The sequence below is a fragment of the Macaca thibetana genome, chromosome 6 (genome assembly GCF_024542745.1).
Source record: "Macaca thibetana thibetana isolate TM-01 chromosome 6, ASM2454274v1, whole genome shotgun sequence".
Classification (NCBI taxonomy): domain Eukaryota; kingdom Metazoa; phylum Chordata; class Mammalia; order Primates; family Cercopithecidae; genus Macaca; species Macaca thibetana.
Window position 1 is genome coordinate 129470932 of NC_065583.1, and position 72089 is coordinate 129543020.

A 72089-nucleotide genomic window follows, 5' to 3' on the forward strand; every position below is an offset into this window, starting at 1 on the left:
CATGAGCTGTTTCACCCAGCCTAGGCTTTCTATTTTTGTTTAATAATTTACCTTCAAGATATTGTTACTTTTAACAACTGTATTGTGTAAATATGCCTAGGCTTTCTATTTTTGTTTAATAATTTACATTCAAGATATTGTTACTTTTAACAACTGTATTGTGTAAATATATTTTTTATTTAAACAATAGGCTGCCAATAATATTAATGACATATCTTGGTTTATGTATTTTTACAAGATCCTCCATGTGATAAATTCCAACCTGAGAAGTTGCTATAGAGCATATGCATTTAACATTTTTTAATTGCTGTGACCTAATATAATCCTAAAACACAGTCTTAGTTTATATTCTTATGAGAATGTTTAATACCTACATTCTTGTTAACATTGACTGCTATTGCATTTTAAAGATTCATTAATTTGATTAGATTGATGTTGAACATCTTCTATTACTCCTGGCCATTTGCATTTCTTTTTCTACATATTCATCTCCCTTGCATACTACTGCATTATTATTATTATTTGTCTCACTGATCTGCAAAGATTAAAGTTATTGGCAGTAGTAAAAATGGGGAAAAAAATTCAAATACTGTACAGTACAATATTTCAGAGAATAACTTGATGCTATACATTGAAATTTAAGTTGTTTTTAATCTTTGACCCAGTTATTCTATTTCTAGTAATTTTTCTACCCAAATAATAATACAGGAAAAAACCTTTACAGAGATTATTCTTACAATGTTTGTGATACAATATTTACAGGCAACATAAATTCTCATCCAGATGGGAGTAAATATTATATAGTATATCTGTAGATTGAAATGTACCTTGCTGTTTAAATGACTAATTAGTTATTATAATAAAATAAAGGTTATGTGAAAACATTTGTTTTATGGTGTATACAATTAGAAATACACAAGTTATTAAAAACAACATGATGTTTTGTAAAATGTTTTTTATTTTGTTTTTAATTGACATAATAATTGCATATGTTCATGGGGTACAGTATCGTGTTTTAGTGCAAGTGTACATTGCATAATGGTCAAATTTAAAAATTAATTGTATTGATAGGAAAAGTGTTTGGATATTTGTATACCTAAATGCTAACAGTGATGATCTCTGGAATGTGGAACTGCTGATAATTTTTCCCTTTTTCTTTTATAGATTTTTGTACTTATTTTTAATAATTAACACACACTAATTTTATAATAAAAATAGCAGTGAAGTCCTTTCCATTTTGAAAAATTAATTCCAATTGAAAAATATTGTACTAGAGCCATTCTCCAGGGTTTTCTTATTCTTAGTGCTGGTATGAGGTACCAGTGATATTATATTTTCAGATATGTTTGACTTTTCTGTCTTATGGTTGAAGATGAGCTTAGGAGTATGGCTGCCTAATTTTTGGGGTTTTGAGCCAATGCTCAGTGCACAAAAAGCACCACATCAACTTTAAAGAGAACATTCTGCTTCTTCAGACTGTATTCCATACTTTTTATAGTATTTATTAGCACCAGAACTCTGTGACTGTTTCTCAAAAAACAAAAGATAAAGATCAAGGAGAGTGAGAAGCAATGAAACTAGATTTAATTAATACTCTGACTTGTCAGCAGCTTTCATGAAAGATTCGTTTGTTGAAGAAGTTGAACCTATTAGCTTAAACAGGGATTAAGTCTGCCAACTCTGACAGCATGGACAATGAAGAGTTTATTGGAAATTAATTGAAAACAATACAGTGTTGTGAGATGGGAGGAAGAGGATTTAAAGGAAATTATGCCAAGTGTTTTGAATCAGCCCAGGAAAAACAAATGCAGACTATCATTTGATGGAGGTATTATAAACTGATAACATGACTCGAAGTATAAGAATGGCAAATTGTGAAGAATGAATAAAATCACAGAGATAAATACCAAAAATCTGAAACTAAAATAAAGAGGAAGAGTGAGTAAATGGGGTTAGCAGAGAATATGGTTTAACAGGGCATACTCTATTCATTTATGAAGAAATTTCAATACTCGAAATGCTACTCATCTTAGTCTGTGTAGGCTGCTGTAACAAAATACCGTAAGCTGAGTAACTTATAAACAACAGAAATTTCTTATAGTTATGCAGGCTGGGAAGTCCAATATCAAGGCAGATTCAGCATCTGGGGTGAGGTCCACCCTTCTGGCTCATAGAAGGCAACTTCCTGCTATATCCCCATACTTTGGAAGGGGCCAATGAGCTCTCTGGGATCTCTTTTATTAGGGCACAAATCCTATTCATGAGAATTTTGTCCTCATCACCTAATCACCTCCCCAAGACTCTACTTCCTAACACGAGTACCCTGGGGGTTAGAATTTCAATATACAAATTTGGGGGACATAAACATTCAGCCTGTGACACTGCCATTTCATCAGTAAGAATTTTCATGAACTCACTTTTAAGATTTATGTTTATGTTTTTTATGCTGATGTTCTCACTTTATAATATTGTTTGTCTGCATAGTTTAAAGAAATGGACAATGCCCAATTAGAACAGGAGGTGTCTTTTGTTGGCCAGCAAAATATTTTAAGACACCTTGAGTATAAAGACATAGAGATCATTAAGGTAACATCATTTTGTTCTTGTTCTAGATCCACGTTTCACTCAAGATCCCAGAGAGAAAATGTGTGAAAACACATTAGAAGACAATAAACCTCCTTACAATGCTAGCCAATGTTTATTATTGCTTTCTACGTGTGAGGAATTGTGTTAAGCACTTAAAAAGATGTTATCCCTCATAATTATTGTAACACCTGAAGAAGTAGGTGGGGTGATTTTCTCCAATTTAGATATTATAGGAACTGAAACAACTTGCCCACTAAACAGGTGAGTGAAAGACATAGCATTTATATAGAAAATTCCCAGCTCCACAGCTATTGTTCCTATTCACATCAATAGTGTTTCCTTAGTGGTTTCGATATTACACCTAATACTATTTAATACACAATTAAAGCATCCACCCTATTCTGGGATTTACTGTCAAGAATAGAGCACTGAGCCTGATAAACAGTATCCACTTTGGAATGCATGTTTCTATCCAGCTACTTAATATGACATAAGTTCATTTGACATTAAGGCCAGATTTATTAACATGCTTTATCCTCAAATTGAGAAGTTTGGCTTATTCAGTTATGGACCTTTAACCCTGAGACCAGATAGTATATGAGGCCTAGAGTAGTGGAAAAAGGTAACTGAATTTACAAAATTTGACTCATCAAATTCTGTAATAATTCAATATATTGAGGAAAGTTTAGGTGCATAGTAAAATTATAATTTCATATTGTTGCACAGACTCAGGCAAATGAAAGAGACTCCAGTAGTGGTCAGGTAGCACCCAGACACAGTCAGTTGATGGTCTCTGTGCTGAAAGGATTTAAGAGTGAAGAAGAGTTTGCTCCAATGTATGTTCAATATCTCATTGTTTTACAATAATACTTGAAATATTCTTCAGGCACAGTGACTGTCTTGGCTTCTCTTGATTTATGAGGACCTTTGTCTTATAGACTCTTTTTTTTTAAGAGATGGGGTCTTGCTATGTTGTCCAGGCTGGAGTGCAGTGACTATTCACAGGCTCGATCATTGCATACTACAGTCTTGAACTCTTGGACTCAAATCTCCCAGTGGCTGGGACTACAGGTGAATGTCTACTACACCTGACCTGATTTACAGATTTTTGACATCTATTATAGTTAGAGGTATTTTCAGCATTTGCATATTAAAGGAAAAATATTGATGCTTAACTTCATTAGTGATCAGGGAATTTCAAATTTACAAAAATATGTTTTCATCCCTTATAGTATATTTAAAAATTCATTGCTGATAAGGATTCAGGGACACCAACATGGTACATTGTTAGTGAGAATGTAAATTGGAAACTTTCTGTAATCTGGCAGTAATCATTTTTTTAAAAATCCTTTTGAACTTGCAGTTCTACTTTTGGGACTTGAATTTATGGAAGGTGAAGTGCCAGTGAGAAAGAATATTGTTGCCCCTTGAACAACATAGGGTTAGGGGAGCTGGCCTCCCACACAGTGAAAAATCCACATACAACTTTTGACTCCCCCCAAACTACTAATAGCCTATTGTTGACCAGAAGGCTTACTGATAACGTGTTATGTTTAAGACATATTTTGCATGCTATGTGTATTATATACTGTATTCTTACAATAAACTAAGCTACAGAAAAAAAATTATAATCAAGAAAATTGTAAGGAGGAGAAAATGTATGACCCATTCATTAAGTGGAAGCAGATCATCCTAAAGGTCTTCATCATTGTTGTCTTCATGTTGAGTAGGCAGAGGAGGAGGAGGAGGAGCTGGTCTTTCTGTCTTGGGGTAGCAGAGGTGGAAGAGGCAGAAGGCATGGAAGGGGAAGCAGAAGAGGCAAGCACACTTGGTGAAACTTTACAAAAATACACCATTATTTCTGTCTATTTTGCTTTTTCATTTCTCTAAAAACATTTCAATGTAGTACCTACCCATCTTCCACTATTTGCCTTAGTTTCAGTTCCTGTATCATGGAAGGGTCTATGTCATAAAAGAAGTCAAAAGCAGTCTTGAATAATCAGAACCCTTTTGCCAGATTGTTGAATGCCAATTTGTTTTCTGGCACTGCTTCTTCTATGTCTTCTTCGTCATTGTCTGACAGTGGTTAGGAAGTACTCATCTCCATCAAGTCATCTTTTGTTAATTCTTCTGGTGTGGGGTCTATTACCTCTTAAATTCCTCCAAGATCCATATCTTGCAACCCTTCACTCCACACCATTTTTTCCCTTCATATCCACACTTCTTTCTATGTTTTTTTCTTAATTGGGTTTGTCATAATTCTGTAGTCATGCATGACATATAGACACAAATTGTACTTTTGTCCAGCAGGAATTTATTGTTTTGAGTTTCATGGTTTTCACGGCTTTTCCTATATCAACTGATGACATCTTCAAAGGTGTGAGCCTTCCAGACTTCCATGATATTCTCTCTATCGGGGTTCTCTTTCGTAGTCTTGACAAACTTTCCACAAAATGCCATGTGTAGAGCCTTAAAGGGTCTTATGACGCCCTTACCTAGAGGCTGAATTAGAGATGTGTTTGGGGGAAAAGGAGACCACTTCGGTGCCTTTGGTGTTAAACTCACGGGGTTCTGGGTGGCCAGGGGCCACTTTCCAATTAAACAAACAAACAAACAAAAAACTTTAAAAAACAGTCCCTTACTGGCAAGGTGCTTCTGACTTCAGGGACAAAGCATTGATGGAACCAATCCAAAAAAAGCATTCTCATTGTCCAGGCCTTCTTGTTCTACAACCAAAGGACTGAAAACTAGTGTTCATCTTTTCCTTTCAAGACTCAGGGGTTAGCAACTTTATAGCTAAGGGCAGCCCTGATCATAAACCCGACTACATTTGCACGAAGCAGTGGAGTTAGCCTGTCCCTTCCTGCCTTAAATCTTGGTGCTTGCTTCTCTTCCTTACTAATAAATGTCCTTTGTGGCTTTTTTCCCGCCCGGAATAGGGCACTTTCAGCTGCATTAATACCTATTCAGGCAGATATCCTTTTTCCTCAATTTTTTTTTTTTTTTTTTTTAAAGACCGAATCTGGCTTTGTCGCCCAGGCTGGAGTGCAGTGGCCCGAATCTCAGCTCACTGCAAGCTCCGCCTTCTGGGTTTACGCCATTCTCCTGCCTCAGCCTCCCGGGTAGCTGGGATTACAGGCACCCGCCACCTCGCCTGGCTAGTTTTTTGTATTTTTTAGTAGAGACGGGGTTTCACTGTGTTAACCAGGATGGTCTCGAGCTCCTGACCTTGTGATCTGCCCATCTCGGCCTCCCAAAGTGCTGGGATTACAGGCTTGAGCCACCACACCCAGCCCTCAATGTCTTTCTTTCTTTCTTTCTTTCTTTCTTTCTTTCTTTCTTTCTTTCTTTCTTTCTTTCTTTCTTTCTTTCTTTCTTTCTTTCTTTCTTTCTTTCTTTCCTTCCTTCCTTCCTTCCTTCCTTCCTTCCTTCCTTCCTTCCTTCCTTCCTTCCTTCCTTCCTTCCTTCCTTCCTTCTTCTTCTTTCTTTCCTTCTTTTCTTTCTTTCTTATTTTTTATTATTATTATACTTTAAGTTCTAGGGTACATGTGCATAATGTGCAGGTTTGTTACACATGTATACTTGTGCCATGTTGGTGTGCTGCACCCATCAACTCGTCAGCACCCATCAACTCGTCATTTACATCAGGTAAAACTCCCAATGCAATCCCTCCCCCCTCCCCCCTCCCCATGATAGGCCCCAGTGTGTGATGTCCCCCTTCCCGAGTCCAAGTGATCTCATTGTTCAGTTCCCACCTATGAGTGAGAACATGCGGTGTGTGGTTTTCTGTTCTTGTGATAGTTTGCTAAGAATGATGGTTTCCAGCTGCATCCATGTCCCTACAAAGGACACAAACTCATCGTTTTTTATGGCTGCATAGTATTCCATGGTGTATATGTGCCACATTTTCTTAATCCAGTCTGTCACTGATGGACATTTGGGTTGATTCCAAGTCTTTGCTATTGTGAATAGTGCTGCAATAAACATACCTGTGCATGTGTCTTTATAGCAGCATGATTTATAATCCCTTGGGTATATACCCAGTAATGGGATGGATGAGTCATATGGTACTTCTAGTTCTAGATCCTTGAGGAATCGCCATACTGTTTTCCATAATGGTTGAACTAGTTTACAGTCCCACCAACAGTGTAAAAGTGTTCCTATTTCTCCACATCCTCTCCAGCACCTGTTGTTTCCTGACTTTTTAATGATCGCCATTATAACTGGTGTGAGATGGTATCTCATTGTGGTTTTGATTTGCATTTCTCTGATGGCCAGTGATGATGAGCATTTTTTTCATGTGTCTGTTGGCTGTATGAATGTCTTCTTTTGAGAAATGTCTGTTCATATCCTTTGCCCACTTTTTGATGGGGTTGTTTGTTTTTTTCTTGTAAATTTGTTTGAGTTCTTTGTAGGTTCTGGATATTAGCCCTTTGTCAGATGAGTAGATTGCAAGAATTTTCTCCCATTCTGTAGGTTGCCTGTTCACTCTGATGGTAGTTTCTTTTGCTGTGCAGAAGCTTTTTAGTTTAATTAGATCCCATTTGTGAATTTTGGCTTTTGCTGCCGTTGCTTTTGGTGTTTTAGATATGAAGTCTTTGCCCATGCCTATGTCCTGAATGGTACTACCTAGGTTTTCCTCTAGGGTTTTTATGGTATTAGGTCTAACATTTAAGTCTCTAATCCATCGTGAATTAATTTTCGTATAAGGAGTAAGGAAAGGATCCAGTTCCAGCTTTCTACTTATGGCTAGCCAGCTTTCCCAGCACCATTTATTAAATAGGAAATCCTTTCCCCATTTCTTGTTTCTCTCAGGTTTGTCAAAGATCAGATGGCTGTAGATGTGTAGTATTATTTCTGAGGACTCTGTTCTGTTCCATTGGTCTATATCTCTGTTTTGGTACCAGTACCATGCTGTTTTGGTTACTGTAGCCTTGTAGTATAGTTTGAAGTCAGGTAGCATGATGCCTCCAGCTTTGTTCTTTTGGCTTAGGATTGTCTTGGCAATTTGGGCTCTTTTTTGGTTCCATATGAACTTTAAAGCGGTTTTTTCCAATTCTGTGAAGAAACTCATTGGTAGCTTGATGGGGATGGCATTGAATCTATAAATAACCTTGAGCAGTATGGCCATTTTCATGATATTGATTCTTCCTATCCATGAACATGGTATGTTCTTCCATTTGTTTGTGTCCTCTTTTATTTCACTGAGCAGTGGTTTGTAGTTCTCCTTGAAGAGGTCCTTTACATCCCTTGTCAGTTGGATTCCTAGGTATTTGATTCTCTTTGAAGCTATTGTGAATGGAAGTTCATTCATGATTTGGCTTTCTGTTTGTCTGTTACTGGTGTATAAGAATGCTTGTGATTTTTGCACATTAATTTTGTATCCTGAGACTTTGCTGAAGTTGCTTATCAGCTTAAGGAGATTTTGGGCTGAGACAATGGGGTTTTCTAAATATACAATCATGTCATCTGCAAACAGGGACAATTTGACTTCTTCTTTTCCTAACTGAATACCCTTGATTTCTTTCTCTTGCCTGATTGCCCTAGCCAGAACTTCCAACACTATGTTGAATAGGAGTGGTGAGAGAGGGCATCCCTGTCTTGTGCCAGTTTTCAAAGGGAATTTTTCCAGTTTTTGCCCATTCAGTATGATATTGGCTGTGGGTTTGTCATAAATAGCTCTTATTATTTTGAGGTACATTCCATCAATACTGAATTTATTGAGCGTCTTTAGCATGAAGGGTTGTTGAATTTTGTCAAAAGCCTTTTCTGCATCTATTGAGATAATCATGTGGTTCTTGTCTTTGGTTCTGTTTATATGCTGGATTATTTTTGTTGATTTGCATATGTTGAACCAGCCTTGCATCCCAGGGATGAAGCCCACTTGATCGTGGTGGATAAGCTTTTTGATGTACTGCTGAATCCCATTTGCCAGTATTTTATTGAGGATTTTTGCATCGATGTTCATCAGGGATATTGGTCTAAAATTCTCTTTTTTTGTTGTGTCTCTGCCAGGCTTTGGTATCAGGATGATATTGGCCTCATAAAATGAGTTAGGGAGGATTCCCTCTTTTTCTATTGATTGGAATAGTTTCAGAAGGAATGGTACTAGCTCCTCCTTGTACCTCTGGTAGAATTCAGCTGTGAATCCATCTGGTCCTGGACTTTGTTTTGTTGGTAGGCTATTAATTATTGCCTCAATTTCAGAGCCTGCTATTGGTCTATTCAGGGATTCAACTTCTTCTTGGTTTAGTCTTGGAAGAGTGTAAGTGTCCAGGAAATTATTCATTCCTTCTAGATTTTCTAGTTTATTTGCGTAGAGGTGTTTATAGTATTCTCTGATGTTAATTTTTATTTTTGTGGGGTCAGTGGTGATGTCCCCTTTATCATTTTTTATTGCCTCTATTTGATTCTTCTCTCTTTTCTTCTTTATTTGTCTTGCTAGTGGTCTGTCAATTTTGTTGATCTTTTCAAAAAACCAACTCCTGGATTCATTGATTTTTTGGAGGGTTTATTGTGTCTCTATCTCCTTCAGTTCTGCTCTGATCTTAGTTATTTCTTGCCTTCTGCTAGGTTTTGAATGTGTTTGCTCTTGCTTCTCTAGTTCTTTTAATTGTGATGCTAGAGTGTCAATTTTAGATCTTTCCAGCTTTCTCTTGTGGGCATTTAGTGCTATAAATTTCCCTCTACACACTGCTTTAAATGTGTCCCAGAGATTCTGGTATGTTGTATCATTGTTCTCATTGGTTTCAAAGAACATCTTTATTTCTGCCTTCATTTCGTGATGTACCCAGTAGTCATTCAGGAGCAGGTTGTTCAGTTTCCATGTAGTTGAGCACTTTTGATTGAGTTTCTTAGTCCTGAGTTCTAGTTTGATTGCACTGTGGTCTGAGAGACAGTTTGGTATAATTTCTGTTCTTGTACATTTGCTGAGGAGTGCTTTACTTCCAATTATGTGGTCAATTTTGGAATAAGTGAGATGTGGGGCTGAGAAGAATGTATATTCTGTTGATTTGGGGTGGAGAGTTCTATAGATGTCTATTAGGTCTGCTTGCTGCAGAGATGAGTTCAATTCCTGGATATCCTTGTTAACTTTCTGTCTCATTGATCTGTCTAATGTTGACAGTGGAGTGTTGAAGTCTCCCATTATTACTGTATGGGAGTCTAAGTCTCTTTGTAAGTCTCTAAGGACTTGCTTTATGAATCTGGGTGCTCCTGTATTGGGTGCATATATATTTAGGATAGTTAGCTCTTCCTGTTGAATTGATCCCTTTACCATTATGTAATGGCCTTTGTCACTTTTGATCTTTGATGGTTTAAAGTCTGTTTTATCAGAGACTAGTATTGCAACCCCTGCTTTTTTTTGTTCTCCATTTGCTTGGTAAATCTTCCTCCATCCCTTTATTTTGAGCCTATGTATGTTCTGCATGTGAGATGGGTCCCCTGAATACAGCAGACTGACGGGTCTTGACTCTTTATCCAGTTTGCCAGTCTGTGTCTTTTAATTGGAGCATTTAGTCCATTTACATTTAAGGTTAATCTTGTTATGTGTGAACTTGATCCTGCCATTATGATATTAACTGGTTATTTTGCTCGTTAGTTGATGCAGTTTCTTCCTAGCCTCGATGGTCTTTACATTTTGGCATGTTTTTGCAATGGCTGGTACCGGTTGTTCCTTTCCATGTTTAGTGCTTCCTTCAGGGTCTCTTGTAAGGCAGGCCTAGTGGTGACAAAATCTCTAAGCATTTGCTTATCTGTAAAGGATTTTATATCTCCTTCACTTATGAAACTTAGTTTGGCTGGATATGAAATTCTGGGTTGAAAATTCTTTTCTTTAAGAATGTTGAATATTGGCCCCCACTCTCTTCTGGCTTGTAGAGTTTCTGCCGAGAGATCTGCTGTTAGTCTGATGGGCTTCCCTTTGTGGGTAACCCAACCTTTCTCTCTGGCTGCCCTTAACATTTTTTCCTTCATTTCAACTTTGGTGAATCTGGCAATTATGTGTCTTGGAGTTGCTCTTCTCGAGGAGTATCTTTGTGGCGTTCTCTGTATTTCCTCGATTTGAATGTTGACCTGCCCTACTAGGTTGGGGAAGTTCTCCTGGATGATATCCTGAAGAGTGTTTTCCAACTTGTTTCCATTTTCCCCCTCACTTTCAGGCCCCCCAATCAGACGTAGATTTGGTCTTTTTACATAATCCCATACTTCTTGCAGGCTTTGTTCATTTCTTTTTCTTCTTTTTTCTTTTGGTTTCTCTTCTCGCTTCATTTCATTCATTGGATCCTTAATCACTGATACTCTTTCTTCCAGTTGATCGAGTCGGTTACTGAAGCTTGTGCATTTGTCACGTATTTCTTGTGTCATGGTTTTCATCTCTTTCATTTCGTTTATGATCTTCTCTGCATTAACTACTCTAGCCATCAATTCTTCCACTCTTTTTTCAAGATTTTTAGTTTCTTTGCACTGTGTACGTAATTCCTCCTTTAGCTCTGAGAAGTTTGATGGACTGAAGCCTTCTTCTCTCATCTCATCAAAGTCATTCTCCGTGAAGCTTTGATCCATTGCTGGCGATGAGCTGCGCTCCTTTGCCGGGGGAGATGCGCTCTTATTTTTTGAATTTCCAGCTTTTCTGCCCTGCTTTTTCCCCATCTTTGTGGTTTTATCTGCCTCTGATCTTTCATGATGGTGACGTACTGATGGGGTTTTGATGTAGGTGTCCTTCCTGTTTGATAGTTTTCCTTCTAACAGTCAGGACCCTCAGCTGTAGGTCTGTTGGAGATTGCTTGAGGTCCACTCCAGACCCTGTTTGCCTGGGTGTCAGCAGCAGAGGCTGCAGAAGATAAAATATTGCTGAACAGCGAGTATACCTGTCTGATTCTTGCTTTGGAAGCTTCCTCTCAGGGGTGTACTCCACCCTGTGAGGTGTGGGGTGTCAGACTGCCCCTAGTGGGGGATGTCTCCCAGTTTGGCTACTCAGGGGTCAGGGACCCACTTGAGCAGGCAGTGTGTCCCTTCTCCGATCTCAACCTCCGTGTTGGGAGATCCACTGCTCTCTTCAAAGCTGTCAGACAGAATTGTTTGTATCTGCAGAGGTTTCTGCTGCTTTTGTTGTTGTTTATCTGTGCCCTGTCCCCAGAGGTGGAGTCTACCGAGACAGGCAGGTTTCCTTGAGCTGCTGTCGGCTCCACCCAGTTCGAGCTTCCCAGCGGCTTTGTTTACCTACTTAAGCCTCAGCAATGGTGGGCGCCCCTCCCCTAGCCTGGATGCTGCCTTGCGGTTAGATCCCAGACTGCTGTGCTAGCAATGAGGGAGGCTCCGTGGGTGTGGGACCCTCCCGGCCAAGTGTGTGATATAATCTCCTGATGTGCCTGTTTGCTTAAAGTGCAGTATTGGGTTGGGAGTTACCCGATTTTCCAGGTGTTGTGTGTCTCAGTTCCCCTGGCTAGGAAAAGGGATTCCCTTTCCCCTTGCGCTTCCCAGGTGAGGCCATGCCTCGCCCTGCTTCAGCTCTCGCTGGTCGGGCTGCAGCAGCTGACCAGCACTGATTGTCTGGCACTCCCTAGTGAGATGAACCCAGTACCTCAGTTGAAAATGCAGAAATCACCGGTCTTCTGTGTCGCTTGCCCTGGGAGTTGGAGACTGGAGCTGTTCCTATTTGGCCATCTTGCTCCGCCCCCCAGTGTTTTTCTTAATGGCATTTGAGAATTCGCTTGCTGGCTCTTGGTTGGCAGAAGTTGCTACTCCCATTATCCTGACATTTTAAAAACCAAACCACTTTCTAAAATTATCAAATCATCCTTTGCTGGCATTAAATTACCAGCTTTAGATCTTTCACCTTCCTTTTACTTTAAGTTGTCAAATAATGACTTCGCTATTTCTTGAATCAAGTAAGAATCTATAGGTATGTCTTTCTTATAGTAATTCTGTACCCACATAAAGGCTGCATTTTTAATATGAGATAAGAAAGGACAAGGTGTTCATGGCTGTTGGCATAGCTACACTGAGAGCCTCATGAATTTCCACCACCACCTTTTTTTTTTAAGAGATCTAACACTGGATTCATTTATTTTGAAATGGCAGACAGCTGCAGGCCTCAATCTACAGGAAGCAATCTAACTTTTTCTCATAATGTCACAACTTTTCTCTGCTTCTTGGGAGCACTCCCAGTATCACTTGTGGCTCTTTGTATTGGTCTCATGGTGTTATTCAAGATTGATAGTATTACACTAAGCACAATGAAAAGAGAACTGTGAGAGAACACACTATTAGATACAGAATTTACCGAAGAGATCAAGTGCTCATAACAGATACTGGCAATACGAGCTCACCACAGTAGCAGCAGGGGGTGGCTGCAAAATTGTTATAATAGTACATACAAGGCAAAGTAGATGTTGGAGAATATTCCAAAAGATGCCGGGGTTGGAGGGGAGTGAGGGTTGAAAAATTACTTATTGAGTACTATGTTCACTATTGGAGTGATGAGTACAGTAAAAGCCCAGACTTCACCACTAGCAATATATCCGAATAGCAAAACAACCATATAATAAAAGTAGGCTTGTACTTAGCACATTTATAAAAATAAAATAAAAATAATTATTCAGGTACGACAGTATGTGCTGTAGTTAATTGTATGCAATTGTGGTTTAATACAGCATCTTTATGTTTGTTTATGTTTCTCTTGACTGCAAATCGTGACTTGTACAGTTTGTGTGCATACATTTCGATAAGTTTTAACTTTTTATAATAGATTTGTGTATATTTTATGGTAGTAAATGATAAAATAGATTAATATATACATATACTTTATGCATTCATGATGTATGTATTCTTAATTTTTTAAAATATTTCTAGGGTATGCAGTTAGTCTGCTAGTTTTTTTCAATTGCAATTCTCCAAAACTTTTTCTGATATATTTATTAAAAAAAAATACAAATGTAAGTGGACCTGCACAGTTCACATCCATGTTCCAAGGTCAACTAAAAAATATGAAATCTGAAATGCTTCAAATTTGAAGCATTTTGAGCACTGATATGATGCCACAGGTGAAAAATTTCACATAAGGCCTTGTATGACTGGTCACAGTCAAAAGACAGTCAAAATTTTGTTTCTTGCACAAAATTTTACAAATACATTAAATTACCTTCAGGTTACATGTATACTGTATGTAGGGAATGTAAATAAATTTAGACTTGGGTCTCATTCCTAACATATCACATTATGATATGAAAATATTTCAAAATCTGAAAAAATCCAAAATCTATGATATTTTTAGTCCCAAACATTTCATATAAGGGAACCGTACTCCAGAATGTTAGAATATTTACGGCTACTTTGTTTGTAGTATGGGGAAAAAAACCGTGATGAATCTCTCCATCAGTAAAAAGATAGTTTAAAAACTTGCAGAATTTAGTCATACATATATTTACATATGCATGTATGCACACATATTTATTTTCTCATTGTGCATTCAATTAAAGTGATATTTCCTATTTTTGTTAATTGATTTGGAGAAATGTTCATACTGTATTGATAATCAGTTACTTTACATGAGGTGAAGTGGAAAAGTTAAACTACATTATAAAGTACATTATAGGCTTTTCAAAGGGCAACAAAGTGTCACCTGAGATGAGGCAATGAAGTGACCATGGCCATTCATCCCTGTTTTACACCACTAGAAAGTTTGGAAAGTGATGGATTTCTCAATAAAATTTCAAGGAACTAGAAATAAATATGTTACTGTACTAATGTATTAATGTCTTCCTAAGATAAATGAAACTCCAAATTTTTAGAAATTTTGAATAGGAATGGCAGAGGAAAGAAAACAGAACACTAGTGACTCCGGCATTGTCTGAAGCTGAGGACTGGGCTGTGGGTAACCCACAGATGATATTACTTTAGCCTGAATAATCCAGACATTCTGATGTTTTGGCCTTTGTGTCCAAGATTCTTGTAGATTTCTTTTCAGGCCACAATTCTTTGAATGACAGTAATATTTTCTTTGTAGGCAAAAATCCCTTGAAAGATCAATCCAGGGACATTTATAATAAGATAAGACTTAGAAGCTAGACTTTAGGCTAGGGTTAGGGTTGGGAAGATCAAAACACTTTGTTCTCTTTAGAGTGAGAAATTGGTTTATCACAGATTTTGAAGGATAATATAATCTATAACCCTCTGGTTATGGGAAAGAAGAGACCTACCTGTGGCCATCTTGGGAGCAAGGCAGAGAGAGTCTGCAAGACCTTCTAGAATGTATGTGGACTTGTGAAATGCAGTAGTTACAAATTTTTCTCAGGGTTACATTTTTCTTCCATCATTCCTGAATACTCATGGCATCATGAAATTAGAAGAGCTGATCCAATACTATTGATAAGGAAAGAGAATCTCCTTTCCGCAAAGCAAGAGAGGTGGTAGCAGTAATAATCAGATAATGGCCCAAAAGATGGGTTATCATACACACAGCTTATGTGAGGCTTATGGAAGATAAAACAACCAAAATATTTCAGAAATGTTTATATGTTGTTTACAGTTCTACCACAACAAAGCCTTCTAGAATGTGAGACAGAATGGTGTGATGATTATTCTTAGTATAACAGATCAGGTAAGATTTCACAGGTGGTGTTAAGAATTAAGAATTTTTGATGCAAGAGTCTCATTCACCCTCTCCCTTCTTTCTTTGTTAACAGTTCTGTTAGGATCCATCTTTAATTTGTTTTTTCTTTTAGGGCACTCAAAACAACACAAGGATCAAATGCCTTTCTGTTGCCAAAGTTCTCTCCTTATTTGCCAGTTCTTTTTTTCATGTCCCAATCATAATCTTAATGATATCATTGATCACTCAAGCAACTAACCCTGAAGACTGCCCAGTCGCAGGAGACAATACATCTTTTTATGTTTAAACTCAATCACTTCAAATGTTGATCTTACCTTGTGTAATAGAAATTAGTCATAGAGACTGCGGTGGGATGAGATAGCATTGCGGGTAATCTGGCTCAGCTATGGCTGAGTGGAAGAAACTTGCATTAATTATTTATGATTAACACAGAGTATCCTAGATCATAGTTGTAGACTGAATACAGACATTCAGCTCCCTCCCCTACTGAGCTCTCATAACAATGCAGAGACTGGAAAGAATGTCAGCATATGGATGGGAGGATGAGAAGACGGGAGCTTCTTGGGCAGATATTACAGAGTGAGGAAGCAGTGGATGAGAACATTCAGTGAGAGACCACAATGGAAGCAGAGAGCCTATCTGTCCAGCGGAAGCAGAGACTCCAGGCTCAGAACCTTTGGTGCAAAGAGTAACTACAGCAAACAGACAAAGAAGAGATAGTGAATTTGGAGGTTATGTGCTTCCTTCTGACACATGAAAAAACTTCTAAAGCTTTTTGTGGGTGCAAAATGAAATTAAAATCTTTCCCCATTGGTGTGAAAATAAGTTAATTAGCCTTTACAATGATTTGTTTTTATGTTACTAGTTCTCAGTTATGGCTGTTTCCCTCAGTTTCTCTCTTTGTTTTTTGTTTTGTTGTTGTTGTTGCTGTTGTTTTCCTTCTCTTAGGAAACTTTGGCAGATAATTGGGCACAGAAATTGGTCATTTTTTAAACACTCTAGGTTAGTGATTCTCATAGTCCCTAGACATCGGTATCAGTATTACCCGGCAACTTCTTAGATATGCAAATTCTCAGATCTTACCTACTGGGTCATGTACTCCCAAGTGAGTCAAGGAATCCATTTAATTAGGCTTTGCAGGTGTTTCTGATGTACACTCAAGTTGAATCACTGCTGAAGCCATAACTATTGGAGACAGTCTTGCGTGGCTTGAAAAATTGAGAGCTCTAATTTTTGATAGGGCTTTACTTTGTCTTAAGAAAGCATTAATGAGAATTGCTTTGTGTTTGTTTGAAGTTCTGTGTGCTTCTGAAAACTCTAGAGGTTTTCAAGCATTTAACTTTCTCTCTCCCTTTTCTCAGACAAAAAACCCCAAACGAGGAAAACCTCACAGAAATATAAAAATGAGTTGAAATAAATTGTAAGGAATATTCTATACATCAACAATAAAGTATTACTCAACCTCAAAAATTACATCTGTACCATAACCTATAATCTGACTGAAGACTATAAATAAATGCATACGAAAGTCTATAATAAAGCAGAGAGAGAAATCATCACTAGCTCTGAATTTGATAATGACTTCTTGTTGTATGTATGTAAATATCTTCTGAACAAATTATTATACATTTTCCTATCTCTGGAGAAAATTAATGAATTAAGTTAAACAATTTCTTAAGTTTAATGGAGCTTCTGTTTTCCTTGGCTTATCTATATAAGCACAGGTAAGTTGCTGAACTGAAGCTCTGAGGAAAAAAATTATAGAGAGATTTAGTTCCGAGGTGAATTAATGGACTTTGTTGCTATGGCAGAAGGCGAGAAGCAAGGGAAGGCAGGCGGTAAGAGAATTGTATAACGTGAAGGACTTCGGTGTTTCAGAACAAAATTGAAGCGTTTTAAAAATTTGATTGAAATAAAGTTCGGTAATATTTTTAATCACGAGAAATCCTTGGATAAATGTATATGGTTTGATAATTTTGGTTTAAATTAATTATGTTTTTGCTCTGATTTTATCACAATCTTAGAATTAATGTTAGCATATTTTTCTGGTTTATAAAATATTTTAACTTATCAAAGCTTTCTAGATGTCCCCTACTGGATTTGTGGCTCAACTGAATTGAATTATTAAACTAGTATTTTTTAAAACATTTGTTCCTGTAACTTGAGATAGGGCTACAAATAATTATACCGTATAGGTAAAACCACACACACCCTACCTGGAAAAAAATTCAAATTTCATGTCTAACACAATTTTAATGTAAATTTTTATATTTTAGTATAAATTCTCTGTAGTGTGTCAGTTTAAAATGAATTTTAATATACACTCTGTAGTGTGTCAGTTTAAAATGAAATATTAGCCAAGTTAGCTTTATGAACTTGGCTAATATTTCATTTAGTGATAATTAGTGAAAAATCTTTGGATAGCCTTGCAAAATTTTTAACATATCTTTGCTGCATATTTTTACACATTATAGTAGTATATCAAGTAGTATATCAAGTATATCAAGTATATATAGTAGTATATCAAGTAGGAGAATGAACGGTATGTAAAAGTACCCTTAGTTCTGATTAATGCAGATGTTCATTTATACTACTTTAAGAGATTAAGTCAGTTTGAGTATTTAGAAAAGTGCATGCAATGTAATTAATGTGTTTTTGCTTATCAAGGCAAAGAGAGTATTTTTGTCTAAAAGGCAAATTGTAGAGTTTTGCTAGAATATAAAACTGAATTTTAAATACAAATTTAATGGCATACAATAATTGTAGAATATCTGAGGGAAGTAAACTTCATTTGCTATAGTTTATAATACCTGCAAATAATGAGTTTAAATGAGCAATAAAATGTTTATATTTTTTTGGACTAACTTTACTCAATATTAATGAGTTTGGGTATAAATTATAAAATAACTTTTGAGTCTTTTAGTGCAATTTGTTAAATGGATGGTCTAAAAAAGTCACATTAGTATTTGGGTTACCTTTTTGATAAAATGATAAATCAATCTCCATATATTAGTCTTTTTCTTTTTTTGAGACGAAGTCTCGCTCTTGTCCCTCAGGCTGGAGTGCAATGGTGCCATCTTGGCTCACTGCAATCTCCGCCTCCCGAGTTCCAGCGATTCTTCTGCCTCAGCCTCCTGAGTAGCTGGGATTACAGGCGTCTGCCACCATGCCCGGCTAATTTTTGTATTTTCAGTAGAAATGGAGTTTCACCATGTTGGCCAGGCTGGTCTCGAACTCCTGACCTCAGGTGATCCACCCACCTCAGCCTCCCAAAGCGTTGGGATTACAGGTGTGAGCCACTACTCCCAGCCATATATTAGTTTTGTAGCAAAAATTTAACACTCGTATTCTCCACAGTGTCCTACTGGATTAGATATAGTTCTCCTGGACTAAATTGTTTCTCACCCACAACAATATTGCCATCTAGGAGAAAAGAAATTTATAGTAGTTTACTTTGTATTCCTAGAAATCCTTTCAAGAAGTATAAAAATGAATACATACATATTTAAATGATAAACACTTTTTTTTTAATCTTTGTGATAAAATAGTTAAGTTTCCATGTTAGTCAGCTTTACCACATGAGTGATGAACCAGCTTTAATTAACAATATAATCATTCTCCTCTGTCATTGTGGGCTGTTCTAAAAAAAAGAAAAGAGTTTACAAAAGCCTTAATTACCTTTTGCTATTTGGGGAGAAATAAGCAATGAATGGAGTGTTGTATTTAACAGGTTATAGAAAATTTTTCCATGTCCAGCGTATAATTAACTACTAATTTTCAGACTGGTTTGGCACAATATAGATTTTCTGCCATTGAATAGAAACTAAAAAATTAGAAAGTCAGAAAATTATTTCCCAGGTTCTGAAAGATATCAACAAAGATATTTTTTAATTGGCTATGTATGATTATTGATTTGCGATTTAATATACCATGTCTATGAGAATTCTTTGTAATACTTCTGCAGTGTAATTTGCTACATAATGAAAATTCATTTTTCGTAATAAATAGTTTCCAGAAGTCATCTTGTCTTTCTTGCTCCCAGCAAGTAGTTCCATTTCTTGGGCACATTGAGGAATGAAAATCTAATGTAATTCTTCTAAATAGAATAGAGAACACCTAGAGTCACTGCTCCTATGACAGATCTTTGGATAACAACTCTCGTGCATAAGACATTTTCTCATCTCTTCTATACTTCAACTTGTAAAGAACTTTGGACATTATAGTCAGAAAGTCTGCTGTTCCTACAAAGACAAAAAGGGAAGCCTCTAAATTCCCTGAGTAGTGGGGATAATTAGCTTTCATACTCATCTGCTGACCCCTGATTATCAGAAGACATTTTTGTCTCTTTGGCATGCCCCATCACCTTCTCTCTGTCTCCAAGAAAACTGTAGATCAGAGCAGGCATTGTAAAGCAGGGACAGTTCCTGAAATTTCCAATTAACTGATAATGGGAAAGCTCAGAAACACAAACCCTGGGGAGTGGCTGCCTGGTATTGCTAATACCCCTACTGGAAACAGGGGCACCTGGGCTACAAACAAACTTAAGACTTTGGAAGAAGGTGCATTTACTTAATTCTGCTTTTCACATGGGAGCTCCCAATTTCCCTTGTGGCTATGAGCCTTGGTACTGAACTCCAGGGCCCAAATTCAAGGGGAGGGTGGTTCAGGTGTACCATGACAAGCTAGGATGGAGGAGACAGAGGCTGGTTATCAGGAACCCAGATTCTTGCCCTTTAGAAAGATGTGCTGTTGCAGAGAGGAACCCACTACAACTGGGATCCTGGACTGACACAGGGAGTGGGTAGTCCATCCAGGGTCACCTGATTGATAGCAGGTCCTTCATATCTGCAGCCCCCACCTGTGACACTCTTTTTGATACCACATTCCCCAAATTTAACCCTCAAATCCAAAATAGTAAAACTACTGAGATGTTATTTATGAACACAATATCTCTGGATTTCTCAGATGGCTGCTAGGAAACTCCAAAGATCCTCCTCCTAGCTCTTAACAGGAAGATATATTAGAAATAAAGATAATGTTTTGCATTCTCCAGATATTTAATTTGCTCAAAATTATGCTCAATACAGTGGAAGCTGCTCTGTTTTTCAAGGCCATAATCTGAGAAAATAGCAATAAAATCATCTTAAATTAATTAAATGCAATAATTACGTATGATTACCGTGGCTATGTTACAATAATTGTGCACTTCTCAGGTTGGGTTGAGGCATATTTATGTACAAGTACAAAGACTGGTGCAATAAATGTCAACCGACTGATTTAAAAAAGTAAACTTATCAGTTGGTGACAAATAATAATATCTACTTTATGGGTAAAATTAAAGGCCTTGGAGAGGTATCAGGATGCACTAATTGTTCTTAATGTGTTCTGTCTTTTATGGTAATCACTGATTACATTTTCATTAGATGAGTATGTGTTACACGTCAACAGAGACTGCCACTATCCCCCATTGTGATGTTGTTCGCTATGACAAAAAATTAACCAAACTTTAAAGTTTTATTATCAACAACATCTCCCCGTACCCCCACTGCTTTTTATTTTTTTATTTATTTTTTATTTTTTAGATGGAACCTCGCTCTGTTGCCCAGGCTGGAGTGCAGTGGTGTGATCTCAGCTCACTGCAAACTCTGCCCCTTGGGTACAAGCTGTCCTCCTACCTCAGCCTCCCAAGTAGCTATATTCAGCTGCCTGCCACCACGCATGGCTAATTTTTGTATTTTCAGTAGTGACAGGGTTTCACCATGTTAGCCAGGCTGGTCTCAAACTCCGGACCTCAAGTGATCTACCTGCCTCAGCCTCCTAAAGTGTTGGGATTATAGACATGAGCTACTGTACCCAGCCTTCCTTTCCCTTTAAGCATACCTAAAAGCCTCTCTACAAAGGGCCAATCAGAATTTGAGTTATCTGGAAGAAATACCAAGAGTTCCAGTAAAAACTGTAGCAGACACTGTTGATACTATCGATACCACAGGAAATTGACTCATGGCTATAGGCCTCCAAGAACAGGCTGACCTTGTCCCCACAAACAATATTCCAACTATACCAAGTAAATGAGTCAGGATTTCCAAGAGACTCACAATGTAGAAACAGATGAATTCATGAAAGTAGACTGCTTCACTCAAGACCAGCATGACAAGAGGTTGTCATTTAGGATTAAAGGGCCTCAATAAAGTGATTTAATTGAGGTTAGTTTAATTTTCTACTTTAATGAACATGAGAGAAACCCATTTTCTTTCTTCTTTATCTTTAACCCTCAATTAAATTTACAATTATTAAATTTGTAAAAACTAAATAAAACACTCTGAATTCTCAGTGTCGAGGAAAAAAAAAATACCTTGTAGAAATTCTTAATATAAAAACAAAGCTAATAATTTGCCAAGAAAAACATACAAATAATTATTTTGTAAAGAATCGTGACATGCAATATTTGGTTTTTGTCTATTAACATACTCTTAATTAGCAATATTGGTTAAATCTTACACAAAGTTTCTTTAATAAAAACATTTATTTTTTGTGACTATGTAGTTATTTGTATTGGTTCAATAAGAATCTGTCCTCCTTTCTACCTGAATATATTACTAATTAGAAAAATCTTTTTTTTTTTTTTTTTTTTTTTTTTTTTTTGAGATGGAGTCTTGCTCTGTTGCCCAGGCTGGAGTGCAATGGCATGATCTTGGCTCACTGCAACCTCCCACTCTTGGGCTCAAGCAATTCTCCCACCTCAGCCTCCCAGGTAGCTGGGATTACAGGCACCCACCATCATGCTAAGCTAATTTTTGTATTTTTATAGAGATGGGGTATCACCATGTTGGCCAGGCTGGTCTTAAACTCCTGACCTCAGGTGATCTGCCCGCATTGGCCTTTCAAAGTGCTGGGATTACAGGCATGAGCCACCTTGCCCGGAAGAATCAATTAATTTTTTAATAAAAAATTTGTAGCTGTGCTATAAATTCAATTTAATTAGACAAGACAAATCCAGTAATAAGAATAATTTCTATGTTTAGCATGCAGAAGTGATGCCTATACATCCTTCCAGGAAAACAATCTGGTACATGCTCTATGAACTATGCAATCTCAGGCTTGGAGGTGAGAAAGAATGTCCTTTCTTGGCAGAGCAGGGACACCGAGACATTTGGATATCTTTTATTGAAAAGGATACATTTACATTATAAATACTGCAGAAGAAATCAGGTAGAGGTGAACTAACTGGTTTGGTCTGCTCTAAACTGAGGTGTTAAACATGTAAAAGTCAATTTAAACCACAAGGGCTTTATAAATCTATAGCTAGAGGTAAACTTGTAAGCCTTAGTTTATTGTTTTATCAAAAAAATACTAGGAGGTCATTAAATATTAATAACACTTCTTGTTAGATCTGTGCAAATAAAGTGGCTCAAAGTAAAATGTAAAATCAATAGTACTGATTAGGAACATTGTTCAGCAATGTAGGTAGACAAACATGTCCTGTAGAGAAGGAAACATGACCACAACATGAAGTGTGAAAACCAAAGTGACATCTGGGCTTGACACCATTGTCAGCTCGTACATCACATCCCACTGCTGAAGAAACAGAGAAAAAAGCCTCTGCACTCTGACATAAAGAAACAATAAAAGGGTCTCTCTGTCTACTTGCAGTCCTCCAAATGAATAAAACCTTGAGCATTTCCTGAGAGTTGCTAACTCCTTAAGGAAAATCACTTTATCCTTGACTTTACAATGCTATTTATTGTCTGAAGATATGTCATCAAATTTTGAATACAATAACCATGATAAAATTGCTGTTTTCTGCCATGAAGAGACTAATATAAACCCTATAGTCTTCATAATATTGTCTGTTTTAAAAAGTTCTATTTTTTTAATTTTTTGGGCCAGTTCTTTTGAAGTCTGAATTCCTCACATTTCTTTGCAAGTAAATGCCTCCTTCTGCTTCTTTTTTCGACATGCTTTTGTTTCTGAGCCTTTCTTTCATGCTCTATACACAGAAATCAGCAGGAGATGGTACCTGTAGCTATATTTGGAGTTTACTGCCTCCATGTTCACTTTAATGAGAGTATTTCTATTCTAGCTTTCTTAACAAAAGACCAGAAATTCATGCTGAACCAATAAATTGTCCTCTGTATTTTTCATCTGCAAGGAGGATTTAAATATTTCTAGCTCAGTATTTCAGCCCTGAAGATTATTTCACCCCTGCTGATCTAATCTGTTTTTGTGTTGTTAATGCTCTTATATATACTAGCCAGGTCAGTAATTCAGTAACAGGCTTAATTTCTTAATATCTTTGGCCACGTGTTAATTTTACTATTTTTTTTTCTTTCTTTCTTTTTTTTTTTTTTTGAGACAGCGTTTTGCTCTTGTTGCCCAGGCTGGAGTACAAGGGCACGATCCCGGCTCACTGCAACCTCCACCTCCCAGGTTCAAGCAAATCTCCTGCCTCAGCCTCCTTAGTAGCTGGGATTACAGGCATGTGCCACCATGCCCAGCTAATTTTGTATTTTTAGTGGAGATAGGGTTTCTCCATGTTGGTCAGGCTGGTCTCGACCTCCTGACCTCAGGTGATCCACCCGCCTTGGCCTCCCAAAGTGCTGGGATTACAGGCATGAGCCACCATGCCCGGCAATTTTACTATTTCTTAGCCATTTTCCTCAATAGTTTTCAACTGCATCCCTGCTTACCCTCCCTTCTACTGGGCAGGCTTCCTCTGTTTACTAATACAATTCCCCAAATTGATTCATCCACTTGTTGAAATACCTAATTTTAGGCCCTGCACTGACAGCTTGCCTAGGCTTATACCTGTTGTGTTTGGTGTTTCAGTCTTCAGATTCCAAAAACACCATCTAGACCTTACATTACCTCCAGCCAGGCCTACTCCCACAGTGCCTGCCTTAAGGAGCAGATTGCTTTTCAAGTTTCATCTTCTTCCCATTTATTTCATTTCACGGCAGTTAGAGAAGCTGTATACTAACATGTGACGAATTGTAAGTTAGCAGACAAAAATGTCATTTCAGGATAAGTTCTGGGAAAGCTTTTTGGAGGAAAGTCAGCTCACATTAGTCCTGATGATGGATAGTGTATAGAAACTGAAACTACAGATGATGGAATGATGAAGTAGAAACTCGAGTGGGTACATTTGGACATTCCACATAGAAGCAGTGTGAGCAAAACCACCAAGACAGGAAATGAGATGGAATTGATAAGGCAATGCAAATAATTCAGGTTATTTAGATCATCAGTGTTGGGGGAAGCTGGGTTTATGGGAATCAATGGTTAATCAGAATGTAAGCACCACTGGTTTAGTAATTCATGGAAGAGATTATCATTCAACAGGGGGAGTGGCTTCTCGATTATAAACATGTCTGAAGGTCACTGAACATCAAGGCTATCCTTCAGTTAAAATCTTATTAAAATTATACTGACCTCTGATGACCTTCAGAGAGCTGCAGCTAGATGGATTGATGATAAGAGAAATTCAAGAAGGCAATGGGGCAAATCTTTGTGCAAATCTCTGTTATGTCGCATATCTAAGGCTTCAGCTGGATCCAGTGATTTGTTTTTTCTGACTGTGGTACAAACCTATTGGAACAATAAATCTAGTTATAATAAATGACAGAAGGCATTCAAGCAGATGCAAGAAGCAAAATATACAGGTGTAAAGACAAACTATATTAGGCCTCTCATCCAGCTTCTCTAATATTTTCACACCACAGCCCTGCCTGACTTCTCTCTATCTGGGTAGACCCCTTCTGTTTGCTAAACCAGTTCTCTGATGTTGACTACCTGATTCTCTAGTCCTCAAGTTGACTCATCCTGTTTATTGAGAATGACATTTTTAGACTGCTAATAATATTTATATATAAGAAAGAGACTGAGTTTTTACATAAATATATAATCTTTTCAAATAAAAGATTATAATCAAGGAACTGTTATGTAATTATGGAAAAATTACATAACATTTCCCTATTTGGGAATTGGTTAAATGCAATAGTAGAGAAGCCTGAAAAAATAATGACTGTATTACAAAAGAATATAAAAATAATTGAAGGCTACGAATTATGTCTACCAACTAATTCAGTCATTTGACTGTTTATTCTCATTTGAACAGTAGTGGATTAAAACAAAAAAGACTTTCAACTTCCATCACAGGGAGAAAAGGATCAAGTACACTTTAGAGAAAGCTGATGGCAATGATTTCTAGTTTTAGTTTTTATTTTCTGTCAATTAACCATCATTTTGGTAAACATCCTTTTTAAATGTCTTTTCTTTTAATTTTTAAATTTTTACTTTAAAGACAGGGTCTCACTATGTTGCACTGGCCTCAAACTCCTGGACTCAAGTGATCTTCCTGCCATAGCCTCCCTAGGTGCACACCACCACACCCAGCTATTAATGTCTTTATAAAAGCATTTTTAACCTTACTGGTCTAGCTATTGCATCAAATAAATAGCTAATTCCATTGGGGAAGGATTAGGGACTCATGAGTGAGAATAAGTATTTCATTAGGATAGTCGCTACAAAATCTCAACTGTCAAAATAAAGAAGAGGTTAAAGCCATGATGATGACTTAAAAGATAAAGTTAGGTAGAAATGTGAACTAAGGGAAATGACTCAACACATTCAGTAACACAAAACTGTGGCCTAAATTCACTCTGACAGTTGTTATGCTATCTCCTGCTGCCCGAGTAAAGTAAGTTATGAACAAAACACATGAAGGGGACCAGGCAGACATATGGTCAAATGCTTTCTGTGCAATATGCCTGTCTGCATATTATCTTCTCTGTCTCATTGCACTTTGGACATTTTTATTCTTCCTGTGGATCTATTTTTATGAAGCAATGTGATTTAAATGAAAAGAGCACTGAATTCTCAGCCAGATATTTAAGTTCTAGTTGAAGATTTATCACCTAGTTGTTATGAGATTTGGGGTAAATTGCTTAATCTCTCTCTTTATCACTTCATTTGTAAGTTTTCTTGCCTCCTTGCAGGGCTGTATTGAGGATCAATGAATGTTGAGTTGAAGGTAACATGGTTTAAGTTGGCTTAATAGAGAAGTGGTAAGTCACTTAAATGGGTAGAACAACACACTGTACAGGACATTGGGCTGCACGAGGAAGTGTGGAAAATAAGCATGCCATGAAAATATCATCACAATTTCACATTTCTTCGTTTATTTGTACACTCTGAACACCTGCATGTGGTAAGGACTGTGCAAGGTTCTCAGGATACCCAGGTGAAAATCACCACTTCTGCCAGTCTTGACTTTGCAAGCTTGAGAAGCAGACCTGGAGAAGTTTGGCTATTACCACACCAAAGTTATTCCTCACCTTGCCTTTGACATATGGTCTCAGGAAAAAATGAAAAGAGTAAAAAAAAAAAAAGTGCTTCATTTTTGAAAGGAAAAGTCATAATTAATTTCTAGAAGGAGAAAGAAAAAAAGAGAAAACAGTGTGTGAAAAGGTTGAGAAAATGCTAGAGTGCTACAGAAAGATAATGTGAGGTTATGTCTAAGAGTAACTTGGTTATTTTGCTTTTGTTGACAAAGTATACCTCCTTCATCTTCATAGTTGTCATAATTCTTTTCATGATTTTCTTGGTGGGTTTGTTTAGCAGAAACTATATTCTTTCTTTATTCATCTAACTCTCCTTTACTCCAAGTGATGCTTCTCAGGATAATATTTTAAAAGGATATACATTATGTATATTTTTAATGCTTCTATACAGGACTGAAGGCCAATATTACCATGATAATACGGCATATAACAAAATTTGTTCTGCAGAGAGTGAGAAAGCGTGAAGGAAAACACAGTGCAGGATTCTATGCTGCTGCCCAAGAACCCAGACAGGCAAGTGAAATAATAGAGCAGACATTTCCTAAGGCTGTGGTCGATATGATTAGGAGATAGTGGGCAAAAATGGCCTTTAAAATATGTACACACGAGAAGATAGATGTGAAAGCCCATTGCAAAGGCAATACAATTATGCAAATATAACTATTAAAATGTATGATGAATTGACGTGCCATGAAAACAGTTCCAGTGCTGAGCCAGAAATCAGGAAACATGGGTTTTTGGTTTCTCACCATTAAAATGAAGAAGTTGGATTTATACCCAAGGGACCTTGTGGGCTGTATGGCTTCTAAGTAACTGGTCATAACAAAAGTGAGAGGGACACAATCAGGTCAGTTTCAAACCAAGAATAAAATGGGAAATTAAAGAACTGAATTGGCTACTTTCTGCTCAAATGATTGTTAAAAATAAAGCTTAAAAAAAGCTCCAAGGACTATGCAGTGCAGTGAATAGAGGCTACCGATATTAAAAGAAAACAAGGAAAATAGATTCCTGGTGATAAAAGTGGTGTGGGGGAAGGCAAATAGTGTGGCTGCAAATGGAACAGCATGCAAAAAAAAAAAAAAAAAAAAAAAAAAAAAAGCTAAATATAGCTCTTTTGGGGGGAAAGAGATTGTGTTTAAGTCCATCAGTGGAAAGGCAGAGAGAAGAAAAGAGTATATGGATAATCAGCAGAGAAAATTGATCAAAGATCTGGGGTTAACAGGCCCAGTGTCATGGGCCATACAGCCTGGAAGAACAGCAGTGTAGGAGCAGAGCAATAACAATAGGACCAGAGACAAGATGAAGTAGCAGAAAGAGAGAAATTGAAGAGAGTGTAGGAGAAAGGAAATTATTATTATCATTATTATTGAAACTGCCTTTGCAAAATTATAACTGAGGAAATTATGACAGTGAAAGAAATCAGACCTAATCAACTCTGTCTTGCTGTCCTTGTTCATTCCTGGGCATAGATCGAACTAACTTTGGGAAGGAATTCAGTTCATGGCTTGACTCTGAAACAAAATTGATAACACCCCATTCCCAAAAAGACCCCCTTCTTGCCTAGGGTCCAGTCTGCCTTCGCGGGACTAACAAATTAGCTACAAGATTAGAAATTACAATTTAGGGGTCAGGTAGCCTGTGGCTCCAAGAGTCTGAACCTCCCCAAATTGCTCCAGGGGGTAACATCACTATCGTAAAACCTGAGATCAGTGCTTGAGATATTTGCAGACCCTGCACTGGATGGATCAGCCGACACCACCCAGACCCATAATCTGACCCAACCAGTTCTGCCATCGCACCCAGGAACAGAAGACAGCAAAAAAACCTCCCGTCCCCGCCCGCCCCCGACCTATAATTTCATCTGCATTCTGACCAATCAGCACTCCCCACTTCCCAGGCCCCTACTCGCCAAATTATCTTTAAAAACTCTGATCCCTTAATGCTCCGAGAGACTAATTTGAGTAAAAATAAATCTCGGTCTCCCGCACAGCCCTCTCTGTGTGAATTACTCTTTCTCCATTGCAATTCCCCTGTCTTGATAAGTCCCTTTTATCTAGGCAGCGGGCAAGGTGGACCTACACATTGGGCGGTTACATTATTAACCTCAATATTTTCCACATGCCAAGGTGCTTACATTTACCTCTCAAGAAGGTGATACTTTCTCGTGACAGCATAACATTAGAATTTCTTTATTTTTTTGTTTCTGTTTTTGTTTTTGTTTTTTTGAGACAGGGTCTTACTCTGTCTCAGGCTGTGATCTTGGCTCACAGCAGCCTTGTTCTCTTGGGTTCAAGTGATTCTCCGTCTCAGCCTCCTGGGTAGCTGGGACCACAGTCATGCATCACCATGCCTGGCTAATTTTTTATTTTTATTTTATTGTAGAGACAGTCTCCCTATGTTGCCCAGGCTAGTCTCAAATTCCTGGGCTCAAGCAATCCTCCTGTCTCAGCCTCCCAAAGTGCTTGTATTACATGTGTTAGTCACTACACCTGACCAAGACATTTCTAATAGAAATAGAGGCACTCTTAGGAGAAATATGAAGAGTTATCTAGGCTAATTTTTGTTATAGCGGTTATTCAAAGGAAATTATAGTTACATCCCAGGGAAAGGATAACAGAAGCAGAAGTAAACAAAACTTCTGAAGCCAAATAAAAGTAATCAGTATGATAGAATGAAAGGTGGAAACTCCTATACTTATGTGTATGTGCTAACAGTCTGGACTGTTTTTTTTTTTTTTTTTTTTTTTTTTTTTTGAGACGGAGTCTGGCTCTGTCGCCCAGGCTGGAGTGCAGTGGCCGGATCTCAGCTCACTGCAAGCTCCACCTCCCGGGTTTACGCCATTCTCGTGCCTCAGCCTCCCGAGTAGCTGGGACCACAGGCGCCCGCCACTTCGCCCGGCTAGTTTTTTGTATTTTTTAGTAGAGATGGGGTTTCACCGTGTTAGCCAGGATGGTCTCGATCTCCTGACCTCGTGATCCGCCCGTCTCGGCCTCCCAAAGTGCTGGGATTACAGGCTTGAGCCACCGCGCCCGGCCCCAGTCTGGACTGTTAACAGAAGAAAAAAAAAAAACAGAAGAGAATGAAAAGAAAAGCAAGAAGCAAGTCAATAACAAATAACAGTGCACTTGGATAAGACTATAATGGCTATACTATATTTTCAGAAATGTGATCTCAGTTGAAATTCAGAACTGCCTTGTGATGAAATATGTCACCTTTTTCTGATCATGTCAACATTCATTTCTCAAAACTTTAAAATTGGCAGTAGCATATGAACAAATTCTTGTTCATATGGGAATACATTTAAAATATAGGACATACCTTTAACATTTTAAAACTTTCCTTGTTACACAACTAGTACTTATTAATAACAGTAAAAAAGTTAGAAAATACTGAAAAGGAAACACAAACCACCTATAAACTCATCAGACTAACTATGGAAACGTATCTACAAAAGTAGAGTTTAATGACTCCCCTTGAACTCATCATTCACGTATGACAATTATTGACACTCTATCAATGTTGTCATTGATTGTCCTACCACCCCCAACATAGACAGTTTGCCAAAGTGGTACTAATATCAATCATAATATTTACCATAATATCAATCATAGTATTTTACCAGAAGGTAATTCAGTGTGTATCTCTAACAGGTTTTTTAAAAAATGTAATCATAATGTCATTATCACACCCAAAAATATTAACAATTATTCCTTAATACAGTTTCTCTGATGCTCTCAAAAATGTCTTTTACCAGTTTATTTGTGTGTGTGTGTATGTGTGTGTGTGTGTGTGTTTCCCTAAATTAAGTATCAACAAGGATAGTTACGAACCAACTTTTTAAGTGTATAATTGCTTCTCCCTCTGCCTACATTTATGATGTTTATTGTTGAGGAAATTTGGTCTATTCTCTTGAAGAATTTCCCTCTCTTGGATGTGGCTGATTGCTTTTTTTGTGGTGTCATTTGACTTACTGTCTTCCCTCATCCTTTATATTTTCTGCAAATTGCTAGTTAGATCTAGACCCTGGTGAAAACATTTATTATATATACATTATTTTTTCAAAAATAAGATGTACTCACTATAGATTTTGTAACTTGCTTTCACACTTCATGTACCATATAAATAAAATAAAGGTAAAGCCAGAGAGGATAACCATTGATCCTTTTTAACTTTTGAAATTCTGAAGAATGAAGTAATTTAAGGTACGAAAAACATTTTAAGAGAAAAGGTTAAATGAAAGATTTTAAAATAGTCAGTTTTCAGAATTACAGAATGCAATCAAATGGTCAAAGAAATAGAGAATGACAAAAGACAGAGGATGAAATTTAAATAATAATGGAGGTCACATAAAAGAAATAAAAGGAAGGAAAGAAGTGCTACATTGAGACTAGAAAATGTAGCTCTGAAGGTCCTGTGGTCAGGGTTTGTTCTGGCTCCCCAAAATCCTACTGTTTCTCGTTATTCTAAAGCCTTTGGCCATCCATTTCTCACAAATGTAAATTTCTAGTTTTGTGAAATAAGTTAAATTCAAGGTAGAACTATACAGGGAAGGTGCATAAACTGCTGCTATGCACTTTCTCTGAGCTGTCCTGGTTTCAGACATTCTTGTGGCTTGGTATTTCCACTTTTTTTCAGAGCTTTACCTATGCCTCAGTAGCTTTTCAAAAAGTTCTTTTATTCTCCCTTCAGGATAAATGGAGTTGTATGCATGGGTATTTGGGCTTTGAAGTTTTTTTCTTATGTATTAATATCAGTAAAAGAGATAGGGAAAATTCAGATTCATAAGTGTTCATTTTTTTAAGGAGGGGGCAAGGTATTGAGTGTTCTAATAGTTTAAAGCCAAAACTCTCAAAACAAATATGTCCACTATGCAACCTCATTTATTTGCTAATGTTTATCACTTAGCATGACTGACACAAAGGTATTATTCTGGCTTTTTCTCCAAAGGTGGTTCGCATTGCCACTCATGTTCTTGCCATTGGTCATGTTGCCCTACTTTGATGTATAGAACATTCAGCCACATTATGTGAAACTCATCCTCATTTACATGTCACCACCCAGAAGTCAAGGGCTGGAGAGAGTTGACACAGACACATGGTTGCTAGAGCCTTTGATTTCATTAAAAAAGTTATATAGGATTGACTTGGGAAAGATGTTTGTTGACACTCTACTGCCAAGTAGGGAGCAAAAGGTACACTATCTCTCTCCAGCCTCCATTTTACTGCCTCTTAGCTGAGAGACAGCAGGAGTTAATTGGAAAGAACATTGGCAGCATTGGAGTCACTGGGGAGATTCTTCCGAAAATTGTTCTTATTCTTTCCTCTTGTTATCCTCATTCTTACACTACAACCAAAAGATTCTTAACTAAGATAGCACACAAAGAAACACTTTTGCATCGAATCCACAGAAATAGATGACGATATGTGCCATCTTGACCACCATCCCCTGTGAATCAATCAGTTCAAAGTCTTTGGTTGAAAACATTAGAAACTGAGACTGGTCATAATCCCAGAACTTTGGGAGGCTGAGGCAGATGGACTGCTTGAGCCCAGGAGTTCAAGACCAGCCTGGAAAACATGGTGAGACCCCATCCCCGCCCTGCCTCCCCCCACTCCCCACACACATACAATTTTCAGGGGTGATAACACGTGCCTGTAGTCCTGGCTACTTGGTGGAAGTGGAAAGATTGCTTGAGCCCCAGAGATTGAGACTGCTGCTCTGTCACTCCAGCTAGGGTGACAGAGCAAGACCCAGTCTCAAAAAAATAAAAAATAAAAATAAACAAATAAAGACATTTAAAGAAAGATACTGCTTAGATTACACAACTGAAGGAAAAACAAGATAGCAAGGTCTCAGAAATTAATAAACTATAGTAACTTGGGGCATCCCAATCAGAAACTTAGAGACAGTTTCTTTCGAGTGCTATTGACAATTTCAAGACCATCTAAACATTCTTTTCAGGTTTCAGATTACTAGGAGAGGGAGAATCTTGGTTATTTGCTATCTATTAGTTTGGAAGGGGCAGGGTACTATGATTTACAGTCTAACTGCAGTGTGCTGCTAGTAAAAAAAGGGAGAAGGGCTGCTGGAAAGACAACAACTGATACTCAATTTATTCATGACTAGTGGGCCTTTAGGGAAAGAAATTAAGGAGAATGGGGCAAGACCATTGTCTATTGATTCAGCTTATAGATTCTATCCTTAGCAATATAGTTGAAATATGAGAAATGTTCAAAGATGACAATAAAAACATACACATTAAAGCTTGAGTTTTGTCACAGTATATACGGGAGAAATGCTAGCAAAAGTAGCAGAGGGTGCCAATACTTTAAGGAGACTTTTCATTTCATATAAGAGAAAATACCAATCCTTTGAAAATGATACTTCAAAAAATTAATAAAAATTAATAAATACAAATAAAGAACATCAGAAAAGTGAAATATGATGCATTGAAATGTTTCATTAGAAACCAGATTAGTAATACTATAATAAATTAGAACATTAGTTTCATCTAATGAAGTGGAAGAAAATTCCTAAATCATTTGTTGTTGAGACAAGGCAGCCTCATTTGTCTTTTCAACCTGAATATCTCTTTCTCCACCCAAAATTTGCATTATTATTTAACATTTTTCAGGTCAATATAAGAAGACATGCATTTTTCTATTGCTGCTGTAATAAATGATCATGAAACTAGTGGCATAAAACAACATAAATTTATCTCACAGTTCTGTAGATCAGAAGTCTAACAGGGATCTTAGTGAATTCAAATCAAGGTGACCGCAGGGCTGCATTTCCTTCTGGAGGCACTAGGGAAGTCTTTTTCAACTTTCAGAGGCCACCCACATTTCTCGGTTCATGGTTTCTTTCTTCTTCAAAGCTAACAATGGCTCATCGAGTCCTTCCAATGTCTCATCTCTGTTCTTCTATCTCTTTGAAGCTGAGAAGGGTTCTGCTTTTAGGGATTGATGTGATTAGATTGGAGCAATCAGGGTGATCTCCTTATTTCAAGGTAAACTGATCAGCAGCCTTAATTCCCTTTTGCCATGTAACAATATATTCACAATTTACATCTTTGGGATGCCATTATTTTATCTACCACAACATGGAACAAGAATGGAGGTAAACCTGGGATTATAATTATCAATATTTTTAGACAATAACATTGGACACCTAGAAAACTTAAGGGAATTTGCAAACACTAATGAAATGAGCAACACAGTGATTGCTTGGTAACTGGGGGTGATTGGTTTCAGGAAGTCCCTGTCCTCTGAGGATATCAAAATCCATGAATTCTCATGTCTCTTATATCAAATGACATAGTATTTGCATATACACATCCTCCCATATACTTTAAATCACCTCCAGATTACTTATACTACCTAAAGCCATATAATGTAAATGCTATGTAGTTATTATACCATATTGTTTTCTTATTTGTGTTATTTTTCATTGTTGTATTGTTATTTTTATTGATTTTTGGGAATATTTTTGATCTGCATATACAGAGGACCTACTGTAATTAAATAAAGTGATTTAAAACTAACTTACTAAAAATATTCAAAATTTGCATAAATTTAAAAATAGGAAATAATTGATATTATGGCCTATTAAGAGTATGATGTTATATGTATTTTTGTACTTTGCAAACTTTTCTATCATTAATATTATTTTTATTAAAGAAAAGTAGTAAAATTTATTGCAAAATAAAGTAATATTCAAAAAAGTGAAGAAGCATACTAAGTCCTGAGACATATGAATCAGAGTTAATTTAGAAGTTTAATGTCACTTCAAAAAAGTTACAGTGAGGAATATTTTTAATTTAATTAAAAACATTAAACTAAGTTTTAATAAAATATACTTAATAGAAAACATAGGCCAAATGATTTAGGTTATTACTATTAATTTATATTTTTATTTTAAGTTCTGAGGTACATGTGTGGGATGTGCAGGTTTGTTACAATGTAAACATGTGCCATGGTGATTTGCTGCACCTATCAATACATCACCTTGATGTTGAGCCCAGTGTGCATTAGCTTTTTTTCCTAACTCTCTGCCTCCCTTCACCCCACCTGCCAACAGGCTTCAGTGTGTGTTGTTCCCCTCCCAGTGTCCATGTGTCCTCATTGTTTAGTTCCCACTTATAAGTGAGAATATGTGATGTTTGGTTTTCTGTTCTTGTGATAGTTTGCTGTAGATAATGGCTTCCAGCTCCATCCACATCCCGTAAAGGACATGATCTCATTCCTTTTTATGGTTGCATAGTATTCCATGGTGAATATGCACCACATTTTCTTTATCCAGCCTGTCATTATTAGGCACAAGGGTTGATTCCATGCCTTTGCTATTGTGAATAGTGCTGCAATGAACATATGTGTGCATGTACTTTTGTAACAGAATGATTTATATTCCTTTGGGTATACATCCAATAATGGGCTTGCTGGGTCAAATGATATTTCTGGTTCTGGATCTTTGAGGAATCACCACACCATGTTTCACAATGTTTGAAATAATTTACATTCCCACCAACAGTGTAAAAGTGTTCTTATTTCTCTGCAACCTCACCAGCATCTGTTGTTTCCTGACTTTTTAATAATTGCCATTCTGACTGGGGTGAGATGGTATCTCATTGTGGTTTTGATTTGCATTTCTTTAATGATCAGTGATGTTGAGCTATTTTTTATATGTTTGTTGGCTGCATGAATGTCTTCTTTTGAGAAGTGTCAGTTCGCGTTCTTTGTCCACTTTTTAATGTGGTTGTTTTTGTTTTCTTCTTGTAAATTTGTTTAAGTTCCTTGTAGATTCTGGATATTAGCCATTTGTCAGATAAGTAGATTGCAAAAATTTTCTCCCACTCTGTAGGTTGCCTGTTCACTCTGATGCTGATGATAGCTTCTTCTGCTGTGCAGAAGTTCTTTAGTTTAATTAGATTCCGTTTGTCAGTTTTGGCTTTTGTTGCAATTGTTTTTGGTGATTTTGTCATGAAATCTTTATCCGTGTCCTGAACGGTATTGCCTAAATTTTCTTCTAGGCTTTTTATATTGGAGTTTTACATTTAAGTCTTTGATCCATCTTGAGTTAATTTTTGTACAAGTTGTAAGGAAGGGGTCCAGTTTCAATTTTCTGCATAAGACTAGCCAGTTCTCCCAGCACCATTTACTAAATAGATAATCCTTTTCCCTCAGTTTTTGTCAGCTTTGTCAAAGATCAGATGGTTGTATATGTGCACAGATTATTTTGAACAATGAAGAGTATTATGAGGATTTTACTCGCAGATATAAAACATATTTTGAAGCTGCAATGCGTAAAACTGAGGTAGAAATACATGCAAACAAGCAATGGAACAGAATAGAGATGATACAAATAGGCCATCCCTACAACACCCATCTGAAACAAATAATACTGGTAGAGACACAACATAAGTACTGTCTGAAGCCTGAAGGCAAGAAAATGGGCCTACTGGGTATTTGCTAAAGAGATACAGAGCTTGACAGAGAAAAGAAATTCCAGAGTTAATTCAACTTGTTAAAAAACTAAACACTAGATGGAGATTTATTTCTTCTTAGCCAAAGTGTCGAGGTTATTTTTTTTTGAAAAGTTGTCTCCATAATTGAGATACATTTTTAAAATAATTATTTTTTTATTGACAAAAGAAAAATTATAGATAGATAGATAGATAGATAGATAGATAGATAGATAGACAGATAGATAGATAGATACAGGGTCTATTCTGTCACCCAGCCCAGTGATGTGATCATGGCTCACTGTAGCCTTGACCTACTAATCTCAAGTGATTCTCCTGCCTGAGCCTCCCAAAGTGCTAAGATTACAGGCATGAGCCAATGGCCATCTGGCCAGTGCTGGAATCACACATGTGAGCCACCATGACTGGCGTAAATATTTATTCTGTACAGAATGATGTTTTGAAATATGTATACATTGTGGAATGGCTAAATCAAGCTAAATAACATGTTTATTACTCTGTGTAAGGGATCTTCACAAAGTTCATCAAAAATGCATATTACAAAAAACTATGCATGAATTTCATTTTTTTTGCACCAAAACAAATTCATACTAACTTGTTATAACATGTTTCAACAGGAACTAGTTTGAGACACTAAGAAGAATAAAATATCAGATTAAAAACAGTTCCTATTTGACTATATCCAGAATCTACAAGGAACTCAAACAAATCAGCAAGAAAAAAACAAACAATCCCATCAAAAAGTGGGCTAAGGACATGAATAGACAATTCTCAAAAGAAGATATACAAATGACCAACAAACATGTGAAAAAATGTTCAACATCACTAATGATCAGGGAAATGCAAATGAAAGCCACAATGAGATACCACCTTACTCCTTCAAGAATGGTCATAATTAAATGATTAAAAAAAAAACAGATGTTGGTGTGTATGTGGTGAAAATCGTACACTTTTACACTGCTGGTGGGAATGTAAACTAGTATAACCACTATGGAAAACAGTTTGGAGATTCCGTAAATAATTAAAAGTAGATCTACAATTTGATCCAGCAATCCCACTACTGATTATCTACCCAGAGGAAAAGAAATCATTATATGAAAAAGACACTTGCACATGCATGTTTATAGCAGCACAATTTGTAATTGCAAAAATATGGAACCAGCCTAAAAGCCCATCAACCCATGAGTGGATAAAGAAAATGTGGTATATATATATACACCATGGAATACTACTCAGCCATAAAAAGAATGAAATAATGTTATTCACAGCAACCTGGATGGAACTGGTGACCATTATTCTAAGTGAAGTAATTCAGAAATGGAAAACTAACTATCATATGTTCTCAATTGTAAGTGGGAGGTAAGCTATGAGGATGCAAAGGAATAAGAATGATATAATGGACTTTGGAGACTCAGGGGAAGTATGGGAGGGGGGCAAAGGATAAAAGGCTAGACACTGGGTACAGTGTACACTACTCGGGTGATGGGTGCATCAAAATATCAGAAATTACCACTAAAAAACTTATCTATGCAACCAAAAACCACCTGTTCCCCAAAAGCTATTGAAATATTTAAAAAAAAAATCAATGTAATTCACTGCAATGAAAAATTATAACAGAAAAAATTAAGCACATCAAAAGTTGTGGAAACAGTATTTGATAAAATTTCACATTTGCTTATGATTCTCTTATTACATTAGAACTAGAGAACCTCCTCAATCTGGTAAACAAAATTTATCAAAAATTTGAAACAAGCTGCATAATTACTAGTGAAACTTTATCACATTTGAGTCAAAATTAACAGAGGACCAGGGGCAGTTCCAAGATGGCCAAATAGGAACAGCTCCAGGCTACAGCTCCCAGTGTGAGTGACACAGAAGACGGGTGATTTCTGCATTTCTAACTGAGGTACCAGGTTCATCTCAGTGGGGCGTGTTGGACAACGGGTGCAGGACAGTGGGAGCAGCCCACTGAGAGAGAGACAAAGCAGGGTGAGGCATCACCTCACCCAGGAAGTGCAAGGGATAAAGGAATTCCCTTTCCTAGCCAAGGGAAACTGTGACACACAACACCTGGAAAATTGGGTAACTCCCACCCTAATACCATTCTTTTCCAAGGGTCTTAGCAAATGGCACACCAGGAGATTATATGCCGTGCCTGGCTTGGAGGGTCCCATGCCCACGGGACCTCCCTCATTGCTAGTACAGCAGTCTGAGATCTAACTGCAAGGCAGCAGTGAGGCTGGGGGAGGGGCGCCCACCATTGCTGAGGCTTAAGTAGGTAAACAAAGCGGCCAGAAAGCTCAAACTGGGTGGAGCCCACTGCAGCTCAAGGAGGCCTGCCTGTCTCCACCTCTGGGGACAGGGCATAGCCAAACAAAAGGCCGCAGAACCTCTGCAGATTTAAATGTCCCTGTCTGACAGCTTTGAAGAGAGTAGTGGTTCTCCTGGCATGGAGTTTGAGATTTGAGAATGGACAGACTGCCTCCTCAAGTGGGTCCCTGACTCCCGAGTAGCCTAACCAGGAGGCATCCCCCCAGTAGGGGCAGACTGACACCTCACACGGCCGGGTACCCCTCTGAGATGAACCTTCCAGAGGAATGATCAGGCAGCAACATTTGCTGTTCAGCAATATTCACTCTTCTGCAGCCTCCGCTGCTGATACCCAGGCAAACAGGGTCTGGAGTGGACCTCAAGTAAACTCCAACAGACCTGCAGCTGAGGGTCCTGACTGTTAGAAGGAAAACTAACAAACAGACAAGACATCTGCACCCAAACCCCATCTGTACATCACCATCATCAAAGACCAAAGGTAGATAAAACCACAAAGATAGGGAAAAAACAGAGCAGAAAAGCTGAAAATTCTAAAAATCAGAGTGCCTCTCCCTCCAAAGGAATGCAACTCCTTGCCAGCAATGGAACAAAGCTGGATGGAGAATGATTTTGACGTGTTGAGAGAAGAAGGCTTCAGACGATCAAACTTCTCTGAGCTTAAGGAGGAAGTTCGAATCAATTGCAAAGAAGCTAAAATCTTTGAAAAAAGATTAGACAAATGGCTAACTAGAATAACCAATGTAGAAAAGTCCTTAAATGACTTGATAGAACTGAAAACCACAGCACAAGAACTACATGACAAATGCACAAGCTTCAGTAACCAACTGGATCAACTGGAAGAAATGGTATCAGTGATTGAAGATCAAATGAATGAAATGGAGCGAGAAGAGAAGTTTAGAGAAAAAAGAGTAAACAGAAATGAACAAAGCCTCCAAGAAATATGGGACTATGTGAAAAGACCAAATCTATGTCTGATAGGTGTACCTGAAAGTGATGGGGAGAATGGAACCAAGTTGGAAAACACTCTGCAGGATATTATCCAGGAGAACTTCCCCAACCTAGCACGGCAGGCCAACATTCAAATTCAGGCAATACAGAAAACGCCACATAGTTAGTCCTCGAGAAGAGCAACTCCAAGACACATAATTGTCAGATTCATCAAAGTTGAAATGAAGGAAAAAATGCTAAGGGGAGCCAGAGAGAAAGGTTGGATTACCCACAAAGGGAAGCCCATCAGACTAACAGTGGATCTCTTGGCAGAAACTCTCCAAGCCAGAAGAGAGTGGGGGCCAATATTCAACATTCTTAAACAAATGAATTTTCAATCCAGAATTTCATATCCAGCCAAACTAAGTTTCATGAGTGAAGGAGAAATAAAATCCTTTGCAGACAAGTAAATGCTGAGAGATTTTGTCACCACCAGGCCTGCCTTACAAGAGCTCCTTTGAAAGAAGCACTAAACACGGAAAGGAACAACTTGTACCAGCCACTGCAAAATCATGCCAAATTGTAAAGACCATCAATGCTAGGAAGAAATTGCATCAACTAATGGGCAAAATAACCAGCTAACATCATACTGACAGGATCAAATTCACACATAACAATATTAACCTTAAATGTAAATGGACTAAATGCTCCAATTAAAAGACACAGACCGGCAAATTGTATAAAGAGTCAAGACCTATCAGTGTGCTGTATTCAGCAGACCCATCTCATGTGCAGAGACATACATAGGATCAAAATAAAGGGATGGAGGAAGATCTACCAAGCAAAAGGAAACAAGAAAAGGCAGAGGTTGCAATCCTAGTCTCTGATAAAACAGACTTTAAACCAACAGAGATCAAAAGAGACACAGAAGGCTATTACATAATGGTAAAGGGATCAATTCATCAAGAAGAGCTAACGATCCTAAATATATATGCACCCAATACAGGAGCACCCAGATTCATAAAACAAGTCCTTAGAGACTTACAAAGAGACTCAGAATCCCACACAATAAAAATGGAAGATTTTAACATCCCACTGTCAACATTAGACAGATCAATGAGACAGAAAGTTAACAAGGATATCCAGGAATTGAACTCAGCTCTGCACCAGGTGGACCTAATAGACATCTACAGAACTCTCCACCCCAAATCAACAGAATATACATTCTTCTCAGCACCACATCGCACTTATTCCAAAATTGACCACATAGTTCGAAGTAAAGCACTCCTCAGCAAATGTAAAAGAACAGAAATTATAACTAACTCTCTCAGACAACAGTGCAATCAAACTAGAGCTTAGGATTAAGAAACTCACTCAAAAGCACTCAACTACATGGAAACTGAACAACCTGCTCCTGAATGACTACTGGGTACACATAACAAAATGAAGGCAGAAATAAAGATGTTCTTTGAAACCAGTGAGCACAAGGATACAACATACAGAAGCTCTGGGACACATTTAAAGCAGTGTTTAGAGGGAAATTTATAGCACTAAATGCCCACAAGAGAAAGCAGGAAAGATCTAACATTAACACTCTAACATCACAATTAAAAGAACTAGAGAAGCAAGAGGAAACACATTCAAAAGCTAGCAGAAGTCAAGAAATAACTAAGATCAGAGGAGAACTGAAGGAGATAGAGACACAAAAAACCCTTCAAAAAATCAATGAATCCAGGAGTTGGTTTTTTGAAAAGATCAACAAAATTGATAGACCACTAGGAAGACGAATAAAGAAGAAAAGAGAGAAGAATCAAATAGACGCAATAAAAAATGATAAAGGGGATATCACCACTGACCCCACAAAAATACAAACAACCATCAGAGAATACTATAAACACCTCTACGCAAATAAACTAGAAAACCTAGAAGAAATGGATAAATTACTGGACATACACACTCTCCCAGGACGAAACCAGGAGGAAGTTTAATCCCTGAATAGACCAAGAGCAGGCTCTGAAATTGAGCCAATAATTAATAGCCTAGCAACCAAAAAAACTCCAGGACCAGACGGATTCACAGCTGAATTCTACCAGAGGTACAAGGAGGAGCTGGTACCATTCCCTCTGAAACTATTCCAATCAACAGAAAAAGAGAGAATCCTCCCTAACTCATTTTACGGGTCCAACATTATCCTGATACCAAAGCCTGACAGAGACACAACAACAACAAAAAAAGAATTTTAGACCAATATCCCTGATGAACATTGATGCAAAAATCCTCAATAAAATACTGGCAAACTGAATCCACCACCACATCAAAAACCTTATCCAATATGATCAAGTGGGCATCATTCCTGGGATGCAAGGCTGGTTCAACGTACACAAATCAATAAACGTAGTCCAGCATTTAAACAGAACCGAAGATAAAAACCACATGATTATCTTAATAGATGCAGAAAAGGCCTTTGACAAAACTCAACAGCCCTTCATGCTAAAAACTGTCAATAAATTCAGTATTGATGGAACGTATCTCAAAATAATAAGAGCTATTTATGACAAACCCACAGCCAATATCATACTGAATGGGCAAAAACTGGAAATATTCCCTTTGAAAACTGGCACAAGGCAGTGCCAGTCACCACTCCTATTCAAATAGTGTTGGAAGTTCTGGACAGGGCAATCAGGCAAGAGAAAGAAATAAAGAGTATTAATTAGGAAAACAAGGAGTCAAATTGTCCCTGTTTACAGACAACGTGATTGTATATTTAGAAAACTGCATCATCTCAGCCCAAAATCTCCTTAAGCTGATAAGCAACTTCAGCAAAGTCTCAGGATACAAAATCAATGTGCCAAAATCACAGGCATTCTTATACACCAATAACAGACAAACAGAGAGCCAACTCATGAGTCATCTCCCATTCACAATAGCTTCAAATAGAATAAAATACCTAGGAATACAACTTACAAGGGGATGTGAAGGACCTCTTCAAGGAGAACTACAAACCACTGCTCAATGAAATAAAAGAGGACACAAACAAATAGAAGAACATTCCATGCTCATGGATAGGAAGAATCAATATCATGAAAATGGCCATACTGCCCTAGGTAATTTATAGATTCAATACCATCTCCATCAAGCTACCAATTACTTTCTTCACAGAATTGGAGAAAACTACTTTAAAGTTCATATGGAACCAAAAAAGAGCCCGCATTGCCAAGACAATCCTAAGCCAAAAGAACAAAGCTGGAGGCATCACTCTACCTGACTTCAAACTATACTACAAGACTACAGTAACCAAAACAGCACTGTACTGGTACCAAAACAGAGATATAGACCAATGGAACAGAACAGAGCCCTCAGAAATAATACCACACATCTACAGCCATCTGATCTTTGACAAACCTGACAAAAAAAAAAAAAAAAAAAAAAAAAAAAAAAAAAAAGAAATGGGGAAAAGATTCCCTGTTTAATAAATGGTGCTCAGAAAACTGGCTGGCCAAATATAGAAAGCTGAAACTGGATTGTTTCCTTACTCCTTATATGAAAATTAATTCAAGATGGATTAGAGACTTAAATGTTTTAGACACCTAAAACCATAAAAACCCTAGAAGAAAACCTCGGTAATACCATTCAGGACATAGACTTCATGTCTAAAACACCAAAAGCAATGGCAACAAAAGCCAAAATAGACAAATGGGATCTAATTAAACCAAAGAGCTTCTGCACGGCAAAAGAAACTACCATCAGAGTGAACAGACAACCTACAGAATGGGAGAAAATTTTTGCAATCTACTCATCTGACAAAGGGCTAATATCCAAAACCTACAAAGAACTCAATCAAATTTACAAGAAAAAAAAAATCAAAACATGGGTGAAGGATATGAACAGATACTTCTCAAAAGAAGACATTTATGCAACCAACAGACACATGAAAAAATGCTCATCATCACTAGCCATCAGAGAAATGCAAATCAAAACCACAATGAGATACCATCTCACACCAGTTAGAATGGTGATCATTAAAAAGTCAGGAAACAGCAGGTGCTGGAGAGGATGTGGAGAAATGGGAACACTTTTACACTGTTGGTGGGACTGTAAACTACTTCAACCATTGTGGAAGACAGTGTGGCGATTCCTCAAGGATCTAGAACTAGAAATACCATTTGACCCAGCCATCCCATTACTGGGTATATACCCAAAAGATTATAAATCATGCTGCTATAAAGACACATGCACACGTATGTTTACTGCAGCACTATTCACCATAGCAAAGACTTGGAACCAACCCAAATGGTCAGCAATGACAGACTGGATTAAGAAAATGTGGCACATATACACCATGGATTACTATGCAGCCATAAAAAGGGATGAGTTCATGTCCTTTGTAGGGACATGGATGCAGCTGGAAACCATCATTTTCAGCAAACTATCACAAAAACAGAAAACCAAACACTGCACGTTCTCACTCATAGGTGGGAATTGAACAATGAGAACACTTGGACACAGGAAGGGGAACATCACACACCGGCGCCTGTCGTGGGGAGGGGGAAGGGGGAGGGAACAAAAACAAGCAGTGTAAGATGATGTTGGAGAAGTGGGCAGGCACCAAATCATGTAGGACCTTGTAAACCAGAGTGGGAATATTGGAATTTATTCTAAACATATTAGGAACCGTTAGAAGGTGCTAAGCCAGGGAAGTGACAAGATTTGATTTACTTTTAAAAAATCACTTGTACTTGTATCCAGAATATAAAAGAACACTTATAACTCAAGGATAAAAAAGACAACCCAATTTAAAAATAAGCAAAGGATTCGGATAGATATTTCTCCAGATAACATACACAAACAGCCAGTAAGCACTTAAGATGCTCAATATCTTCATCATTAGGGAAATGCAAATCAAAACCACAGTGAAATACCACTTCACACCCATGGATACAGCTATAAGCAAAAGACGGATAATAACAAATATTGCTGAGGATGTGGAAAAGCTGGAACCCTTAAGCATCACTGATGAGATTGGAAAACGCTGCAACCACTCTAGAAAACAGTTTAGATGTTACTCAAAATGTTAAAGAGTTACCATGTGACCCAGTAATTCCACTCATAGATATATACCCAAGAGAATAGAAAACATATGTCCACACAAATACACATAGTGAACATTCATGGCAGCATTATTTATAGTAGCCAAAAAGAACCCAAATATTCATCATCTGATAAATGTATAAATAAAATGTGGTAGAGCTATAGGACAAAATACTATTTGGCAAAAAAAAAAGGAATAAAGTACTAATACATGCTACAATATAGATGTATCTTAATAACATGATGCTAAATGAAAAAGTCAGTCACAAAAGAAAATCGCTGATGATTACATTTATATGAAATGTCCAGAATTAACAAAAACATATAGACAGAAGTAAATGTGTGGTTGCCAGTGGCTGAGGGAGGAAAAATGGGAAATGACTGCTATTGGGGTTTCTTTTGAGGATAATGAAAATGTTTTAAAATTAGATAGGGATGACGTTTGCACAACTCTGTGAATATCTTAGAAAACACTAAAATGTAGGGTGAATTTGTGGTATGTAACTTATGTCAATAAAGCTATTATCTAAAAAAAAAAAAAGCTAACAGAGGACCTAGGTGAGGCAAAGACAAAATATAACAACCTTGAAAAAGGAAATTACTCCTCCTACTACAAACTAAAAATTAAATGTAAGAGAAAGAAGGTGTCTAAGATACTTAAAAAGAAAAAAAAAGGGAAGAAAGGAAATGAGCCCCTAATAGAACAATATGAATTCTGGTAAAATTGAAGCAAGAATAAACATCCAGTTTGCGTTGAAGCTTGAGTGGAAGAATGGTGAAATCACTGATGTTTTATGAAAAACTTATGAAGACAATATCCTTTTTCCCCAAATCAGCAATTTACAAATAGATAACTTGTTTTAAGAAGGAATGAGATGATATTGAAGATAAAGTCCACAGTGGCAGACCATCCACATCAATTTGCAAGGAAAAAATTCATTTTGTTCGGTCTCAATTTGTTCAGCTTACACAATTCTGACTGAAAAATCAGTTTCCACTTGAAAGATGCTACAACCATTGCACCCAGATCAACTGAGGACAAGAGCAGAGCTTTCAGTGGAAATTTTAAACAAGTGGGACCAAGATTCTGAAGCATTTCTTCAAAAATTGCAACAAGAGATGAAACATGGCTTTATTAATATGATCCTGAAGACAAAGCACAACCAAAGCAATGACTACCAAGACGCAGAAGTGGTCCGGTCAGACAAAAGTGGACCAGTCAAGACAAAGGTCACGAAGCAGCTTTTGGGCTCAAAACATTTTGCTTGTTGACAAGGAAAGAATAATAATGTAACCACTTCAATTGTATCACTTGCTGCACTGCAAGAAGTCAAGAGAAACCAAGGAAAGCCACTCTATTAGAAGAGCCAGAAAACCAAGAAGATGGCAGACTAGCATCCTAAAGAACCATCTTAAGTTAGTACACCTTTCAGGCCTTTTTATGTTAAGGGAAGGGGGAAAAAGAAGGGGTTGAGGTGAAGGAAGATACAGATGATGATTACAGAAATTCAGGCACCAGTGAGGGTGCAAGGACGTTGGGAAATTTCTTTGTGCTTGGTCACATCACAATGTTCCAATAAGTCTTTAACAAACACTTTTACTTGTGCATATACTCTCCTTATCTCTTCAAGAGTTAGTTTGGGGAAAGGCACTGTTAACATTTTCTCTAAAGTTGAATTATAAACTAAATTATTCCCATAATTAGCTGGTCTACATGCAAAGCTAAACAGAGGCTTTTAACTTAAAGGATATTATCACAGGGGATGGTGAGAGGCAAAATGGAATCAGTCATGCTAAGTCTCCTTCCACTGTTACAATAACATTTGTTTATGATGACAGTGTTTTGAGAAAGTTAGCCAAAGCTTTAGCAGAAAAATATCCAGGAAAGCTTCGTTATAGAGCCTTTTTCCACCACAACAACGCTCCTGCTCATTCCTCTCACCAAACAAGTGCAATTTTTTGAGAGTTTCAATATAAAATCATTAGGCATCCACTTTACTGTCCTGATTTGGCTTCTTCTGACTTTTTGGGTTTTTTAAATCTTATAAAAGGTTTAAAAGGCCCTCATTTTTCTTCAGTTAATAATAGAAAAAGATTTCATTAACATGCTTAAATTCCCAGGACTCTCAGTTATTTAGGGATAAACTAAATGGCTGGTATCAACTCTTAAAGAAGTGCCTTGAACTTGATGGAGCTTATGTTGAGAAATAAAGTATATATATATATTTTAATTCATTTTTTCATCAATTTAAGAAATTCTCTCCATATATCTATTTGTGTGTGTGTGTGTGGCGGGTGGGGTGGTGAGAATACTTAATGCAATTTTAAAGGAAGAAATTTTTATTTTTGGAAGTTGTCAACTCTGGGTGAAATCATGAAGCCTGAAATACTTTGTGTTTCTTGAAAAAATTTGATTTTTTAAAAGACATTTTTTTCTTATAATGTATGGGCACTGGAAAAAACTTCTGACATTTGGGAAATCTTATTTTAAAGCTCCAAATATCTGACAAGATTATTCAAACTCTCCAGTTTCTTTTTCTTCTATATTTTCTATTTGATATCGGTCAAAGCTTAACTAGCCAAAGACTACCCAGCTCAAACCTATAGTTTGACAAAATCAGATTTACTGATTTGCAGGAAAGGGAGCATATTCCAGAGAACCTAAATTGTGCACTCTACAAGGTTTGGGTTCCTGCTGAAGGGTTCTGAGCAAGCTCTAAGGGAATGGAGACCATCTCTGGGTTTGGATACTGTTTCTGTGGCAAGATTAGAAGTAAGAATTAGTTAGGAACTGAGTACTGTCTTGAGATGAGGGCAGTTTAGCAACTGGATATCCCCAATAATAGATAGATGTGGTAAAACAGGTCTGGGGGTGTCATGGGTAATAAAGCAGTGGTCACTCAAGGAGAGAATCATCATGGCATTTTATAGCTGCTACAAGACCTTGGAAAAACATTTGCTGTTAACTTTGCAGCTGCCTTTATCCATCTGTCCTCCCTGCCTGATTAACTTCAGGGCTGCCTTTTTCTTTTCAGTGCTTTAGTCTCAGAGAGGATTTTACTGGTTCACTTTAACAGAACCAACTTGACTTTATGATTCTCCTGTTTGTTAGAGCTTCAGAAGACAGCCATGTCACTTGGCAACCAATCTTATTCTGACAATCCAACAGAAAAAATAGTGTGACTTTTTGTACTTGTTTTTCAAAATTAAACTATGAAGACATAGATTAATGACTAGGAAAATTCAGTATAAGACTGTTTAGAGTTTGCTTTCTAGTTTCAATATAAAGGAGAGAGAGAAATTAAAACCCTGGAGACAAGTTCTAACAGTGGATCGACGGTATGGCCAGGGTACTAGCCTTAGTCGGAGCTGGGCCACTGGTGGGAGTGTGAGAGGAGGAGCCTTTCAAAAGGATGAAGAACTGAGTACATCATATTGTATCTTTTTTTTTTTTTTTTTTTTTTTTTTTTTTTTTTTTTTGAGACAGAGTCTCGCTCTGTCACCCAGGCTGGAGTGCAGTGGCCGGATCTCAGCTCACTGCAAGCTCCGCCTCCCGGGTTCACGCCATTCTCCTGCCTCAGCCTCCCCAGTAGCTAGGACTACAGGCTCCCACCATCATGCCTGGCTAATTTTTTTGTATTTTTAGTAGAGACGGGCTTTCACTGTGTTAGCCAGGATGGTCTCGGTCTTCTGACCTTGTGTTCCGTCCGCGTCGGCCTTCCAAACTGTTGAGATTACAGGCGTGAGCCACTGCGCCCGGAGCGTATTGTGTCATTTCTTGATTACCCTTTCTACGCAGCTCTTCATCTAATCAGACTGAAGTCTCAGTCATCAATTTCACAATGCTTCCTCCAATGTCTTTCATTCCATCCCCGATTGTTGTTGTTGTTGTTATTTGTTTAAGAGATGGGGTCTCCCTCTGTCGCCCAGGCTGGAGATCAAAGCTCACCATGACCCAAACTTCTGAGCTCAAGCAATCCTCCTGCCTCAGCCTTCGGAGCATCTAGGACTATAGGTGTGCAGCGCCAGGCTAACTTTTAATTTTATTTTGTAGAGGCAGGATTTTGCTATGTTGCCCAGTCTGGTCTTGGACTCTTGGCCTCAAGCTACGCTCCCACCTTGGTCTCTCAAAGTGCTGGGATTACAAGCGTGATTCGCCTGGCCATGGAGAGGGGGCACTTCTAGTAACAGGCTCAGAGGAAGCCGTTGACTCTCCAGCATTGTATTGATTTTCTTCCTCCCGTTCTTTCACCCCAGCCATCTCCTCCTAATCTTGCATCCCTCCCCACTCCCTGCTCCAAGCTACATTCTCATCTCCCACTCCCCCATAAAGACTGATTGCAAAATAAAAACACAAAGAAATGTCAAGAAATATAAACATTCAATATGTACATGAAGTATATGAATGTTTATGTATATTACATATTCTTACCAGAATATGCAACATCTTGCATATTCTGCTGTGTAAAAAACAAATGGTAAGATTGTGGATGAACATCTCTGAGGGGCTGCTGAAACTGGAACTAGGACAATGCAGAATTGGCACATAAAAGTGTTTACATAATTATTAGATAAAGTCAACATAAAATTCCTAGATAAGCAACAAAGCATCTGCCCAAGAAAAGAGCATAGAGAATAATCAAAACAATCTCTAAGTGAACATAAACTAAAATTAAAGAGTAGAAAATTGAGATGTGGATGAGTGATTCATTATATAGACAAAGAATCTTATTAAACATTGAGGGAAAGAACTAGAATTGCCTTCTGGGAAATGCAGGTACTCTGGGATACCAGCATTTTGAAAGCATAGCCAAGTCCACAGTTTAATAGACAAATGACTTTGCAAAGTGAACTACATTATAGAAAAGAAAATAGAAAAGGCGGTAAAGAGAACACAGTGACAATTTGAGTGTGTTGTCTTTATCATGTTACGTATTCTTTGTGGACGTCCTGTTGGTTTGTGGGATAGAAAAAAAACAACAGTTTAATCAGTGATGAAACATGTACAGTCATCTTATGTATGCTTTTATTAGACATTATTAACATTTGTGATTTCTATTAGTAGCGTACAGGGAGATTTGTATTTATTATTGTGAAATATTCTATTGTAGGAGGGAAAGAAAAAGAGTAGGATAAAGAAAAATGTTCTAGGATTGTCTGTAACTGAAATAGTTAAAAAACCTAACTAAACCCCTGGTGCAATGGTAACATAAGGAATTTGCCTTTTATGTTTGGATAAACTCAATTTTAAAATAGTATTTAAAAATAACATTGTTAGCTAATTTGTGATTTATGTGCCTATAGATAGTATATTGAGTCTAAGAAAACATAAAGTTGAAATATTCTGGTTTAATTCACCTACTCACAGTCTTTTTCTTTAACATTAAATGAATATAATTAGAATCAGTGACTTACAGAAAAGTGTGTTAAGACTTATAAAGAGGTTGGATGTCGTGGTGCACGCCTATAATCCCAGCACTCTGGGAGGCCAAGGCGGGTGGATCTCTTGAGGTCAGGAATTCGAGACCAGCCTGGCCAACATGGCGAAACTTTGTCTCTACTAAAAATACAAAAATTCGCTGGGCATGGTGGCAGGCACCTGTAATTCCAGCTACTCAAGAGACTGAGGCAGGAGAATCACTTGAACCTGGGAGGTAGAGGTTGCAGTGAGTAGAGTTCATGCCACTGTACTCCAGCCTGGGTGACAGAGTGAGACTCTGTCACACACATACACACACACACAACTTATAAAGGAAAATATTTTTTTAAATACTTGAAATAATTATACTATGAAGAAATATGATGATGTACTTGTCATAAAGAGCAAATGTTTACACTAAGAAGAGAAAACATTTAGCTAAACTTTTGTGACATGAACAGACAAACCTGAATGTTTAAAAGATATTCACAAATTAAATATAAGCTAGTTGATTTAGAAAAGGTGACTATCAGGAATTAGATATGAGCCGTGGCATGTGAGATTATTGATAAAATTACATTCAATTCATGAAAATGGAAATTTCATATCATTCAAATTAGTAGATAATTTATAAGTCTTCACTGAATGCTAACGGCCTACACAATAATATGCAAGTTTACCTTTAAGGAGGAAAAAATTTATTGGTTATTTATAATGACACATCCAAAGATAATCATAAAAATAAAATAAAATAGCATTGACTAATTTTATAAACATTGAAGGAAAACAAAATAGAAGAGTAACCATGGCAAGAACTAAATGGAACACAATTCCTCCTGATGGCTGAAAACACTTTCCTTTGTGTACTTTCATTTTCTTATTTGCAATGGATTCCTTAGGTATTCATAAAACGTTTTTAAAACCTTCCTGGTTTGCTATGAGGTTAACTCTTTTATCATGGAATTTTAATATTAATGATAGTTTTAGAAAATACTTCTCTGAAAAATTATTTTGAGAAGAAAGACTCTCTATGTCTAAATATCTAAACCCAGCAATTATAGTGGCATCTCAGGGGAAGTTGGAGATATTTTTCTTCAGAGCAGCTAAAGAGCCTTTCAGCAGCATGTCCCTGGGGGCTGCATTGAGGAGCTGAAATTTCCCTGGAGAATATAGTAAGAATAAAGACAAAATTTTTATTTTGGCTTCGGAAGTGACAATACTTCCTTTTGGAGTTTAGAGAATTCAACTTGAATTTAAAGTGAGCCATTTCTTCCCTAAACAATGCTTGGATTACTAAAGAGAGGACAAGAAGAAAGAATACTGAAACATCATAAATATAGCAAAATAAAACAACAACATTTTTCTCTCCCACCACCAAATTTTCATTATCATCACAAATATTTAGTATGTTTTTTCTTTTTAAGAAAATCTTTTTTCTTTGTTTTTTTAAGGTTTATATCATTAAATATACTGAGATTTTTTTTTTTTTCCATTTTTACTTTCCATGCTCCATTCTATCACAAAAGTTGGCAACAAATAGAGCTGGGCTGAATCCATCATTTATACATAATTGCAGTGATGAAAATAATTTTTGTTTGAATAGTTCTTTAAAGTTTTTGAAATGCTTAGCTCCATCTTGTCTCATTTCACAAAATCCTTTGGGGTATGTATGGCACTTGATCCAATATCCTTTTGACCTATGAGGAGATCAAGGCACAGATTGGTTGGTGATGAGTTAAAAATCAAGATGATTTTTACTCATTAGGATGAGTAAGCCTCTGGTTCCTAGTCTCAAGTTCTGAACCACAGTTCTGAGTCACAGGCTATGATGCTCCTTCTGTACCTGTGGCCTCCAGTGGCAGTTGTTTAGCTAGAAATTCTGGGCCTTTTATTAAATGAATCTGAAAAGAACATATTTACATCTACTAAATGTGAAATAAAGTTATGTTGAGACCTGAAAAATCCAGGTACCAGGTGGGAGACTGAGTGAGATGTAGCTACAATTAAGGCATGCCTGACTCTGCCCTTCTCCGACTGCCTTTTGAGTAGACTAGAGAAATACAACTAATTGATCTTAACTAAATAATAGATTTTGAGCAAGAGTTACTTTTGACGGGCTTAGGACTCTCAGCTGAAATGAGGACTATAAATACAGCACCTATTATAATAGCTGGGTAAATATCCTCAGATGAATTATTTCCTCCAATTCTATGACGTCCAGATCTGTCTCTTAGGAGCTTTCTAGTTTCCAGGCCTCCAAACCTTGCTAGAGCTCCCTGTGGATAGACCAATGCCCTAATTTTCTTTTTTTCAGTCTGTTTTGTTTTCCCAGGGAAAAGAGAAGGAAAATTTTCTTTTTTTTTCCTTTGTTTTTAAAATTATACTTTATGTTCTAGGGTACATGTGCACAACGTGCAGGTTTGTTACATATGTATACATGTGCCATGTTGGTGTGCTACACCTGTTAACTCATCATTTACATTAGGTATATCTCCTAATGCTATCCCTCCCCCCTCCCCGCTCTCCCCACCCCACAACAGGCCCTGGTGTGTGATGTTCCCCTTCCTGTGCCCAAGTGTTCTCATTGTTCAATTCCCACCTATGAGTGAGAACATGCGGTGTTTGGTTTTCTGTTTTTGTGATAGTTTGCTGAAAATGATGGTTTCCAGCTGCATCCATGTCCCCACAAAGGACGTGAACTCATCCTTTTTTATGGCTGCATAGTAATCCATGGTGTATATGTGCCACATTTTCTTAATCCAGTCTGTCATTGCTAGCCATTTGGGTTGGTTCCTAGTCTTTCCTATGGTGAATAGTGCTGCAGTAAACATACGTGTGCATGTGTCTTTATAGCAGCATGATTTATAGTCCTTTGGGTAAATACCCAGTAATGGGATGGCTGGGTCAAATGGTATTTCTAGTTCTAGATCCTTGGGGAATTGCCACACTGTCTTCCACAATGGTTGAAGTAGTTTACAGTCCCACCAACAGTGTAAAAGTGTTCTTATTTCTCCACATCCTCTCCAGTACCTGTTACTAATCCCTTGTCAAATGGGTAGTTTGCAAATATTTTCTCCCATTCTCTGGGGTGTCTTTTCACTTTGTTGATTGTATACTTTGTTGTGCAGAAGCTTTTTAACTTGATGTGATCCTATTTGCTCATTTTTGCTTTGGTTGCCTGTGCTTGTGGAGTATTACTCAAGAAAATTTTGCCCAGACCAATGTCCTAGAGTTTCCCAAAGTTTCTTGTATTAGTTTCATAGTTTTAGGTCTTAGATTTAAGTCTTTAATCCATTTTGATTTGATTTTTGTATATGGCAAGAGATAGAGGTCTAGTTTCATTCTTCTGCATATGAGTATCCAGTTTTCCCAACACCATTTCCTGAAGAGACTGTCTTTTCCCCAGTGTGTGTTCTCGGCACCTTTGTCAAAAATAAATTCACTGTGTGTGGATTTGTTTCTGGGTTTTCTATCCTGTTCTATTGGCCAATGTGTCTGTTTTTTTTTTTTTTTTTTTTTTTGCCAGTACCATGCTGTTTTCATTAACATAGCTCTGTAGTATAATTTGAAGTCAGGTAATGTGATTCCTCCAGTTTTGTTCTTTTTGCTTAGGAAAGCTTTGACTATTCTGGGTCATCTGTGATTCCATATACATTTTAGGATTTTTTTTTTTCTATTTCTGTAAAGAATGTCATTGGTATTGTGACAGGAGTTGCACTGAATCTGTAGATTGCTTTGGGTAGTATTGACATTTTAAAAATATTGATTCTTCCAATCCATAAACATGGAATATCTTTCCATTTTTGTGTGTCCTTCTCAATTTTTTTTCATTAGTGTTTTGTAATTTCATTGTAGAAATCTTTTATTTCTTTGGTTAATTCTTAGATATTTAATTTTGTTTGTTGCTACAGTAAGTGGGATTACTTTTTAAATTTTTTTTCAAATTGCTCCCTGTTGGCATACAAAAATGTTAGTAATTTTTATATGCTGACTTTGTATCTTGCAACTTTACTGAATTATTTATCAGTTTTAGTAATTTTTTTGGTGGAGTCTGTAGGTTTTTCCAAATATAAGATCATATCATCTACAAACAAGGATAATTTGACTTCTTTCTTTCCAATTTGGATGCCTTTTATTTCTTTCTCTTGTCTGATTGCTCTAGCTAGGACTTTCAGTACTATGTTGAATAACAGTGGTGAAAGTGAGCATCCTTATCATGTTCCAGATCTAAGAGGAAAGGTTTTCAGTCTTTCCCCATTCAGTATCATATAATCTGTGGGTCTGTCAAATATGACTTTTATTATGTTGTGTGTGTTCCTTTTATATCCAGTGTTTTAAGTTTTTTTTTTTTTTAATCATGAAGGGATATTGAACTTTATCAAATGCTTTTTCAGCATGAATTAAAATAATTATATGGTTTTTGTCATTCATTCTGTTGATAAAATATATCACATTGATTGGCTTACATATGTTGAACCATTTTTGCACTTCTGTGATAAATATTATTTGGTTATGATTAATGACCTTTTTAATGTATTGTTGAATTCATTTTGCCAGTATTTTGTTGAGGATTTTTGCATGAATATTCATCAGAGATATTGTCCTGCAGTATTCTTTGTGTGTGTGTGTGTCTTTGTCTGGTTTTAGTATCAGGGTAATAATGGCTTCGTAGAATGAGTTTGGAAGTATCCCCTCCTCCTCTGTTTTTCACAACAGTTTTAGTAGGATTGGTCTTCTTCTTTTAATGTTTGGTAGAATTCAGCAGTGAACTATCAAGTCCCAGGCTTTTGTTTACTGGGGGACTTTTTATTATGGCTTCATCTTGATACTTGTTATTGGCCTATTCAGGCTTCAAATTTCTTCATGATTCCATCTTCATAGGTCATATGTGTCTAGGAATTTATCCATTTCTTCCAGAGTTTCCAATTTATTGACATCTAATTGTTCATAGTAACTAGTACTGATCCTTTGAATTTTTGCAGCATCAGTTGTAATGTCTCCCTTTTCATTTATTTGCATATTCTCTTTTTTTTCTTAGTCTGGCTAAAGGTTTGTCAACTTTGCTTATCTTTTCAAAACCTTTTTGTTTTGTTGATCTTTTGTATTGTTTTCTTCTTTTCAGTTTCATTTATTTCTGCTCTGACCCTTACTATTTCTCATTTTTTTTCCTCCTAATTTTGGGTTTGCTTTTTTCTTGCTTTTCTAATTCTTTAAGATGTATCATCAGGTTGTTTATATGAAGTTTTCCTTCTTTTTTGATGTAGGCACTTACAGCTATAAATTTCCCTCTTAGTACTGCTTTCAGTATATCCCATAGGTTTTGGTATGCTGTGTTTCTATTATTATTTGTTTCAGAAATTTTTTCAGTTTCTTTCTTAATTTCTTCATTGACCCACTGGTCATTGAGGAATATGTTGTTAAATTTCCATGTGTTTTTGTAGTTAAAACTCCTCTTATTTATTTGTAGTTTTATTCTATTGTTGTTAGGGAAGATACTTCATATAATTTTATTATTTTGAATATTTTAAGATTTGTCTTGTGACCTAATATATGGTCTATCTTTGAGAAATATTCATGTGCTGAGGAAAAGAATGTATATTCTGCAGCTGTTGGATAATATGTTCTGTAAATATCTATTAGATCCATTTGTTCTATAATGCAGATTAAGTCTAATTTTTTTTTGTTGATTTTCTGTGTGGGAGATCAGTCTAATGTTGAAAGTAGTGTATTGAAGCCTCCAGTTATTACTGTATTGGGGCTTATATAGCCCTTGAGCTCTAATAATATCTCCTTTATATATCAGGGTGCTCCAGTGGTGAGTGCCTATATATTTACAATTGCTCTATCATCTTGCTGAATTGAACCATTGATCATTATATAATGACTTTCTTTGTCTCTTCTTACAGTGTTTGTCTTGAAAATCTATTTGTCTGATATAAATATGACTACTTCTGTTCTTTTTTGGTTTCCATTGGCATGGAAAATTCTTTTATATCCCTTTATGTTTACTTTATGTGTATCTTTATAAGTGAAGTGTGTTTCTTGTAGGCAACAGATTATTGGGTCTTGTTTTTTCATCCATTTAGCCAATGTATGTCTTTTGTTAGAGAGCTTAGTCCACTTACATTGAATGTTATTACTGCTAAGTAGGGACTTACTCCTGCTATTTTTTAAATTTATTTTTTTGTTGTTTGCAGCCTTCTCATTCTTCTTTCCTTCCTTCTTGTTTTCCACTTAGTGAAGGTGATTTTCTCTAGTGGTATGCTATAATTTCTTGCTTTTTATTTTTTGTGTATCCATTGTATGTTTTTTTAATTTGGGGTTACCATGAGGCTTTCAAATACCATCTCATAACCCATTATTTTCAACTGATGACAACAGAACACTGATTGCATGTACAAACAAACAAACACACAAAAAGAAAATTAATAAAAACTCTACACTTTAACTTTGGCTCCTTGATTTCTGTTATTTCTCTTTATGTCTTATTGTACTGTCTACATATAGAAAAGTTTTTGTGGTTATTATTTTCGATTGATTTATCATTTAGTCTTTCTACTTAAGACAGGAGTAGTTTTCACACTACCGTTACAGTGTTATACTATTCTGCATTTTTCTGTGTGCTTACTCTTAACAGTGAGTTTTGCACCTTCATATTATTCCTTCTTGTTCATTAACATTATCTTCTTTCATATTGTAGAATTTCCTTTAGTATTTCTTGTGAGACAGGTCTGATGTTGATGAAGCATCTCAGTTTTTGGTTGTCTAGGAAAGTCTCTATTTCTCCTTCATGTTTGAGGATGTTTTCACCAGATACATTATTTTAGGGTAAAAGGTTTTCCCTTTGGCATTTTAAATATGCCATGCCACTGTCTCCTGGCCTGTAAGGTTTCCACTGAAAACTGTGCTGCCAGATGTAGTGGAGCTCCATTGTATGTTATTTGTTTCTTTTCTCTTGCTGCTTTTAGAATCTTTTCTTTATCCTTGACCTTTGAGATTTGATTATTAAATGCCTTGAGGTAATCTTCTTTGTATTAAATCTGCTTGGTGTTCTATTACCTTCTTGTATTTGAATGTTGATATATTTCTCTACATTTGGGAAGTCCACTGGTATCATCCCATTGAATAAACTTTCTAACACCATCTCTTTCTCTACTTTCTTTTTAAGGTCAATAATTTAGATTTTACAAATTGTGCTTTGGTAGAAGGGAGAAGGTTTGACCTAGTCACAACAGGGTAGAGACATAAAAGAACATTGATAAAATATAAGTGGGAGAAGATCTACAAGAAATAGTGATATTCAGATTTTTAAAATATGAGTTGGACCAGAAATATGAACTAAGGAGGAGGTGAAGATGTGTGATGTAAATGGGACCTGTGAGGAAGACCTTGTAACTCTATGTGAAGATGTTTCTATAATTACTCCACTTATTCCTTAATATTTCAGAATCCAGTTCTTACAAGACTAAATAATGGCTTTTCTGTCTTAGAACAGGAAAAACAAATGTCATTATTAATTTAATTGCTTTTTCCTAGATAGCTTGCAATACTTGGCAGAAGGATGTAGTAGAGATAATATATACTTGGGACTCAGACCTGAAATCATAGCCTGACTCAGGCCATTTACTAGAGTGAAAAAGGATCTCTAAATATTCAACTGTGCATCTCTTTCTTATCTACAGTTTCAGATCATTTGCTCAGTAAGCAAAAACATCTTTGTTGCCTTTCAATTCAGTAGGACAGGAAGATAAAGACAAATAACAGCTAATTTTCAATAGGTTTTGCTTTCAATCTGGACCTTTGAGCATAAGAAGAGCAGGCTGTCTAGGGTTGTAGAGCAAAGATTGTCTGGTACAAGCATTTTTCTTTTTCATGGTGATATTCCGTGAAGGTCAGTAGGCTAGAGGAGGAGAAGCAGGGAAGGAAAAGAATGGTAGTTTCCTTGTAAGAGGTCTGGGGAGAGGAAATCTTATAGACAAACAGTGGTGCATGTGCCCTGTGAAGAGCTTTAAAATATTTACTTGGACTCTCCTGCTGAGATTCTGGTGTAATACAGAGTGAAGCACATGCATGCATACACTTTGAAAGTCTCCCAGGTAGTTTTGACATGTAGCCATCCTAATGTAAGACAGCATCTGACTGAGAATGAGCACCCAATAAATGTTGACCTTTCACCTTCTTCCTTTTCATTACTTCCACCATTACCCTCATGCCCTCATCATGTCAAATATATATTGCTGCAAAAGCATCCTCACTAGTTTCTCAGGCTTTAACTTGACGAGATAAAATTATTGCTTTTCTGTTGTCATCACCATGACTAAAAGCCACTGATGAATTTACTCCCACTTTTAAAGTCCCACAACTCTAAATTTAATATTTTTAATAAATTCATGCCAACATGCCTACTCTATCCTAATGAGCCCTGCAAATTCTCTGCCTTAGGTAAATTCAGCTACATAAAATTAACCATAATACACAACATCTCTTGTTTATTTAATTAATAGGTTTTATCATCTTTGAAATATCTTGTGCTTGTTGCTTTATGTTTATTATTTCATCAGTCCTCAAAACAACCCTAGAAAACAGAATGGTAATGTTATTTTATCAATTAATATTTTGTCAATTTTATAAAGAAACAACTGTGCAATGGGCCTTTTTGAAATCTTGTTCTTCAAAGTGTAGTCTGGATTAACAGCATAAGATTCACCCTCAGAATTGCAAAATTTCAGGTTCCACTCTAGACCTACTGGATCTGAAACTCAAAAAGGCAATTTAACAATATTCTAAGGTGATTCATTTGCACTTTACAGTTTAAGAAGTTCTGCAAATGTAAGTGCTTTGTTGGTTTAGCATACACTGCACATAAGGTTCTCAGCTACCTGTTGATTGAAGCCAAGTAGTAGTATGCTACAGAGAAGGGGACTAGTGGTGACTGTAGTATATAAATAAAAATATTCATAATGTATATTTACTTTCTATGAAGAAAATCTTTAGGCATTTTCTGTTTATCATATCATCCCATAAGCAAAAATAACAACAATAACAACAACAAAACACTATCTTGATTCATTTATTTTTGGACTATATAACTTCAAAGATCCATTAGATGAAATCTAAGGAATTTCCAGATGAAGGATCACTAAACTTGATTAGTTTCATGACTCCTGTATTAAGGGTACTCACTAACAACTATCATTATAACCTTTTTAAAGAAAACTTGAGATGAAAGCTTCTTAACAATCTTACCATCTGATTCTAAAAGTTAACTATAGGCTATAGTACTATGGTATCTTCTTTTAAGATAGCTGAAGAATAAATGCCATTACTGAGTTTGACTATAAACAGTTACACACTAACTAATGCTAAATAAATATTGCAAAAGAATTTCTATACATATCATTATCTAATACTACTGCCATAGCCCATTTTTGCTGCTATGACAGAATATCTGAGACTAGGTAATTTATAATAAAAAGAAGTTTACTGGCTTAAAATTCTGGATGCTGCAAAGTCCAAGATCCAGGGGCTGGCACCTTCTTGCTCCTCTCATGGCAGAAAGTTAAAGGTACAGGGGCAAGAGAGAAAGAAGGGAGTAAATTTGCCATTTTATAGCAACAACAATCCCACCCATGAGGGTAAAGTCCTCTTGGACTAATTACTTTCTAAAGGTCCCACTTCTTAATATTATTAGAATGGCAATTAAATTTCAACTTGAGTTTAGAAGGGAACCAACATTCAAACCATAGCAATTACTACTAATTATTATTATAATAATTTGGTTTAACCACTTATTATGGAATGAATGTTAGTATCTCCCCAAAATTTATAATTTGAGGCCCTAAACCTCATTATGACTGTATTTGGAGGTGGGGTTGAATGAAGATGTAATTAAGGTTAAATGAAATCCTAAAGGTGGAGTCCTGATCTGATAAAATGAGCATTTTTGTAAGAAAAAACACCAGAAAGCTTGCTCTCTCTCTTTCTGGCATGTGAAGACATAGTGAAAAGGCAGCCTTCTGCAAGCCAGAAAGAGAGTCTTCACCAGAAACTGACCCTGCCTTATCTTGATCTGTGACTTTCCAGCCTCTAGGACCATGAGAAAATAAATTTTTGTTGTTTAAGCCACCCTGTCTATGAAATTTTGTCTTGGCAGCCTGAGCAGATTATTACACCAACAGTTACTAACTTTTCCTTCTGCTAACGTCATAAAGAGAACAGAGTTAACTGTAGGTAGTTTTATTTGGCAGAACTTCGACTTTTTGCAAATATGTGAACCAAGGTTTTCTTCAAATCACTAGAGAAGTTTCCGAGAGTCCCCACAAGTATACAGTTCTTTAAAAAGACATACTTTGAAGTCTCACTTATTGAACATACAACTTCTAAACTTACCTGGTTTCACCTCTTGCAAAATATTAAAAACTAAAATAATGAAAAGTGTACTTTGAGCATCACTAATCTCAAAAGTCTGGAATCCAGAATGCTCCAAGATCTGTAACTTTTTGAGCACTGACATGATGCCATAAGTGGAAAATTCCACACTGGATCTCATACAATGAGTTGCATATATTACTAAAAACATTGTATAAAATTACCTTTAGGCTATATATATACAGTGCACATAAAACATAAATAAATTTTGTGTTTAGACTTGGGTCCCAACCCCAAGATATCTCATTATGTATATGCAAATACTTCAAAATTTGAAAAAAAAAAGAAAAAGAAATTTGAAACACTTCTGGTCCATAGCATTTTGGATAAGGAATACTTAATCTGGATTAGAAGTCTCAACCAGGGTTAGAACTCTATCTGTGCACTTCGTGCCATAGAAATTGGTGGATTTCTATAGGAGGAAGAAACATAAAAACTAAAATACAGTTTAAGAACTATATTTTAAATATAATATAAATTTAAAATATAAATGATCTAATATATTTCATGTAAAATATGTTATAAATTTATATTTATAAATTATAAATATAAAAATTAAATATAGATATAAAATTTATATTTTATAAATATAAAAATATAAATATAAGATTTATAAAATAAATATATATTATCAATTTAAATGCAATAGAAATTTAAAATGTAGTTTACTAAAATAAACTTTAATAGTGAGTATTCAGAAAAATCATCAAGATAATATAAATGTATTGATTACTCTTGGTTTAAAAAGGCAAAAATGAGATAACTTTAATAATAATGATCCCATCTAACATTAGTAAAACTCTATAAGGGAAGGGACTATGTTCTCTGTTGTAGCACAGGGATAGCTCAGTGCCTGGGCAAACACAAGTGGCTAGAATTTATATTTATAGAAAGAATAATAAAATAAACAGTGCTGCATCTTGAGACTGCAAGTGTTAGGTATCTGGAAAATTTACTTATGTATAATGCAAATTTCAGTTCTTGACTGTTTACTTGTATTTCTATAAGAAGTGGTTTATTTGTGGAATATCAACAGTGAAAAGTTGTTTTACTAAGGTTTATATGCTATTATTTCTTTGTAATTTCTTTCATTTACTGAGTACACACAGTACAAGTGCACACAGTATAAAATTCTAGTGTTCCTTCCATAAAGTTTCCTAACCACCCACTGCTTTTCTTAGGGATAAACACGATCCCTTGGCATTTTTGATCCATTCCTAACTACTAGTAAATGCAAGCAAAATTTAACTTTATTTCATTTATTATTGCTTAGTGGATGTTGCTCTAAAAAAAGCAAGTTTTCTTTTTTATGATGTAAACTTATTGTAATTAGAATAATTTGCATTCCACAGATGAAAGGCTGTCCAAAAGTCAATGATCCAGAAGTATTCTTTGAACATTAAAGTAAAAACGTGAATTGTTGTACTTTATTACTCCTTGATGAAATTCGACTTGGCAGGAGCAGAGTCTGGATCAATGCCAAGTTTATTCCCAGAGTTTGCAATTAGAGAGCAGGCTGTACCAGAAATCAAGGAAGAGGCTTCTTTCAAGAGCATTGGACCAGAGCTGGGCATTACTAAGGCCTGGACAGAAGAAGGGGAACTAACATTTGTTCATCAGTAATAATCAATATAATGTGTTATAAGGATTCCTGGACCTTGGCTCAAGATACCGGAGAGTTCACTGACTTCCTTTCTGAAGACCTGCGTTATCTTGAGAAATTGCCTTAGTTTCTCTGGGAGATACTATCTTAGATATAAAATAAATGTTCAAAGATGTCTTGCAAGACTAATATTCTGTAATTTCCAAAAAGGCTGGACATAGGTTGTCTTAACAATTACAACACTTCTTCATTGACTATCCAGTGTCATAGAATCTAAAGTATTACTATTTTGTGTGGACACAGTATCAATGAGGCTTTTGTTTTGTTTTTTGTTTGTTTGTTTGTTTAGAGACAGGATCTTACTCTGTCACCCACTCTGGAATGCAGTGGTGCAATCATAGCTGATTGAAGCCTCAAACTCCTAGGCTGCTATTTTTCTGCCTCAGCCTTCTGAGTAGCTAGGACTATAGGCACAAACCATTGTGTCTGGATTTTGTTTTTAAATTTTTTACAGACAGTGTGTCTCACAATGTTACCCAGGATTTCATGAATTCCTAATCTTAAGTGATCCTCTTGTTTTGGCCTTCCAAAGCACTGGGATTACAGGCATGAGCCACTGTGCCCAGCCCTACAAGGTTTTAAAGTGATGTTGAACATACGCATGACACAAACACAGCCAATTCAAAGCTAGAGAATGTATCACACTCCCTGGTTTCCACTTAACCTCCAAAATTTAGGATTTCTGAATTTATGCTTCCAGGATTTCTACCTCTAGGTTTTCACCAAAGTCAGCTGATTTGATGTATATATCCTACTTTTTGGCTCCCCAGAAGTTTGTTACACTTTGTGTGACTTTAAGTATATATATCTGCATGTGTAGACTTTTTTTTCTTTGCCACAGTCAGGAGCGATGGTGTCTTCTTGGATGTTATCCTCTATTGCTGGGAAGCAGTAGATTAAAAAAAAAAAAAAAACTGTATCAGACAAAGCTGAGATTGGAAACTTGTCTCTACCAGTTACCACTTTGATCTAAATCTTTGTTTCCTTCTTCGCAAAATTTAATAAATAATAGTAACTTTTAAGAGTTGATATAAAGATTAAATGAGATTATCATTTAAAACATTTAGCTCAGTGCCTGACATCAAATAAAACTTTAGTATATTCTTGTTATATTTATTATGATAGTGTTCTTGGAGGCCAGGTAATTTTCTCTTTTTTCAGTGTGCTTAGAAGTTGCCCCAAGAAATATATTTTGGTTTTCAGTTGGGTAAGAATTTGGTTAAGAGTCATACCATGGAATTTTCATTTACATTAATGTTCCTTTTATTTTATTTTTTAAGTAGCGGTTTCGTTGAGATCACACTCATATATTAAATGATTCACTCATTTAAAGTTTCGATTCAGTGATTTTTATTCACAAAGTTGTACAACCATCACCACAATCAATTTTAGAACATTTTTAAAAAGAAAAAAAAAATCCCATGCCCATTAGCAATTACTCTCCTTTATTTCATTTTGCCTGTAAAAGTGAGAAAAATGTCATTCTCTTACTTAGACTGCTCTTGGAATGAATAAATATTGAATGAATGGGTGGCGATAGGAAGTGAGTATATAATGCAAATAAGTTTGAGATTGGTACACAAATATTTCAACAAAAGGGATACAATAAAATTCATTGACTTCTGTTTCAAATCATAGAGTAACAAATTCTATGGAAAGGGAACATAGTATTTCTTTTGATAAATAATATTATTATCATATTATCTATTATTCTTTTTGGCAATTGTCACAAAAACATTCATAATTCTGGACTTAGTAATGGTCTTCTGGGAGTACATTCTTAAGAGATACTTAAAATTTGCAAAAATATATTTGCAAGAGTTAGGCTTATGATTAGGACATAAAAAGACATGAAAGATCTTCCTTCACTCCCACTGAAACAATGTTACCCAATAAACCAAACATTTCATACTTTTGTTTAAAACCACCATTTTGTAAAATTCTGTTGCGCAGGTACAAATAAATCTCAAAGAACTAAATTACTTCAGAGAGACAAAATCTTTGTAGGTGAGCAATAGATGGAGAACATTTCACCTGGTGCAGTTGCTGAGGCTAGGTCAGCATAGGTAAAAAAGCAAGCTTCCAAACCAAAGATAATCTTTCCTTTGAGGAAGAGAAATGCTGCTTTGAACCTCTGAGCTGGCATGAAGGCTTTACATCTAAGGAAGCTTCAATGCAAAGAAAATGCACTTCCCCAAATAATCCTCTTACATGAGTATTTTACTGAGTAATCAAATATTGGGGTCAGGCCTGTAAAGGGAAGGATTTTATATTACCTAGCAATTTCATATTTAAAAGTCTCTTATTTTCTTTGTTTTCTGAACTCAGAAATCTTGGGGTTGGTCTTCAAGACACAAAGTTGGACGGTCTCACTGCGCTGCAGTCCTGCAAAAGAGTGACAGGACAAGGGACAACTGAAACTGTCATATATTGCTTTTGGAATATAAAACACTACAAGTACTTTGTAAAATGGCTTAGCAGTTTGTTATAAAATTAAACCCAGCAATTCTACTCTTATTTGCCCAAGAGAAATGAAAATCTATGTTTGCAAAAAGACTTGCGGAAGAATGCAGCTTTATTCCTCTCCAGTGTCCCCAAAGTGAAAAGAACCCAAATGTCCTTTAATACATGAATGGGTAAACAAATTCATCAGTGGAATAGTATTCAGCAATAAAGAAAAACTACTGATACATATGACAACATGTACAAATCTCAAAAAATATTATGTTGAGCCAAAGAAGCCAGACATGAAAACTTATACTGTACCATTCATTTATATTTCACTTTAGAACAGGACAAACTAATATGTGGTGATGGAACATTGACCAGTGGTTGCCTTGGGATGGAGAGCAGGGAGCAGAGTGTGGAGGAGAGTGGGGTTAACTGCAAAGGTGCTCAAGAGAATTTTCAAAGGTGACGAAACTTTTCTATCTCTGTATTGGTGGCTATATGGAAGTGTCCATTTGTCAAAACTTACTGACTCATACAATTAAAATCGGTATATTTTATTATATACAAATTAATCTCAATAAAATTGACTTTTAAAAAGTTACTTACAAATTCAAATAAGTCATATAAACAGTAATTTGCTGAAAACTATTAATTTCTTTGTTCCTTAATACAGAAAAACAACCCAATAAAGAAACTGGAACAAGCTATATAAATACTAGCAGCTGGGCAATGGCATAGCCAAATTATGATACCTTAGTGTTCAATAACATTATTCAAGGAAGTTGAATTATTAACTATTATTATCTTTTATTTTTATTTTTTTATTTTTTTTTTGAGACGGAGTCTAGCTCTGTCGCCCAGGCTGGAGTGCAGTGGCTGGATCTCGGCTCACTGCAAGCTCCGCCTCCCGGGTTCACGCCATTCTCCTGCCTCAGCCTCCCGAGTAGCTGGGACTACAGGCGCCCGCCACCTCGCCCTGCTAGTTTTTTGTATTTTTTAGTAGAGACGGGGTTTCACGGTGTTAGCCAGGATGGTCTCGATCTCCTGATCTCGTGATCCACCCGTCTCGGCCTCCCAAAGTTCTGGGATTACAGGCTTGAGCCACCGCGCCTGGCCGAATTATTAATTATTAACACCATGTAGTAATATGGCAATTGTTTAGGATATCAACATTTAAGTAGACTAAAAACTAGAATTTTATTGATTTCTGACATTGAGATAAATGTCATAAATCTAAGCTCTACATAAATCTCATAAATTTAAGCTCTACAACCATGGGAAAAAATCAGTGATTAGTTTTAGCTGATTCTCTATTTACTGATAAGGTATAACCAAAATAACAATAATAACTAGAAATTATAATGTTAGCAAAATGAAGGTAGTAGAATAGATCAAGCACATTTGGCTTAAGTGATTACATTTGTAAAAGTTAATTGTCAGTCTTTTTCCAGTAAGAGTAATAAAAGGTTTGTGGAAATTTGGCCTGTTAAAAATTCTCATTTCTAGACTTATTGTAAATATTAATATTTGTTAAATGTTTTTCTAATTTATTATATTACTAAGTAAATCAAACAACATAAAGTTTATATATTTGTGCTTTTTGTATAAATGATAGTATTGTTAAAATTTAACAAGCTCTTCAGACTGTGTATTTTATTAATATATTAGTTTACATTTATTTCCATGTTTAGCAACAGCCAATACTTGTGAAGAAATATCTTAATATATTACCATTTCTGACCAAGTTCTAATATCGCAATTAAACATTAGTGAGAACAAAACAGAATCCTATAACTTAGAACAAATTCATTTCTCACTTATAGACTATTTCTAGATAGAAAATTCCAAAACCCCCAAAACACTTAAAAGAAAAATACAGAAAATATATGTCAGGTTGCTAGAAACCATTAACTTATTATCATAAGGCCTCTGCTTCTTTGTATAAAACTATAAAAGATAGACTTGCTTTCATTCTTATTTGGTAAGGATTAAAATATTATGAAAAACAGCAGTGATATTTTAGCATGCAAAAATACTCAGTAGCAATTCATGTGTTCAATATTCTTATGACCCTCAGAAAATTAACCAGTAATGGTTTCAGTTGTGTTTGTACCTGTAAACCATGCTGAACATTGACTCCATGCTGTGCTTATAAAGCAGCCATAAGTGAGACAGGATAATATATGTGAGTTTGATTTACATTTTGGAATTCAAGGGGATAAGATAAAGAATAACCGAGATTTGAGCTATTGTGGGAAGTCTCCAGAGTGGTCAGCGATCAAGTAAAGTGAGGCTCAGGATTATTTTTTTATGCATGGCAAAGTGTACAGTTGAATTGTGTCACTGCAGCAGCATTTAATAAGTAAAGGTAAAGTCATTTGGTAAAGTACTGTATTAGATGTCAGATCAAATCTAAGATGGCCACTACCATAATGAGAGAGAGAGAAAGGTAATATATATATATATATATATTTTTTTTTTTTTTTTTTGCTCAAACTAGAGCTTTCTCAAGTCTAAGGTTGCTTTCTCAATGTAGCCATTTAGAAAGCCATCTAGAATATTTACAGTTTAAAAAACAGAAAACTGACAGTTTTTTATTCCTTCCAATGCATTGTCTACAAAACTCATTCTTACTACAAGTCATGACAGATGAGATTGGGAGTGTTTGGGGTGGTGTGGCCATAAACTAGAAGTTCTGACAGTGTCCCACATAACAAATGTCTCCACAACTGAAGAATCACTATGAATCAAATTACTCAAACATCTATTCTTAGTTACAAGATTCCTAGGTACAATCTTCTATTTTGCTTTGGAAAAATAGTTGTTTTCCATGAGTATGTTCAATTGGCAAGTGAAAGAAAGTGATCAGTAATAACATACATATAGTAAAGTAGATACTTTTCTTTGACATGGCAGAATTTCATAAGGAACTGAGGTTTTAAGATTAATCTTTCAAAGTAAGTCTATTTTTGTTTTTAAATATGACTGTTAACATGTTGTATGTGGTTTACAGAAATGCAAATGGATCTATGAAACATGATGGGTTTCTCTGCAATGGAGAAGTCTCTACAGACAACATAACAGTCAGAGTTTCACATTAAAGTCAAGACCCAGGCATGACTATTTACACATTTAGCAAATAGTGAGTAAATGCTGGAATTGTTACTATACCACAAGGGCCATGGAGAATAAAATCAATCATGTTTCCTACGTTCATTGAACTCATAGTCTAATGGGAGAAGACACATGTTAATAAAATAATTATAAAAAGAAGCATGTAATTAACAATCTTGTGATAATGGAAGGGTGAGCATTTTAAGAATCTGAGAGTAGATGTGAACGAGTACGTGTGAGATTTCTGAGGAACAAATAGTATGAAGTGAGGTTTGAAGAATGAATAGGCAGATCTAGGCAAGAGGAGGTGTCCTAAAGTGAGATAAATGCCAGTGCCCAGGACCTGGGGCAACAGAACCTAAAGTATTCAAGAAACTGAAAGTCCAGAGTGGCTGGAGCTCAGTGTGAAGGGTTGAGTGAAACCTGATGATTAACCAAGCAGGGAGAAAAGCTTGCAGGGTCTGGTAGCCCACATCAAGAGATTTTATCCTAAAATGTATGGGGAAATATTAAAGGGCTTTAAGCAGGAGAAGAGCATGGTCATATGCTGAAAAGATTTTTCTATCAGAATAGAGGAGTTGTAAGATGTTGGTGTGTCAGACTAGAGGCATCAGAGGGGTTGTCAGTTGTCAGGGTGGAAAATAGTACTAAGTTGGTGCAAAAGTGATTGCTGCTTTTGCCATACTATTAATGCCAAAAACTGCAGTTACTTTTACATCACTATATTACTTTGACATTGGAAAGTGATGGCATTGGAAAGTGAGAGAGGTAAATGGATTTGGAATACACTTAGGAGGCATAGTTAATAGAGTTGGGGAAAGGATTGGATATGAGAGATGAAAGACAGTACAAGGGGTGGGTGAAAAGTGACTATTAAGTTCCTGGCTTGTGAAATTGGAGGGATGGTGTTGCCAATTACTAAGCTAGTGAATCCTGAAAGAGGACAAGATGGTAAGTTTAGCTTTTGCTTTTTGTTGTTTATTTATTTAGAGTTAAAGGATGACTTTGGGGCAGGTTAAGTGAAGATATATAGAAGACAAAAAGGATATGTTAATTTAAAGCAAAAAGATATCTATCCTGAAGGTGTAAATTTGGGAGTCAATACATAGAGATAGTAATTGAAGCCTTTGACATTAATAAATTGAAGAGAGAAAGCATAGAGAGGAGAAAGAAATGTCTGCTCTTGAAGTATTTAATATGTAGGTATAAGAGGATACATTTGAGAAAGAAATTGAGTAATTACAGCCAGAATACAAGAAGAAGACAAGGAATGAACAGAAAACAATAAAGCCAAGGGAAGAAAGGAGCGGTTCACAGGTATAAAAGTTACAAGGAGCCGGGCACGGTGGCTCACGCCTGTAATCCCAGCACTTTGGGTGGCTGAGGCAGGCATATCATGAGGTCAGGAGTTCAGGACCAGCCTGTCCAACATGGTGAAACCCCATCTCCACTAAAAATACAAAAATTAGCCAGGCGTGGTGTTACGTGCCTATAATCCCAGCTACTTGGGAATCTGAGGCAGGAGCATAGCTTGAACCTGGTGGGTGGAGGTTGTAGTGAGCCAAGTCCATGCCATTGCACTACAGCCTGGGCAAAACTGTCCCCAACAACAATAAAAAGTTATAAATAGATTAATTAAAATGAGGTTGAAAAATTTGTTGCGTTACAAACTTAACAGGGGAGAAAATGGGGCTAGAGAAGGAAATGGGTGGGGATGAAATGGAGACAATATTGGCCACTGGATCAAGAAGTCTGGGTGTGAAGAAGTAGGAGTAGAAGAATTTAGGGGGTGAGGCTTTCTGTTTTGGAGTTTTATTTTTTGTAGTTTTTATTTGTGTTTGTTTTATTCTGCTTGAATTGAAATATTGAGAAGCCATGGAGATATTTAAAAGCTGATGTGGTTGGGGCAAAGAATAAGGGTAATTGATAATGTCAGGTTTCCGAGAAGACAAAAGAGAAGTTGATTTGAAGTACCAGAGAAGACATTGGCCTTCCACAGGAAGAGGCTTAGTTTCTTTATTTTACTTTGAGGAGGGAGAAGAGGACTGTAGAAGGAGAAAAAATTCCTGGATTTATTTGTGGGAAATTGAGCTAACTCTTATCTAATGGCTTTTTCTTTGTTTTGAATGAGGGAGAGGCCATAACTAGTTGTTTGATGTTAGACATAGTTTCCTACCTTTAAAATGGAATGTTTTGAGAATTACTTGCAGCAATGAATGGGAAAGCACTGCAATGACAGTTGTTTATAGCACTTATTTCCATTGTGGAAGTGCATGTTTAAATTTAGAGATTCTTAAATTCTTTTTAACAGACTTTTTTTGACATTACTGTCTTGTTTTCAAATCCTTTAGAGGTGGAAGCAATATTATCTAAAGATATTGCGAGAAAAATAAGTATATGTAAAATATCCTATTTTGTTGAAAATTTCAACATAAATTTTACATATTATTTTACTTTTATGAAGGGACTGCAATCCTCATTCATAGGCATTAAATCAATCCCTTATGGCCATTTATTTTTCTGTGGAAAGTTAATGGTGTCATGTAAAGTGCTTAAGAGTAACTCTAGTACAATAATTCCAAGTTCTATAAAATATCCATCACATTTATGTGAAAACACCACAAGAGACCAACATCTTTATTCTGATTTTCTTCCACTTCAGATCATTTTATCTCCTTAGGACCAATTTTTTTTGTTTTGTTTTGTTTTGTTTTGTTTGCCTTCTCTTGGAGACGAAGTTTGGTCAATTCTAAGATGTGTGAGATGAAAAAGAAAATAGAACAAAAGAAGTGGCTCACTGTTGGCCAAATTATTTTAAAAATTGTATTCACATACAACACATAATTTTTATAATTCAAGTTTTAGAGTCACCCTTAAAATAGTGTTGTAATTCCTTTCCCAAAATATTTTTAGGGGCTACCTGTTTCTGTATAAATTTAGCAATGCTGCTCATTGCTATAATTATAGCAGCCCACTCCTATTGTAATTTTATTATTTATATTATTATTTCAAAAGGCACTACCAACAATTAAACACTTTATTCAGAAATATCATAATTAAAACAAGATTATAGAGTACTTCAGTCTTTGGGATGATCAGAATTTAGTGCAGTGTACTGAGAACTATTTATGAAGCCTATTGTAGCCAACTCTGTGCTCTGCCCATATTCCCTCAGCTCTTAGTATTGCAGTCCACACCAGTAGACTTCCAAGGACAGCATTTATGTGCCTTTGTCTGAGTGTTTTCTCTGGCAGTCTGAGGCCACTCTGCTGTTGCCAGTAGCAGACTGGAAGTACAAGGAAATTTTCACCCTTCAGGAGCAGCGCTCAACAGGATTTAAATACCCAGCTCCCTTGCCCCTCAGTCAGGACAAGGCTGAGGTATATTTTTTACTTGGCTCCCAAAACCCTAAGTGGTAACTTGCTTAATGATGCACTCTTGTCATTGGGTTAAGTTATTGCTATCATGTTATTAAAGTTGTCTCCATTTCCTGTTTCACTTTCTCACTCTGCTATTAGTGTTTCCTAGGGTCATCTCCCATGGAACTATTTTCTCTTGAATCCCTTTTTCAGGATTTACTTGTCAGGGAATTCAAAGGAAGCCACTTATCACATTTTCACATCTGTAATTTCTAATATTACTTTAAAATTCTAAGTACAGTGGAGAACAAGGAGCACAGAAAGGGCACATGACGCCAACATTTTCAGAAAAATTAATCTCATGTCCATTGTGACCAGATACAACTCGTGGAAATATCTGAAATCACCTATATAAATTATGAAACAATGAAAGTTATTTTTATTTGTGATTATAATTCATTTTCACCAGTATATAAAAAGAAAAATCTCTACCATACAATGTATCTATTCATCCAGTCAAAAATATTTCTTGAGCACTTACTAGATCCTAAATACAGTGCTAGGTTGTGAAGGTAAAATGGTGAATAATACTGATATCATGCCTATACTCATGAATCTTATAGCGTGATGTGTAACTGGTAATTAATCTGGCCTCACTCAATGTTAAGCTATGGTAAATGGTATGAGAGAAAGTATGGGGACCTCATTGAGTATGTGACCAAAGGGATTGATTTAATCTGGGTGTCCAGAGTGTCCTTCCCTAAGGGAGTGAAATTTGGGCTAATGGGTGAATAAGGACTTAGCTAGAAAGCAGGTGGAGACATATCAGCAAAGAGCAGAAAATTCCAAGGTGCTGAAGCCCGAGTTATCCTGGAACTTTAGAAGAACTGCAAGATGGTCACTGTGGCTGGCATAAGGGGACAAGAGAGAACAATGTACCTGGAGCTTTCTTGCAGGGTCTGTTAAGATAATGAAAAGAAATTTGTGCTCACACAAATTTCACTGTGGCTCACACCTATAATCCTAGCACTTTGGGAGGCCATATGGGCAGATTGCTCGAGCTCAGGAGTTGGAGACCAGCCTGGCCAATATAGCAAAACCCTGTCTCCACAAAAAAATACAATAATTAGCTGGGCGTGGTGGTGCATGCCTGTGGTTCCTGCTGATTGAAAGGTGAGGTGGGAGGATTGCTTGAGCCCAGGAGGCAGACGCTGCAGTGAGCTGAGATCCTGCCTTGGGAAATTATTAGATAATTTAAACTGAGAAGTAAAATAAGATTTATAGTTTTAAACA